Consider the following 72089-nt stretch of genomic DNA (forward strand, 5'->3'; position numbering starts at 1 on the left):
GAGTTCCCAAATTATATGTGGTAATGTTCCTTTATGTTAGAAGTGAGAATAAAATATTGTCTACTCTCGTCATTGTATATTGAGTGAATTTGAAATAACTGAATCGCTAAGAGCAAATCCTTATGCAGGCGTGTGTGAGGAGAGTAGAATGTTAATCAAATGTCCCTATTGAGATCGTGTACCTCACTAGCTTTAGGGGAACTGCAAACGGAATTATCTATGCATGCCCTGATGCGTGCTATATATACTTCATTGTTGCTATTCTTTTCTTTAGTTAGAGGTATTAGCGGATTTTTTTATACGACTTAGAATGGCAAACAAGCTGACGGTCCACCTGATGGAAAGTGGTAACCGTCGCCTATAGACATGAGCAGTACCATGGACATAACAGTACACACACATACTGTTTCGCCCATGATACCCCTCATGCGTTGCCATTCCTGAGGACTCAGGTGTTATTTCTCTGTACCCTGTAAATTCACGCCATATCCCACCCTTCAAACCGAAACACAGCCATGCAACACCACTGCTTCACGGTAGAATTTTTTGTAAATATTTTTGTTATTTTTCAATAGTTAATTTTTCAATGTGTGGATCGTGACCACCTGTGGTGGTCCCCAAGCCTACTAATTTGCAGAAGGTCGCAAAAGCAATGAAAAATAAAAAATTTTCAAATAGATATTTTAATGAAGCAAATGTTAATTAAAGGACATTTATTGCATGCAGGCTAATAGAAAATAGAAAATTGTTGAGCCCATTTATATGAAGTATTTGTATGTTAATTATCGCAGATTCTATGTAAATACATATGTACAAAATTGATACTTGTAATATTATAAAACAGAGAGTAGGGGGTCGTGCCATGAAAAACTTTGAAAAACACAGATCTGTTAAGTTATAGATAGAGGATGAATTAAATCAAAACATCCTAATTAGGATTCATTAAGTAATTTTGAATGAAATTCAAAACAGCATTTTTATTCACTTTGCATCATGATTTTAACCATAATAATAACAGTACGTAACTTTTAACGTTCAACATACATACATATCTGTCACGCCTGTTTCCCATTAGGGTAAACAAAAACAATGGAATGTCAAATAAGTAATAAGTTTAAGTTATTGTAAATTTATGCCAAGATAATCTTCAATAATGAAATTAGTCTTATTTAAATTTCGCCATTATTTTTGGAAAGAAAGCAAAGATGCACACTTGTAAAGCATATTTCATCATACATTGTTGCTGAAGAGTTATCTACATAAATATGTGGAGGTAATAACTTTGTTGTATCGTTTTAAAGTGTGCGGGGGACTTTATTTACAACATGAAACACTCCAAGTAATCGGGTCATACGCGTAAAAAGCGGCGGGAAGAGGAGAAAAAACTATTGTATCAGTGGAGAGGATTCGAAGATATTCATTACGGTTTATCCGCCGGAATGAATGGAATGGAATGAAAAGGAAGCGAGGTGCCTCCAACAGGGACGTATTGAGACTTCACTGTAGAATATATATTACAAATGGATACTCAGGAACGGCAACGCATGGGGGGTATCATGGGCGAAACAGTATACTCTGTTATGTCCATATTACTGCTCATGTCTATAGGAGACGGCTACACTTTACATCAGGTGGGCCGTCAGCTTGTTTGCCATTCAAAGTTGTATAAAAAAAATCTTGATTTGTTAAAATTAAAATAGTCTTGCAAAGTGCAGTTTTAGAGGGCATTTCTCGCTTGAACGCTCAAGTTGTAGAATAAAGTTTCTGTTAAGGTTTTCTCTAAAGACATAATCACAAGGTTGTTCAAAAAGAGCACGATAAGGTCGGCAACGCGTAGAATTCCTGATCTTATAGGCGTCCATAGGCTACGGTTACCGTTTAAATTCAGATCATTGCTACTGTAGTAGCAGCCAAGCAACCAACAAACCCAATAGACTGTTTCAATCAGAACAGTCACGAAACTGAATATTTGGTCGTGGCCTGAGACCGGAAGATTTGGAGAATACCCGTTCAAAGGAGCATTTTTGGTGGTTAAAATCTTCAGACCTAAGGAATCGTTTGCGAAGAAGATTTATAAAAAAAAAGAAAAACAAAATGTAATTGAATGCAATCCGTCCCTGGCGTAAGTAGTCCTTGGCGGAGCTAAAAAGGGCGGCAGTAGGCAACGCACGTCGCACCCCGACACTCCGCCATCGTTACGGGCTCCATGCCGAATTATATAAATATGCGATAAATACGGCCTAAGGATATTACTATCCACCATCATGTTAATCTGGCGAACTGGAACCACTTGAAAGTGGTCGAGACTAGTATAGAGCATGCGACAGTCGTAACTTAGACTTAGGGAAATTAAATGAGCACTGGAACGTTTATTATAATTAAATGGCTCTGGTAAATGTACCGAAAGGCCTACTGTCTATTTACTTGGAAGTATATAACCAATAGAAAATCATTATATAGATCGTACTAAGAAAATAAAGCTAAAACCATTGATAATATTAATGAAATTTCACAAACTGCAAGAAGTACAATGAAAATATGAAAATAACAGTCATGGACATGATGAATGATTTTTTCTTATATCACTGAGGTGGCAAACAAGCATACGGTCCACCTGATGGCATGCACCACCTGATGGTAGCTTATGAACGCCTGAAATACCAGGGGTATTACGCGCGTTGCCGACCTTGAAGAAACTTTTTAGGGGTTCTTCAAAAGGGGGGCTGTTGAAGAACCCCATGCTCTAGTCTCTTGGGAAAACCTCGACAGGGAGCTCATATGGTTTATAATTTTTGAAAACAAGCTTTTAACGCATTTTTTTTGACAGTTTCAATCCCAGTGATCAGACTACATCATTTGATTTATCTCGATGAGGAATTTGCATTGATATATATCAAACAAGTCTAAAATTGATGGATTTATCTGTCTTATTACAAAACTGCCACCTACTGGCTCCATTACTGCATTGTTTTTTGAAGCATAAAATATAAAATTGGATATATAACTCTTAATTTTAGATTACACACATTGAAAAGTATGCGGTTAATTATATCTAAGCTTATAGAAAGTAAAGTTTTCTCGCTTTTACCTGTTCAAAATTCTTAATTCACACAAGCTGAATAAGTTTCAATTGAAAAATCGTTTGTAAATTAGCTAAGCGGCTCGTTGAGGGAAGATCCTGGATAAGCGGAGGGCCCTTCACGTGAGAGGCGAATTAAGTAATTGTACGCAAAAAGAACAAAGATTTTCTTGGCCTTATCTCAAGTTGTTACATTTTTATGGCACTCTTTTGTTTCATATTGCAGTTGCTCATGGAAGATATAAAAAGGAGCAATGCGGGTCAGGCTTGCGTACTGATAATGTTCAAGGGTTTTGATAAATCGATTACAAGTAATAATATTTAAAAAAAATGCAATTAAATGCCACAATAGGGTAATAGATAAAGCATTAACTCGTTAATATAAATACATAATTTGTAATTTGTACATTTTTTATACAAATCCACAAAAAATCGAACGACATTTAACAAAATTTTATTCATGATAAAAGTAATTTTATTATCGTTACAAATTGTGACAAAATTAGTATGGAACTAATAGAAGATTATAATGTGAATGTGAATGTGAAAAAGACTCTATTTTCCGCGCTTAGCCTCTCATTTGGGCCGTTGTGCGTATATGTCGTAGCTAGTACAGCCAAGCTAACTCCGCCCAGAAGCGCAGAAGCTTCCTGGGTTCTTCACAGGCCTCACGGAGCGACCTCACCGTTCCGAGGATTTCTAAACGTTGATGGGCCACAGCCTCACATTCCAGGATTACGTGAGCAGCCGAATAGAAGATTAGAACGAAATTGCTAAATTTTAGTTTCAGAATTGGTAATTGAATTCGTTGTAACATCTATTTATGATACATCGAGATTGTTTATGAATATTTTACTGTTACAACGAGTCTATTCTCATTATAAACAATAAAAGATTTTTATCCAATTTTTAATTTCTATTTTTTAAGAGTAAAAAGATACTCTTTGCTTTTTGGGAGAAGGAAATAGATACTTTCCGAACAGGTAGACTTAAAACATATGAAATTTTTAGCAATGATTTAATCAAGTATACTCGTGTAACAAACGAATGCCTATGGAAAGCAACAGTGTACTCACAATTTTAGAACAGTATTGCAGTTCGTAGCAGTTGGAGCGTTGTTTCCAGGCGGAAAGTGTCTGCCGGTGACACTCGGCCGCTGTCCACTGAACGGTGTTGTGCTTTATAAATTGCTAGAACAGACTTTTCGTCATAATTAACTAAAAAATTTAATATCTTGTGAGGCTTTGTCAAAAGGTATGAATTAAAATTGACTATTACCCAATTTGTAGCAACTAAGTCTTGAAGATCATTTTAGTATTTTTATGTAGTTTTAGATACATAGATAGATAGATACTCTTTATTGTTTCCTCCAAAAGATTACAATAGTAAACTTATTATAAATATAAATAATTACAAGAAATAATCACAATGAGAAAACAATGGGCGACCTTATCGCTAAGAGCGATCTCTTCCAGGCAACCTTTGGATGGAGAGGAGTAATTATAAATCATTTGGTGGGAGGCATGATAAAAATTTTGTTAGTTCTAAATATGGGAGATGAGATGGGACTGTCATGGGATGGGATGGGATGGTTCATGTCAGTTATAATTAGTCGTGAAGTTACTTTTTCGAGACTTAAGTCTGTTAACTATAATATAATAACCACAAATAGGAGCTTTATTGATGACAAATCAACATCATCAGCCATTATCTGTTCACTGCTGGACATAGACCTCCCCCATAGACTGTCATAAGGAACGATCTTAAGCCACCTGCATCCACTGACTCTCGGCAATGCGTTTTGTCGTCATTCCAACTATTGGGAGGTCGTCCTACATTGCGTTTGCCCTTACGGGGTGCGGGGTCGATTATTGATGACAAATACTCACTTTAATTGTGAAAAAATAAATTCTTACCAAGCGTATAGATAATTTATTTTCTAAATACTTTTTGTCTAATTTCTTCTTCCATGGTTATCGGACTGGTATCTTTGTTTAGAAATTAAAATTGAACTATTAAGACATTCTTGTCTATTAGTTGATGAGTCTATGTGTTCACCGATGATTAGATATACATTGGGTGGTGTGCAGTGATCTGCGAGCAGAAATCTGTTCCCGACATATCGATGGACAGCTCGCTTCTGACGCGTGGTACCTACACATCCCTTGACTTCATCCGTGAATATCATTCGATTACACAGGATTTCAATTCTTACTAACATTATAAATATGTAAGTGGATCTTTTGTTATCTAATCTAGTAAATTATATGCGATGTAGAAGAACACAAGTTTTTAATCCCGGTCAGTGAACTTATCTTGCTGACGCCAACGAAATCTCGCCTAAAAGCAAGCATATATATCGCAATATTTTTAAAATAGTCATTTAGTTAATTTATGAGTCCTCAGGAATGGCAACGCATGGGGGGTATCATGGGCGAACCAGTATACTCTGTTATGTCCATGGTACTGCTCATGTCTATAGGCGACGGTTACCACTTTCCATCAGGTGGGCCGTCAGCTTGTTTGTCATTCTAAGCTGCATAAAAAAAAAATATATATATATATATATATATATATATATATATATATATATATATATATATATATATATATATATATATATAAAAATAACTCATCATGATATTTTTATCCCATATTCCGTTTCCTTAATTATTCATACATAAACAAATGTCGTAATTTAAAGTGTTCATCCAATTATTAATGTATTAATCGTGGTTTGATAAACCGTCTATATATATGAGCTATTAAAATATCCACAGATATTTTACATAGTTTTCGATAAAAGTCGATTGCTTGGGTACCTCTGTCCCATTCGTGTTTCTACCGTGAAGCAGTTGTGTTTGTATGGCTATGTATCGGTTTGAAGGGTGGGATATGGCGTGAATTTACTGGGTACAGAGGAATAATATCTGAGTCCTCAGGAATGGCAACGCATGGGGGGTATCTAGGGCGAAACAGCATACTCTGTTATGTCCATGGTACTGCTCATGTCTATAGGCGACGGTTACCACTTTCCATCAGGTGGGCCGTTAGCTTGTTTGTCATTCTAAGTTGTATAAAAAAAAATCTAACCACTTGTAAGAATTATTCTTAATATAATATCAAATAATGATTGTTTATCGAGATCGACATCATCCATTTTATTAATTTCTTAATACAACCAATCACAAAATTTTACTTTTCTCGTGTCGACAACTAGTAACATATCCCGGCGTCCCCTAACCTCACTATCAATTAGACACGACACCCAGTGACTCGGAAACGACGCTCGCTCAGAATTATTGAAATTGCTACTGTTTGATTCAGACCTATAAAAATATTGCCTCTTTTAAGGGATTATCAACTATAATAACTATAGAATTAAGAGTTATTATGAAAACTTAGTGTCTCTGTGAGTCTGTGTGTGGACATCTAAAACGCATTGTCATTAGTGAGGGTGAGCAGCACGGTGAGGGTGCAAAAATGATTTTTATGCTTACTGACTTTGCTGTCACTGTTCAATGTGTAGGATACGTCATCGTTCATACGTAATGACACTGCAGATGATTATGTCGTAGCTTATTTTTTTTAAGTCACTTTCAAATAATAACTTATTTAAGGAGTCTAATTATGTAAATTATATAAATACTAGAGAAACACTTATAATGTTAGAGGTTTCTAATGTATGTGATGTAATGTGCACACGTGCAAAGCCGGGGCGGGTCGCTAGTATTATGTATATAAATATATATTATAATATATTCTTTATTGCACTTAAAAAAAAGATATAATAATTAGTTTAACAACTTGTTAGCAAAGGTGAGCTTATCACTAAGAGATCTCTTACCATCAGGTGGGCCGTATGCTTGTTTGCTACCTCAGTGGTATAAAAAAAATCTCTTCCAGCTAACCCAGTACTGTGAGAGAGAAAATGATGAAACTATATATATATATATATATATATATATATATATATATATAAACTATCCCTTTCTTTCTCGTGGGTATCGTAAGAGGCGACTAAGGGAACTTATTGGTCCAGGGATGGGCAGCAGTGTCCCTTTTAAAACACCACCAAAGCTCAACTGCGGTTGCCAATCCACCTGCCAAGCATGACAACTACTTGCAAAACTTTCCTTTATCGGGGAGGCCTATGATCGTTAGTGGACAGTTAACTGCTGAATGATGATGATGATGATGATGATGATTAAATTAAATAGCAATAGATGTACAATTTGTTTCAAAATAAATATCATTATAATTCTTTTTTTTTTTTTTTTATACAAATTAGAATGGCAAACAAGCTGACGGCCCACCTGATGGAAAGTGGTAACCGTCGCCTATAGACATGAGCAGTACCATGGACATAACAGTGTATATAACAGTGATAATATTTAGATTCTCTAGTAAATGCAGGATAATTGTTTTAAATATTTTTTTAAAAATAAGTAATACCTCCACACCTATATGCATTACTCTCATTTATATAATAAGCGTTACTTAGATAAGTCTCCGTATTTATATTTCGACATAAGCATCCTCCATTTGCTCTCAATTTGCACATGACCTTCAAATGTCTTCAATAATCCCTTACAGCGCTGTGGCGCTTACAAAAAGCGGGCGCGTGCCGCGCGGAAGGAAGTGCGCATAAGTCACGAAGAGCGCTGCTTCCGCTCGCTACGCTAACACGTGACCATGTCAATTAGTTGCCAGGGGAGAAAAAAAAAATCATCGTGATCTATAAAAGCTAATGCTTAATGTATACAGGATGATTTCGAAGCTTTTAATGGTAGGTGAAACCAAGAATTTACCCATGACATAGAATACTTTAGGATTTACTTTTATTCGTAAATAAAAAATGCAATAACGATAAAAAATTAACTCTTTGACTTTGAAGCTGCATGATTTATATTTTAGAAGAGACTTCTGTCACTGTCTTACCTAAATGATCGTAATCACGATAATCCTAAATAATCAATAAATATAATAAACTCGTAAATATAACATAAACTATTATATGAATGCAATAGAATCCAAAACGACGATTTTTAGTATTTTTACCTGTACGTTTGTGAACGTTAATCTCAGAAACGGCTTAACCGATTTGAATGCGGTTTTCACTAATGCGTTGCGGTTTGCTCCACTTATTATTTAGTGTTTGTTTTATAGTGTTTTGTAGTGTTTTAATCGGTATATAAATAAAAAAGTTATATCGATCTAAAGAATCGCATATAAAATGCTATCTAATAACCGATTAGTTGAATCAGCTGACACTCTGTCCCATTCGTGTTTCTACCGTGAAGCAGCTGTGTTTGCATGGCTGTATTTCGGTTTGAAGGGTGGGATATGGCGTGAATTTACTGGGTACAGAGGAATAACACCTGAGTCCTCAGGAATGGCAACGCATGGGGAGTATCATGGGCGAAACAGTATACTCTGTTATGTCCATGGTACTGCTCATGTCTATAGGCGACGGTTACCACTTTCCATCAGGTGGCCCGTCAGCTTGTTTGCCATTCTAAGTTGTATAAAAAAAAACCCTCCAAGGAGGAGGCTTACGTACAGCAGTGGACAGTTAAAGGCTGTGTATATATGTATTTATGTATTTGTTATGTATATGTATTTATGTGAGTAGGTTTAATATTATATTATTATTTATGTACTTTTATTATTTACATATGTAGGTTGTATACAGTTATTTTCATTGTATTATATATTCAATTTTTTACTGGGTATTATTTAGTTTATCTTTAGCTGTACGGTTATTACCCTTGTACATTCTACAGTTTTCTTTCACCTTCTTAAAAGTTGACTGTAAGGGATCCCTTTCTAGGATAATTCCTCCATTACATACAGACATACATATCCGTCATACCTGTCTCCCATTAGGGTAAACAAAAACAATGGAACGCCAAATGCTTCGATTCAAACAAACCTCTTTCGCTTCTTCCCCACTCATCAATCTTTTCATACACGCTCGCCGGTTACGGGTACTTTTAATTTGGCCTTTCTTCTCCTCCATTGTTACGAGTATATTAAATCTTTTAATGTATGCAGTATGAATTATGTACAATAAAGATTTTACAATACAATAGGTCCACTGCGAGATATACATTCAAAATTAGCTAGACAGTTAAATTGAAATTATGTACAAGAACATGTGTTAGTATAAAATTATAAACATGTCATAAACATTTCAACACAGAACATCTAAACTGCATCTAATGTTCCGTATAATTGCGACAGCCTAATATAGAACTTAGAATGACGTAAGACTATATTTTATATACCAGAGGGAGACTTTGTACAAAACTCGATTGCTTGGGTACCTCTGTCCCATTCGTGTTTCTACCGTGAAGCAGTTGTGTTTGCATGGCTGTGTTTCTGTTTGAAGGGTGGGATATGGCGTAAAGTAACAGTGTACAAAGGAATAACATTTGAGTCCTCAGGAATGGTAACGCATGGGGAGTATTATGGGCGAAACAGTATACTCTGTTATGTTCATGGTACTGCTCATGTCTATAAGCGACGGTTACCACTTTCCATCAGGTGGGCCTTCAGCTTGTTTGCCATTCTTAGTTGTATAAAAAAAAAACTGTGATTTAATATAATACACTATATAAAAAAAAAACGGTGGCACTACGAGAGCGACGATAGAAGTGAAAAATTGAACAATTACGGGTGTATTTTTTTGAATCGTCAAAATTGTCAATGGTTTTTCCTATTTTAAAAAAATGTCTCTCATCATCATCATCGTCATCTCAGCCATTACCTGTCCACTGCTGAACATAGACCTCCCACATAGACTGTCATAAGGAACAGTCCTGAGTTACCAGCATCCACTGACTCCCTGCAATATATTTGAGGTCGACACTCCATTCAGTGAGGATTCCATTCCATTTTACACTGCGTTTTACCGTACGGAGTCGCCACTCAAGAACCTTTCTTCCCCATCGGTTGTCGGTTCTTCGATCTATGTGACCAGCCCATTGCCACTTCAGTTTGCTAATCCTTTGATTTTATATACATTTATAATAGCAATAGGGTACAGTGATCGTCTACTATCAGACGGGCCGTATGCTTGTTTGCTACCTATGTGGTATGAAAAAATGATTTAAACTTAATTAAAAATCACGCGACCTAACTAAAACCTGGTAACTCTACACGCTTATTTATATATCGTTCTATTAACACATTAGTCTATTGTGATGACAATATGAACAAAATGATGACAGTTACAGCACAAATGACTCTGATGACTGCTTCATCTCATCCGTATAATACCAACTAATATAATTATGTTTTGGCAGGTACCGGCCGCTCGACGGCAGGAGGAAATGCACGTGATTTATTTACACAGGTATGTTTTTCACCTTTTTGCTTAGCATGATGGATAATATGTTTATTTGGCACTTCAGACTTGCAGTGGTGCAAATTTAGCAGCTCGATTTGATATTTTGATCAAAGACAATATTATTAGCGTAGTAAATTTCATGTACAATTTAACTGAATTGTTATAAGAAAGTTTTTGCCATTAAGAGACTACCGACTAAACTGTCTTTCAAAATAAGCGTTCACGCTCACTTTTTATCTTTATCCGAGCAGTAAGTGCTTTTTATTATTGTCAATTTCGTGTATAATATAGTATATGTCATATATGTGTCATTATATTTGTTATTCATATATATTTATTCGTTTATATATGTAATTTTAGTATGTATGTATATCAATAATTAGTAGTAACGCATTCGAGTATTCTGACACTTCCCTATGGTTGACTGGGAGAGAATGCTTTTAGCATTAAGTCCGCCATGTACACATATTTGTACTAATGAATAAATAAATAAATAAAGTTTTATTAACATTATAAAAGCAAAGGTTTACAGACTGTTGGATGAATTTGAATGAAAAATGGTTTATTGGTAGGTTATATACTAATTTGCACGTAGAATAGTTAATGTACTGATTTATGCGAGCAGAGCTGTGGTAAATAGCTAAAAAGAATTTAAATATAATTATTTATTGATCGTATATAATAAAAGAAAACAAAACAAATAAAAAACTAAAAAGAAACTATGTTATCTATTGTAATAACTATGTTTCAAATTAAAAATATTTATTTTTACTAAAATAATATAAGAATCTGATGAAAAATCGTCTTTAAATTTTATAATAATATTGTAGGTAATATGGAAATTAATAAAAAATAAATCCGCTTAGATTTACGTATCATATATATATTTCGTAGTGTATTCTCAAAAATATATATCTAATAGTTGAATTGACAAATCCATTTCCTTGACCTGCCCATTTCTATCTGTTCTCCTTTAACCAAAGGTTGTCTATAAAAGATCGCCCTAGCGACAAGACCGCCTTTTGTACCTTTATGTGTATATTTCAATCTGTATTTATGTTACTGTATTTCACTTGAATTGTATATTTTTATTTATGGTGCAATAAAGAGTTAAATAAATAAATAAATTCCTTTATTTTTGAACATGACATAAAATATTATTATTTTTTAAAATTAAGTACATAATTGGTACAGTTTTATTTACCATACATACGTATGCTTTTGAAATATAACATAGTTCTTTAAATATTTGTAAACATATAATAATTTGCCCGCAGTGCAATCGTACAGTGCTGCATTATATACTCTTCGGTAGTTTGCTCATAAATTAGAGAGACTGCATTGCAATAAAACTTGTGAAGCGATGTATTATGTCATTCTGTTATCAGGCCAGGTCATCGTCTGGACATTGATGTCGTTTAACATCAAACACGGGGACAAACTAATCTTGCACGATTAGCGGCGTTTCCTTGAAATCAGTCGGTGCGCGCGCGCAAATAAATCAAGCGTGTCTCTTCCCGGAATAAACTGCGTTATAACCGTTTCATTCTTATTTAACTGCATGTTATAAATGTATCGTAACATATCTATACATCATCTTTAAGTAGTATAAATCTTCTAGAATGAAATGTTATCTGGTGGCGAATAATAAGTCATTTTATGTCTACTTGTTTTATACCAATACTGCTGGTAGATACATTAAGTGACAACCTTACAAGACCTCATAGAATTACTAAAAAGTTAAGTAATAGCAACTTTGGATTGTGTATTTTTAATAGAATATTTAATAGATGGAAATAAAGCATCGTTTGTATTGGATTTTGCAAAGTTTTTATTAATCAGAAGTAAAATATGCATAAAATTAATTAATAGGGCCAAACTTCGATAGAAATTTGTTGATTTTGATTCTAATTATTATTATTATTTCAACAGTTAACTGTCCACTGCTGGACATAAGCCTTCCCCGTAAAGGGAGTTTAGCCAGTAGTTGCCACGCTTGTCAGGCGGGTTGGCAACCGCAGTTAGGCTTTTAGAGGTGTTTTAAGAGAGACGCCGATGCCTATCGCTTGCCCTTCCCTAATCACCTCTACGATACCCACGTGTAAGGAAAAAGTAGTCTATTCTATATGTACACGACCTTTAAAATTACCATAAATGCTGAATTAAGAAATAATAATAAAAAAATAAATAAAAAAGAAACTCTGCCTTAGTTTTACATTCTTTCTCCCTCAAAGGAATGGAGTTTATATCAATTTGGTGCTAGCTACCATATATTGCGTGAGTGATCACTGGAACTGTTTAATTGCTCGTGTCATCACTAATCCCAGACCTGCAATTATTAATTTATTGGCCACACTCAATTGCGAGATAACACTGCTACCTACTTGACGAATGTCAAATGATCTTTGATCGAGAAATAAAAATTTTATGACGATATGTTATGAGAATCCAAAAGGAGGTGTTTATTTTTATGTAACTTAGAATGGCAAACAAGCTGATGGCCCACTTGATGGAAAGTGGTAACCTCCCTTAGTCGCCTCTTACGACACGCACGGGTAAGGAAGGGGTGGCTTATTCTATGCCGGGACCACATGGGGAAAATTATTAATATCGTAAATTATAATTAGTTTAGAAAGGATCGTTTACGAACGTTCATGCGTTTCGTAAACAATCTCTGTATTGTCATTCTTGACATTTGTTTATGATCACGCTTTGCTTGTGTGTGGAGTCATTCTTTGAAAAATAAAGTATTCACATTAAATTGCAATCCAAGTGGGGGAGCCAAGAAAATACGTAACAATTAATTAATTATATATATATATATATATATATATATATATATATATATATATATATATATATATATATATATATATATATATATATATATATATATATATATATATATATATATATATATAATTGTTATATATATATATATATATATATATATATATATATATATATATAGTTTTATACCACTGAGGTGGCAAACAAGCCCACCTGATGGTAAGCGGTTATCGTAGCCTATAAACACCTGCAATACCACAGAGGTATTACGCGCGCGTTGCCGACCCTGAAGAAACCTCCTTACCGCCCTTTTGAAGAACCCCATGCTGTAGTCTCTTGGGAAAACCTCGGCAGGGAGCTCATTCCATAACCTGAGTGTTCGTGGGAGAAAACATCTCTGAAACCGCGTTGTACGCGACCATTTAGGCTGTAAGATATGAGGGTGAACTCCCTGTCAATGGCGAGCCGTACGATGATAGAAAGTGGCCGCAGACATCATATTGAATAATATAGAGAATGCCATATGGCATTAAGCTGGCCATTTGTACAAAATTTTATTGTACAATAAAGAATAAATAAATAAATTCCTCTGAGCATAATCCGTTGTACAAGTAATTAATTATATATTAACTATGTTATGAAGGAATTTGCCATTTTTCTTTGTAGAGTATAAAGTATTTATGGAACAATTCATCATCGTGCAATATTGTGCTAAAACCGATTTAAGTCTCGTTTTTATAATGCAAAATAAGCGTGTCGACAATTTCTTGTAAAGTCATTACTTAAATTGTATAATTGTTCATTAATACAAGTCATTAATGGCGCTACAAATAAATAATTCAGAAGCGCTTCATAACTAATCGCAACCGGAAACGGAAACTTACGCCATATTGTATGCGAAATCGGCCGCTTGTCGTGCCTTCCGCACTGTTGCACCTGGACACCCCACCGTCCTTTGATACAACACACCTGTTTATCAAACCGAATTATCATCTATACGTCTGCCATAAAGTTTAAATTTAATTGTTTCATATCTGTAAATTCCAGGTTTCGACTTGTGGCTAATATAGGAAATGTAACCTTATGCTCGTAACGTTATGGTACGAGTTCGTTTGATATCATAAGTCAGGTGACAAATCGTATTGAGTTCCATTTACAAAACAGTTGGGAGATCATCTCTCACTGTCCAGTGTACTGTTTTAAACACAGACATTGAAGTTTCGACTTTATGGTAGAGGTTGTTAGTTATAAATTTAGTTGTACGTGAATTCTGTAGGTGTAAATCTCCGTGTTAAATCTGCGTGTGAGACCACGGACAGGTTTCCGCTGCGGACTATTGTTTTCGCGTCGGAATATGAATTAATTCGGATTTTCAGGTGCGGCCGGCGGACGGCAGATTGCGAGCCATTGTGTGGGACATTATCGACGTTGTTTTCGTAGTACGTAGTTGTACAGTCAGTGATAAATTCGCTGTGGCCATTGGATTTGAAATTGCATTAACATTAAGCATTTTTGTAGACTATCAGATATAAATACTGCTGTTCGTGTCTGTAGATGGCGTATGTCGTTAGTTTGTTTGCCATTTCCAGTTTTTTTTATTATTGAAATTATTAATTATTATTATATTATTATTTTATATTTATAAGATGGGGCTCGCGGGCCCCATCTTATAAATATAAAATAATAACATAATAATATATTCGTGAATAGCATTACCAGAGGGAGATTTTGTACAGAAGTCATCTACTTGGGTACTTCTGTCCCATTCTGTGTTTGCATGGCTGTGCTTCTGTTTAAAGGGTGTGATATGGCATAAAAATTATCTAATATGTATAGTATAATACCATAGTCCTTAAGAATAGCAACGAATGTGATTTACTGTGGGCATCACAGTACATTTTCGTGCATATATTGTAGCCTAAGCGGTGTGGTCCCGGCATAGAATGAGGTACCTCTTCCTATCACGTGGGTGTCGTAAGAGACGACAAATAGAACGCGAGAGACGGGCAGCAGTGTCCCTCTTAAAACATCTCAAAAGCCTAACTGCAGTTGGCCATCCGCCTGCCAAGCATGACAACTACTGGCAGAACCCCCCATGGGGGTGGTTTATGTTCAGCGTGGACATTTAAAAGCTGATATGATAATGACGATAAAACAAAGATAAGTTAAATTTTATTTTGACCGCTATGTCGTCCACGCACGTTTTGTGACACGTGTTTTACCTCCACAAGACAAATGAATAGATCGCTGCTCTGACACTAGTGTTAATTGTTTCGTTCCCAAACTAAATAATTAAATTAAGGAATTAATTATTTAATCAAGGATTTTTTATACAACAGAATGGCAAACAAGCTGACTGCTTTCCATCATCTGATGGAATGTGGTAATCGTCGCCTATAGACATGAGCAGTACCATGGACATAACAGAGTATACCTATCGCCCATGATACGTTACGAATTATGTCCATCATAACAGAGTATACTGTTTCATCCATGATACCCCCCATGCGTTGCCATTCCTGAGGACTCAGATGTTATTCCTCTGTACCCAGTAAATTCACGCCATATCCCACCCTTCAAACCGAAACACAGCCATGCAGATACAACTGCTTCACGGTTGAAACACGAATGGGACAGAGGTACCCAAGCAATCGACGTTTGTACAAAGTCTCCCTCTGGTAAATTAAACAAAATAATTCTAATCAAATAATCAGTGATAAGGATTTCCGCAAGATAATAACTATTTCAGTAAAATAATATGTTCTAATTCATCATTCATCAATCATCATTTCAGTCATTATCCGTCCACTGCTAGACATCCCTCCCCCATAGACTGCAACAAGGAACGGTCCTGTGCCACCTGCATCCACTGGCTCCCTGCAATGCCTTTAAGGTGGTCACTCCATCTAGTGGGGGTCGTCCTACACTGCGTTTGCTCATACGAGGTCGCCACTCAAAAACTTTCTTCTACATGTCCTAATTGCGCAAACGAAATTCCGAGTTATTGATAATATAACTGACTAATAACTATATTATTATAAGGTAACAGCTTACAAATAACAGCTTAAAAACTCACAGCTGTAGCTTTATTAATCATATTTATGGTAGTGATAGAAAAGCTAAATCAAGCACAGTGAAATTACGTGAGTTTCGTGAAAACCAAGGACTTGTACACGCGATGTTAAAAAAAAAACTGCCTCGTCACCAACAGAACAGTTACCACTCATTGTGCACCTGCCACTCGTGGAGTAATTAATTATAACCCCCCCTCCCCCCACAACTACCCCACCACAGTGAGTGCTGAAATTTTGCACCCCCTACCTTGTTGTGTCAAGGTGATCCCATTGTTCTCTCGGTCGGTTACACCATTGCCTCTTAACCTGTGTTTAATTAAACGGAGTTTAATTAGGACACAATTTATTTATATCGACTTTATTCACATATTAAACTTAGGCATTGCCTGATTAATTTCCGTCTGACTAGAAAGGCACCTTTTTTAACACAAATTTAGTATTTTGTAATTAATATGTAATTTAAATTGATTTATTATGAGGATGCAAAAATATGTCGCAAGTAGTTTTAATTCTAAAGATATCTTAAATCTCTCTAATTATAACACAAATTAGTCCATTACCTTAAGGTTGCCGCCTTACTGTATTTATTGTTGGTTGTTTATTAATCCTGTTACAGAAAGAACCAAACATCCTATCCAGAATTTTAATATTAATGGGTTCCTGTGATACTTCTCATGACGAAATTGATTTCACATATCCATTCGAATGATAATAGAAAACAAGAATGTTAATCGGCGTCATCTATCTTGTAACTATTTCCATCTATTTGATGGCAAATTTTTATCAGTATTTACTAAAGGATAACCAAGCTGAAGTGGCAATGGGCTAGTCGCATAGCTCGAAGAACTAACAACCGATAGGGAAGAAAGGTTCTTGATTGGCGACCGCGTACAGGTAAATGCAGTGTAGACGATCCCCAACTAGGTGGAGTGACGACCTGAAATGCATTGCAGGGAGGTAGTGAATGCAGGTGGCTCAGGACCGTTCTTTATGGCAGTCTATGGGGGAGACTTATGTCCAGCAGTGGACGAATAATTTACTAAAGAATATTGTAAACTTCGTTTATCATTTGTTAATCCATTGATCAGCTCATCGCTGGCTCGTCCGTCCGGCCCCCGACGAAGGTGAGTGAGCCATCAATGATTAACGAGCGGCTTGAGACGTTATTGTGCTCGCGTCACAAGTCATCGGTGGCAGTCGGTGGCATCTTACTTACGACATTATATCTATTATACATTATAACTATCTATTATTTGTGTACAATATCGGATGTTACGTACGTAAATACGTACTTATGCTTTCACAGATTTCGGTAATCTTTTAATATTGAATTATTTCGAAAGCAATTTGATTTAAAAGCAGGTTATTCTGAGTCATCTATATATTTATATACATAAATAGCATATATATGTACGTAAGAGTATACACACACACACACACACACACACACACACACACACACACACACACACACACACACACACACACATAGAGAGAGAGAGAGAGAGAGAGAGAGAGAGAGAGAGAGAGACGAAGGGACGCAACGCACACACGCACGCACGCACACACGCACGTATATACGCACGCACGCACGCGCGCGCGCGCGCGCGCGCGCGCACGCACGCTGCGCGCGCGCGCGCGCACGACGCGAAACGCGCGCGCGCGCGCGCGCGCCGCGCGCGCGCACGCGCGCGCGCGCACGCGCGCGCGCGCGCGCGCGCGCGCACGCACGCGCGCGCGCGCGCGCGCGCGCGCGCGCGCGCACGCGCGCGCGCGCGCGCGCGCGCGCGCGAACGCACGCGCACGCACGCACGCACGCACGCACGCACGCACGCACGCACGCGCGCACGCGCGCACGCACGCGCGCACGCACGCACGCACGCGCGCGCACGCACGCACGCACGCACGCATTCACGCACGCACGCACACATCACGCACGCACGCACGCACGCACGCACGCACGCACGCACTCCGCACGCACGCACGCACGCACGCACGTTAGCGCACGCACGCACGCACGCACACACACACACACACATCATTGCTAGCAACATTCCTAACCAATATATATATATATATATATATATATATATATATATATATATATATATATATATATTACCTTTCCTATATGCTTTATGTTATGACATTGATAATTTCATGACGACTATAACTTGTTTTTCTTTGTGCAACAAATTTTAATTTTTAATAATAATTTAACTTAATTAATTAATAGGTATCACAATTTAAATTTTGATAACTCAATCTGATAAAACTTGAACCTACATTTCTCTCTTGTTTAAATTGAATATATTTCAAGTAACGTCACGGCATTAGTTGCTAAATCACCAGAGGGAGACTTTGTACAAAATTTGTTTGCTCGGGTACTTCTGTCCTATTCGTGTTTCTACCGTGAAGCAGTTGTGTTTGCTTGGCTGTGTATCAGTTTAAAGGGTGGGATATAGTTGTGAATTAACAGGATACAGAGGAATAACACCTGAGTCCTCAGGAATGGCAGCGCATGGGGGCTATCATGTGCGAAACAGTATACTCTGTTATGTCCATGGTACTGTTCATGTCCATTTTCCATCAAGTGGGTCGAAAGCTTATTTGCTATTTTAAGTTGCATAAAAAAACACTTTCAATAATTTTCAAGTACCACTACGCCTGACGTTGTATAATATAATATATTTATACTAAAACGACTGTTTACTAAACCATAGCTATTGAATATCTATCTAGCAGACTTTATAAGCAACAATATCTCATTCATAAACTTCACCCTTCATTAGAACTAAGCTATGAGCACAAATCACTTGCAGCGCAGCGGTTTATTTACTTTCCGATATTACTCTATAAGCCAGTGGAACTTGCTAGACAGCCACTCAGGAAGACATGTTCCTTCCTGTACGTGTTACTAGAAGCCACACTTACAATGATACACCTCCTATATACGCACCGCACGTAGATATAAAGCTAGTCTAGAAATGTTTTAGGTGGTAAAAATAGTGGTTTAAATCGTGTAAAAATTAAAATGAAACCAATGCTTGGAAACTGCATATTATTTATTTAATAAACACAAGAAATATATAACATGAGTACAATGGAGAAAGGGATTGTTAGCAATGGAGCAACCCCATTGCTAGCAATATGCCCTATCAGGTCGACCTCCACGTGGTTTCCTCTGGAAACCATCTTGAACAATTCTTGTTGAATTCAACGGCTAACTAGCAACGGGGCTATTAGACCTCATTACTAACAATACCTTTCCCCCAACAAAATATATTTGTTTCATGTTGAGTAAAGAGTATACTCTGTTATGTCCATGGTACTGCTCATGTCTCTAGGCGACGGTTACCACTTTCCATCAGGTGGACCATCAGCTTGTTTGCCATTTTAAGTTGTATAAAAAAAAAAGAGTACTTCCAGCTCATTTTAATTCCGTGTACGCCGGTGTCGCGAAGATTGTAACTGTCGCGAGGTGGAGTTAGTTTAATGAGGTCGCCCTCGGTTGTCGAGTTACCGAGTTCTGCGGTGAGGTGAAGAGATATCGTGTACCTCACGCGACGTGTCTTAAACAAGACGTCTTGAATATTTCGACATAGGTATTCTATAATATATGTAGTGCATATAAACTATAGGCTACAGTAATCGTTTACCATCAGACAGGCTGTATGCTTGTAAGGCATATTTGTGATATAAAAAAAATATAAGCAGTTATGTCCGGGATATGGCAAAGAAATTACCAGAGGGAGACTTTGTACAAAAGTCGATTGCTTGGGTACCTCTGTCCTATTTGTGTTTCAACCGTGAAGCAGTTGTGTTTGCATGGCTGTGTTTCGGTTTGAAGGGTGGGATATGACGTGAATTTACTGGATACAGAGGAATAACATCTGAGTCCCCAGGGATGGCAACGCATAGGGGGTATCATGGGCGAAACAGTATACTCTGTTATGTCCATGGTACTGCTCATGTCTATAGGCGACGGTTACCACTTTCCATCAGGTGGGCCGTCAGCTTGTTTGTCATTCTAAGTTGTATAAAAAAAAATTACAGACTACAGAGTCATAATACCTTAGTCCTCAGGAATGGCAACGCATGAGGGGTATTATGGGGGACATAATATACTCTATTATGTCTATGGTACTGTTTATGCCTATTGGCGATGGTTACCACTTTGCATGTGGAAATTATCTAAGTGGGCTGTCAGCTTATTTGCCAATATAATATGGATTGGTAGTTAGGTCTTTTCTAATTGTATAATTGTTACTTAGTGTACATTGACGCTTATCTGTGAGAGCTGTATACACCTTTAATTGATGTGTTCATATCGCCTTAAGCTTGGTAGTGAGGAGTAAGATTTTTTTTGTTCAATATTAGATTTAAGCATTTTTGAATAGTAGCTTTTATCTTTTACTTACTAATAACATTTAATATTGTCTGCTTAATTATTGTGAGCATATTGTTGGTGTGTCTTTTATAAATAAATAAATAAATGACTAAATAAATAAATAAATACTTATTTATTTATTTATTTAGTCATTTATTTATTTAAATATAACTTTATATAAAAAATTAATACTACTTAACACCAGTAGTTGTCGACTGAAAAAAATTTGGCTTAATATTTGTTGTTATGGATGGAATTAATACTTATTATATCTATCCACACAAATAAAAAATAAAAAAAAAATTATTTCCTTATGAAAATTATCGTTTGGTCCCGTTATAGAATAGACTGCTCCTTCCTTCCCGTTGGTGTCGTAAGAGGCGACTAAGGGAGGGCGAGGGATGGGTGGCAGCATACCTTTTAAACATCTCTAAATATAATCCACCTGCCAAGCGTGGCAACTACTGGCAAAACCCACCCAAGAGGGAGTCTTATGTTCAGCAGTGGACAGTTAAAGGCTGGTATGATGATGACGAATGAAAATTAGATAACAGATGTAGTATATTTCACTAAGCCTGTGAAGATACCAGAAAGCTATTCTGTTGTTTACATCTAGATGAAGTGGCGCGTCCCGCCTAAATGATACCTGAACTAAATAACATATTAAGGGGATAAAGGATTGTTAGCAATGGAGTTTGCCAGCTCCATAGCTAGCAATATGCCCTATCAGGTCGACCTCCACGTGGTTCCCCCTGGAAACCATCGTGAACAATTCTTGTTGAATTGGTCACGATGGACTAACTGACCTGCTTTATCCTCACCGGTTATCCTCCATTGGTGCCCCGCCGGTGTATACCGATAGCGCAGGTGGGGTTACAAATACTTTATCACCCATTAAAAAAAATTACATATATATATATTCAAATAGTAATCTATTCCTATACATCACGGTTCAAATTTGAATGACGCTGTATCCTAAATTATTAGGTCACTAACTTGGATACTTCTAGAAAATGTCTCACTACGATTTCCCTCGCATTATCACGTTCCGTGAGTGCGTAATGCATATGTCACGTAAGTGCCGTGAATTCGGCCGGCCGGCCGGCGCGCACTCCACACAAAGGTTAAGGCGTAGTAACAATTAAACATTTCTCAACAGTTACCAACTATGTGAATGGAGATCGACCTTAAAGTTGGGGCCGAAGAGTCAGCGGGATCATCACGTCATCGATATCTAAAGCCTTTTTTTTTTATACTACTGAGGTGACAAACAAGCATACGGCCCACCTGATAGTAAGTGGTTACCGTAGCCTATGAACACCTGCAATACCAGAGGTATTACACGTGCGTTGCCGATCCTGAAGAAACCTCTTTACTCCCTTTTTGAAGACCCCATGCTGTAGTCTCTTGGGAAAACCTCGGCAGGGAGCTCATTCCACAACCTGAGTGTTCGCGGGAGGAAACATCTCATAATTTGGACTAAATGTAGACGTATTCTCTAGTCAAGTCTAATTTCATTCTTGGTCCTATAATAATGCTTTGATTGATATTTTACCAGAGGGAGACTTTTTACAAAAGTCGTTTGCTTGAACACTTCTGTGCCAATCGTGTTTCTACCGTAAAGCAGTTGTGTTTGCATGGCTGTGTTTCGGTTTGAAGGGTGGGATATGGCGTGAATTTACAGGATACAGAGGAATAACACCTGAGTCCTTAGGAATGGCAACGCATGGAAGTATCATGGGTGAAAGAGTATCTTCTGTTATGTCCATAGTACTGCTCATGTTTACAGGTGACGGTTACCACTTTCTATCAGATGGGCTGTCTGCTTGTTTGTCATTCTAAGTTGTATAAAAAATGTCTACCATATACAGATGTATTGATTATCAATTTATTCGTTAGGTTGTTTCGCCTGTTAGAACATTTCGTCGCTGGTTTAATGGCCCAGTTGCGAGGCCTCCAGCGGATATTAACTTTTGTCAAGGTATTCGGATACATCCCTCGGGTTCGACGTAATTTTACAAATGGAGATATTTAGTTGTAACTTCTGAACAAGTATGTACAACTTTACAAATTACTCCACTAGGTGTGTAGATACATACGGATTGTCTTGTCCATTGTAGCTTTGAACTTTGAAAAGTAATTGATTTATAATTATAATAATAAATAATTTACGTTCTTATTCTTATGATATGATTCTTTCTACTATCGTACGACTCGCCATCGACAGGGAGTTCACCCTCATATCCTACAGCCTAAATGGTCGCGTACAACGCGGTTTCAGAGATGTTTTCTCCGACGAATACTCAGGTTATGGAATGAGTTCCCTGCCGAGGTTTTTCCAAGAGGCTACAGCATGGGATTCTTCAAAAGGGGGTCAAGAGGTTTCTTCAGAGTAAGTCTATACCAAATTTAACAGTAATTAGTTAAGTCATTAAGACGATAAGACAAACAGAGTGAGACTTTGTACAAAAGTCGTTTTGGGCATCTTTGTCCCATTCGTGTTTCTACTGTGAAGCAGTTATGTTTGCATGGTTGTGTTTCAGTTTGAAGGGTGGGATATATGGTAGTAGTAAATTAACAGGCTACATAGGTATAACACGTGAGTCCTCAGAAATGATAATTCAAGGGGAGTTTTATGGACGAAACAGAATACTCTGTTATGTCCATGGTACTGCTCATGTCTATAGGCGACGGTTACCACTTTCCATCAGGTCACTTGCCGTCAGCTTGTTTGCTATATACTTTGTAACTATAATTAACTATAAGAATAAAATACTATATAACTACATAACAATAATAGAAATAATATTTATATATTAAGTACCTGAACATAAACACTGGTGGCCATTCGACGAAACTCCAGCAAGTTGGAGCAAATACGTCTAATTGGCTCAAGATATCATTGAGTAGTTCTAATGCAAGAGAGAAAGAAAGCAGCTTGCTTGGCTAACTCGGCTCTTCTTAACGAATCATCAAAAAAGTGCCATCTACTGTCTCGCATGTAGTTACTGGACGCTCTAATCGATACAAACGCCAATACAGTTTGGTTCCATTAACCCTTCGTATTAATTTTAGCACACATTTAATTAATCCTTCTTTGTATAATGGTGGAAATTTCCATCATAACATTGAATGCCCAAAAAAATATATAAAAGAACAATTTCACTTTAAGTTGATCGTGTCTGGATACCTTTTTAATGTCCATTGCAGAAAAAAAAAACCATTGCTGTCAAATTTATTTTTATAACCATTTTTCTTTTAACTTTGAGCATGAATTATATCACCTTGATTTATTTCACCAATAAAAAAAAACATGCAAAGAAGGATTAGTTTTTAGTTTCCGTCTCACTTCAAGTGACCAGTTTCGCCATACTGGAACATTGTCTAAGATATCGTCACAGTCGTAGAATACTGACGGATCTGACAAAGATTACATATAAAGATCCGTCAGTATTCTACGACTATGACGATACAAGTGTTACGTTTTTATTTATTTTTATCATTATGCACATTACTTTTTATTTGCCCTATCATCCAGTTAATAAAACAGTTTCAACTGAGAAGAGAACTAGCAAGAAATTTACCGTTATAAATATGTTATTCTATAACATTTGATTATTCGAGTTAAAAAAAGAACAACACCTATAAATCTTAATTAAAAACCGGCCCAGAGTTTGTCGGTCACACTATACGCGACTATGAGTTAATGGATTTATGGCATTCTCCTAATATATGTTAAAATAAACAGACTAAATATATGTAAATTTGTGCATCTATGTTTTCTGTAAATAGAGCTAGGAATACTTGAAATATGTAATGAAATACAAATGATTTTATAAATGTCTTATTATTGATAGATAGATAGATACTCTTTATTGTTTCCTACAAAAGATTACAATAGTAAACTTATTATAAATATAAATAATTACAAGAAATAATCACAATGAGAAAACAATGGGCGACCTTATCGCTAAGAGCGATCTCTTCCAGGCAACCTTTGGATGGAGAGGAGTAATTATAAACAATTTGGTGGGAGGCACGATGAAAAATTTTGTTAGTTCTAAATATGGGAGATGTGATACTATAATAATATAAATATTATCCCTCCTATATATATATATATATGTACATAAGATTTTAAAGGAAATTTACTTGATGAAGTCACGTTGAATGTAGATATTAAGTTGGATTCTGAGACATGATTTTTCGAAATTTATCTAAATCTAATACTTTAATTGGATAGTTTCGTGAAATTACTGTTTTATGGACGATTATAAATTAAATTTATCATAGTTTTGCCATAAATCTATTTGAAATTTAGTTCATATTGGTCCACAGGATAAGGATTAAAATTTTAATTTTAGCTTCAGATTTGTCTCTTTTGTTATTATTTGATTGTAAAATATCAAATTAGCGACTCATCCGGGTTAGCATGACATTATCTGTAATTATTTTATTTATTTATTTATTTTTTAATAAAATAATTCAGACAATATACAGCCTTCTATAGGTGAAGGTATTTTTATTAATTTGTTTTTTTTATACGACTTAGAATGGCAAACAAGCTGACGGCCCACTTGATGGAAAGTGGTAACCGTCGCCTATAGACATGAGCAGTACCATGGACATAACAGAGTATACTGTTTCGCCCATGATACCTCCCATGCGTTGCCATTCCTGAGGATCATCCTAATCAATCCTCTTTATAATCAGCCCCATTATATCTTTATGTAGCAGGCAAACTCGCATGTCTATATCTGTTAATAACATAAACATTTCAACACCTATTTCTGGGGGCAAGGGATCGTTAGTAATGCGGGCTACCCGTCCCATCGCTAGCAATATACCCTGTTAGGACGACCTCCACGTGGTTCCCCTGGAAATCATCGTGAACAATTCTTGTTGAATTCGTCACGATGGGCTAACTAATCTCTTCCTCATGACTGAGCTTCATCCTCACCTATCACCTCTCACTGGTGCCCCGCTAGTGTATACTGATAGCGCTTACGGGGTTACCATTCCATTATCATCCATTAAAAAAAGACCTGAAATGCATTGCAGGGAGTCAGTGGATGCAGGTGGCTCAGGACTGTTCTTTATGGCAGTCTATGGGGGAGGCTTATGTCCAGCAGTGGACGGATAATGGCTGAAATGATGACGATTATGATGATTTCTTCTGAATCATACAGTCGATTCTGATACGGGATTCAATGTAATTTTTATTCAGATTTGTATGTAAAATTTTCACACGAGCGAAGCCGGAGAGGGTTGCTAGTATATCTATTATGTTCTCATTATTCACAGCTATACGAAACGTCACCTATTCGACGTATAAATTTTCTCGGTGCAAGATTGATATGGGAGAGTACCTCAGGGAGCTGATGTCTCGCTTGCCTACACTATAACCACTGCAACAAAGGGGCTCGCGTCCTTATTCTGAACATTGATAAACAATTATCAATGTTTAACCGACCGAGAAAAAGGGGTTTTCAATTCGGTTCTGTTTTTTATCTAAATAACTAGTTTTTTTAATCGATTTTAAACAAGTCCTCAATTCGGTTGTATTCTTTTTACGTTAATAACTTGTAATTCCGTTATTTATAAACCAATTTATTTATTTTTTTATCCGGAAGGATATACTTTTAGTTTTTTTTTTTTTTAATGGGTGATAATGAAATGGTAACCCCGCCTGCGCTATCGGTATACACTGGCAGGGCACCAGTGAGGGATGATAGGTCAGTTAGCCTATCGTGACGGATTCCGCTAGAATTAATCATGATGGTTTCCAGACAACCGGTGGAGAAGAAAGGTACTTGAGTGGCGACCCCGTACGCAAATGCAGTGTAAGATGACCTACCCCCCCCCTAGATGGAGTGACGAATTTAAATGCATTTCAGTGAGTTAATAGATGCAAGTGACCGTTTCTTATGGCAGTCTATGCCCCCATAGACATGCCTATGTCCAACAGTGGACAGATAATGGCTGAAATGATGATGATAAATGAAGACTTTGTAATATACACATAAACAGTTCAAAACCTATTCCCTCTTTAAATTACTTAAAATTTATATTAAATAGTTATTTGTGTATTCTAGTGTGTAGACCACACACATGGTATTTTTAGTGCTTAATTATGAGTTTATCAAATACGCACTGGTACGTCGACGTCAGACAATGTTGTTATACAGTTTTGTCTTAAGAATAAACATGTATGTACATTCCATATCTATTTGTAAAGTGTGAATATAGTAATGTGGATATACAGAGGGAGACTTTGTACAAAAGTCGATTGCTTGGCTACCTCTGTCCCATTGGCGTTTCTACCGTGAAGCAGTTGTGTTTGCATGGCTGTGTTTCGGTTTGAAGGGTGGGATATGGCGTGAATTTACTAGGTACAGAGAAATAACACCTGAGTCCTCAGGAATGGCAACGCATGGGGGGGTATCGTGGGCGAATCAGTATACTCTGTTATGTCCATGGTACTGCTCATGTGTATAGGCGACGATTACCACTTTACATCAGGTGGGCCGTCAGCTTGTTTGCCATTCTAAGTTGTATAAAATATATAGATATAGGTATATTTCCAATATATATTTGTTAGTAATATTTTGATGCTTTCATTATTTATTAATTATGTAATTTTTTAAGGTTTCATATACATAACACAGCTGCTTCACGGTTGAAACACGAATGGGACAGAGGTACCCAAGCAATCGACTTTTGTACAAAGTCTCCCTCTGGTGATTAAATATAATCGTAATCTTTTATAGTTACATATTAGTATTAATTATTGTAAATAACTTGACATGTACGTACAAATTGTAATTACCTGTAGTGTATTGGAGTTTGTCCTTCTGTGAACTGCAGGTAATAATAAATAAATAAATAAATTATTATTATAATAATTTTGGGAATTCCTTTACAGTTATATTTATTCGACTATGGAATAGTTTGCCATCCGAAATAAGGAAATTGACAAGTATAGGCATGTTTTAGCGTCGTATAAGAGAGCATTACTTATCACTATGCTGACGTATTATGTATGTGTGTATGTATATTTATATATGTTTATATGTGCATATATATGTATGTGTATATGTATGTTTGTGTAAGTATATGTGTATGTTTACAGGGTTTCTGTATTTTATGTAATTTATAATGTGTAGTTTGTATTATTCTTTGTGTATACATAACTTATGTGTTTATACAATATAAGCAGATCGTATGACTGCCTATTTTTATTTTTAAAATAACACAATCTACATGAAAAGGTTTTGCTGGAAGAAATCTCTTATTAGAGATAAGCTCGCCTTTGTACATTATGTTTATAATGAATTGTGATTAACACTATGTTTTGTGTACAATAAAAGAATAAAGGAGAATAAATATATCATATGCATAGCAGTAAATTCTGTAATTCATATATGTAAGCACCATTGCCACATTTCATTATGTAATCGACTTGTTTCCATGAAATAAATATCGAATAGGTAATTTATCCGAATACGACCGTTTTTCCAGCCAGGAGCCAACCCTTTCCTGTACATTCAATTAACTGACACATAGCGGGAGAGATGGGAAAAATCACATCGTAATAGAAAACAAACGGTCCCGCGGTCTGATATGAAAACTAATTGACAGATAGTAGGTGGGGTTGCTGGATCATTCGATTATATAGTTACTAGCGACCCGCCCCGGCTTCGCACGGGTGCACATCACATCACATTAGAAACCTCTAAAATTATCTGTGTTCCTCTACTATATTACGTATGTATTATACATATAAATCTTCCTCTTGAATCAGTCCATCTATTAAAAAAACCGCTTCAAAATCTGGCGCGTAGTTTTAAAGATTTAAGCATACATAGGGACGGACAGACAGCGACAGCGACTTTGTTTTATACTATGTAATGATTATGACAATTCTTAGATGACTTAGGTTTGATTTCTAAATATAGCTTTACGGAGATAATTACGGTTTTTTTAATTCTATAAATGTATATTCGCATGCCTAATGAAAGACTGACCTAACTCAAAAAATACAATTGTTGGGAAATCGCAAAAGAAGATTTTGCTATAAGGACTTAGCCTACTTGTTGATGAATAACATTAAAACGGATTATTAATTAACCATGAATGATTGTATTTTAAAAATATGATTAACTATTGATCAATACCAAGTAAAAACAAATGCCGAAAATAATTTCTATCTATTTAAAAAAAAATATGTAAAATGTACATTCTAAGTTAAGTCAGTTTTTTATAAAAAGTAAAGCAAACATTTTTAAATGCAAGTATTCTATTAGGTTTTAAGCCTGTTTCATTTTAAATTATTAATTATTTATAATGACTAATTTAGGATTTAGTCTATATATGATTACATTGGGAAAACATATTTAGAGAATGGGTCATTTTATTCAAATTAGCAGACTGTCGATAAACTTAATACCAGCCATTTTCAAATTATTAAAAGACATTAATATAAATAATAAACTTTTATTGCAATATTCTTTATCAGTAGCACATACAAATAACAAATTTGACGTCTCAATTTTATTTATTGGTTCTATAAATCAACATAAAAATAATGCAAAAAAAAGCAATAGAATTGCTTGTTTGAATTGAAATTATAAAACAAAATTTCTATATTAGAACATAAAAGTTTTAACAAACTTAAAAAATATACACACTTTGGTTATTAAACCTATAAAATAAATCAATGTATTAATCAAGTTTAGTTAAATTACTATAAAACAAAATCAAAACTTATAAAGAAAACATAATTAAACTTTTTAGATTTTTTTAAATAACTTTGGTATGTAATCATTGTTTTATTAATCTTAAGTTAATTTATTAATTATAAGGTGGGTACACTATTAAAGAATAGAGTTATAAAAATCTAAATAAAAATTTGGAATAATTTTTTTTGATAAAAGCTCTCTCAGATCTTTCTTTTTGTTCTCACTTAGCTCTTTCTTTTGTATGTAGGCATTAGTTGGTTTAATTAGAAGCAGAGGAAGCATTTTCTTCCTTGTATTTCTGATGCTTACTTCCTGGTATACGTTATGTTTGTACGAAGTTTTAATGAAAAATGAAAAAGGTGTATCTTTTTTCACCATTATCACCTTTATGTCATTCCATAAAACAGTAGTCCCGTTTTTACTTTTATTAAAGTTAACACCCCAATCTTCTTGAAGTTTTTTCAAATTTTGATTTGTAATAAAATGCTGCATTATTTCCTCTAGGAGATTGCAAAACAGCTTGTAGATCAAACACAAGAACTTTATTTCCATCATCTATTTTGCAGCGATCATTATATTTTTCTTGGCGGCTCAATGTTTTTTCTTCTAAATGGGCATTGTACAAATCATTAAGTAATACTTTTTGCTGAAGCGTCGTGTTATTATATTGCAAACATAAATCGCATTGATCTTTTTTGGGACGAAAAAATGATATATTATAATCTTGTGTAAATACTTTATAAAATGTACAATATCTACCAGCTGCTTTGTTATTTTCATTTTGAGCTACTTTAAAGTCTCTGAAAAGATCTGAAATTGTTTTCCCGCCATCAATATACTCACGAGTAGAATATTGCCTAATGTAATGGGATTCAATTCTTGGTATCGAATCTATAAACTCTTTAATATCGTTTAGTAGTTGTTTATCAACTCTTGCATGGTTGTTGTGCTGTCCTCTCAGATCTTGTGCTAGAATTCCATGTTCATCTATTTTGCTTCTGACAGTTCGTATAACACGATCAGAAATATCTAAGGTTTTTATAAAAAACGTTTTACAGACTCGAACAGACTGCCCTTCTACTACGAAATGGAAAGCTTTATTGCAATTTCTTGGATTACTAGCATTTGTATATTTATATTTTGGGTTTATATTAGTCATACAAGACATAATGAATGATCTTTGAGCATCAACCTGGCCGAGATTCCAATACATATCAAAAATTGTTTGTCTTTGATCTGCAGTTATCTTTTTACAGCATTTGAGTCTACATTGAATACCACAGGGTAGTTGAACAGAACGAGGATTAATTGTTTTATTTTTCATATTGATGTATGATTTTCCTGCATTTCTCAGACTTTTAGCTTTATTCTGTTTCCAGCTTTCTTCTTTCCGTTTACATTTCTGATTGCTGAATAATGTTATTTTTTATTTTGTTTTGTTCATTACTGGAGTCTGTATCGGAACTATCACTCGAAGATCCTGAAGATGATGAGGATGAAGAACATGTAGAAGATGAGGAGCTCCCTGATGATCTTGATCGACTTGGATATACTGGTATTTGCTTTTTCTTTTTAGTTGGAATGTATGTCGAATCTTGATCGCTCAAATCGACATCGCTATTTTCAGATTTGGAATGTTTTTCATCAGTGCAATCGTGGATGTCTGTGATGTTATGAAAGTCATTTTCATTGTTAATTGAAGGTGATTCCAAAACTTCAAAATATTCCTGTACGTTTGAGTAATGCTGATTTTCGGGATTGTTTGTTATATCAGTTAACATCTACAATAATAAAACGTATTTTAGTAATATATTAAAATAAATAAGAAATATACGAACCTAATTTTTAAAGTTCTTTAAAATTGTTACCGTCACTTCTGTTGATGGCACTGATTCGTGTCCTTTATCTTGTGTTGCCAATAGTGGCGCCGGATTTCGAGTCCGAATAAGTTCTATTATCTTTTTCGAGCTATTCAGCGACATTATCAACCTAAAATATAAATAGTCATATTATGCCTCTGGGACAATAAAAAATTTTTGTAAGTAGTTTTTAGATCAACAATGACTTAATATAAAATATTTACAGGAAAAGCAAAAAGTTACGCATTATATTCCATTCTTTTTTTCAAACAAAGACTAAACTAATATTATGGCCCCTAAGTAAAAATAACTTTCAGTGGTAAACAGACTTATACTCGAATGCTACAAAGTGTTACCTCAAGTAATGGATTGTTTTAATAGTAAACTGACTTAAATCTTAATAGCTCCCAAAAGATATAATAACGTATAATATTAAATTGTCTTAAAACAGAATGTTTCACGTAATATATTAGTAAAATATCTATTAAACTGACCTCAAATTTAATCTGTCAATATAAGATTACAAAATTGGATAAAACTTACTTCAAATTTAGTCGTAAACACACTCAATAATGATTGGGTCTTCGTTCAATAAAACTATAATAACCTCTCTCTACAAGTGCTGGACACAAACTGGCGTGAGTCTCTGTTTGACGAAAATACGAAGAGAGATCCCACAAATGTGAAAGAGACGGATATATTGCAGGGGTGGCAACAATGCGTAATTTCAACATAATTCAAAAGGTAGACGGTAGATAGTGGTAACAGAAGCCTACATCTGTAAGTAACTCAATTCTGACCTATCTACTAAAGAGTCAGTATTACATTAAGCATGCGTATGATATATCATTATTTTTATAACAACCATTATCCGTCCACTGCTGGAATAGACGTCTCCCATAAACTGTCATAAGGAACGGTCTTAACCCTTAAAAAAAGGGAGGAAAGGGATTGTTAGTAATGGGGTCAAATAGCCCCATTACTAGCAATATACCTTGTCAGGTCGACCTCCACGTGGTTTCCCCTGGAAACCATCGTGACTAATTCTAGTTTAATTCGTCAGGATGGGCTAACTGACCTACTTTCATCTTCATCTGTCATCCCTCACTGGTGCCCCGCCAGTGTATACCGATAGCGCAGACGGGGTTACCATACCATTATCACCCATTAAAAAAAAACCTTAAAAGCCTGATTTTTTTAATTCAAATAAAAAAAATATTAGTTTACCTTTACTGTGTTTACTAATGGGGGAAAATAGTAAAAAAATCAAAACGACAATTTTATATATTTATTTTGAAAAAAAAAAAAAACATTTGGTAACATGTGAACAGCCAAATATTAAAATAAAATCGATTGTAGGCGCCCAATGCGATTTATGACCCCGGTATCATATTTGAAACTTCAGGTTAAGCCACCTGCGTCCACTGATGCCCAACGATGCATTTGAGGCAATCACTCCATCTAGTGCGGAGTTCGTTCTACATTGCATTTGCCTATATAAGTACAGCATATATAAATACCATATATTTTTATATTTATTTACTCATTACGTTGTACTGAGTAAATAAATATATGAGTAAAAAAATATTGTTTTTTGAATTTACTGGGTACAGAGGAATAACACCTGAGTCCTCAGGAATCTGGGGGGTATCATGGGCGAAACAATATACTCTGTTATGTCCATGATACTGCTCATGTCTATAGGCGACGTTACCACTTTCCATCAGGTGGGCCGTCAGCTTGTTTGCCATTCTAAGTTGTATAAAAAAAAAAAAACTTTCAATTATATTTTCTGTTATTCCTGTCTCTGTCTAAACAAATTTGAGCGATATTCAGGTTTTGAATTACGAAACTTCCGCATCCACAATACGAGTGTCTACTTGGAGGCACGAGTATGAACCTCTTGAATATATCTACATAATTAAAATGTGATGTCGGTACGTGTGTACAATGGCGTGTAGTATGAGAGGGCTCATAACAATCTCGATCTATTGTTTGAAGTGCAAACAAGTTGGATACGACCCCTCAGGTGAAACTAATAACTTACTGTTACCGCGCCAGATACGTGTATATAGCGTGATACCTACGCAGTCATATACGTACTAAGTTACATAGATACGCTGTAATTTGGTATTTATATTATACTAAAGATCCGGCCCGGGTTCGCACGGGTAGATAGAGTTTTCGAATGGTATACGCTTCTTTCTATAGGTGAAAGATTTCTTTGAATTAGTTGTGTAGTTTTGGGTTCATCCATTTTAAACAAACAAACAAATAATGCAATCTTTTCTATAGATATGATTTTATAACCATTTTCTATATTAAATTGCTTTATTATTAAATGTTTAATGAACTCCCTAAATTAAGGTTCTTTAAAAGACAGTTGTAAATTTAGTCGGGCCGACTGGTACCTAAATTGAAAAGTAGACCTAGTTTGTTTTCTTTGACAAAGTCAAATATAAAGAATCATTGACATCAGTTAATATTTTGGCTTCATTTTAATTTTGCTAAGAAAAAAAATATTGGTACTAATTAAATATTTTTCCCACCAATTACAGAAACGAGAAAGTGTTTAATTTTAAAGAATTATTTAAGCCGCGTGGTCCTGGCATAGAATAGGCCACCGCTTCCTATCTCGTTGGTGTCGTAAGAGGCGACTAAGGGAGGGCGAGGAATGGGAAACAGCGTCGCTCTTAAAACATCTCTAAAGTCTAATAGTGGTTGCCAATTCGCCTGCCAAGCGTGACAACTACTAGCGAGGGGCAGGCTTATGGTTAGCTGTGGACAGTTAAAGGCTGGTATGATGTAGATTGCACGGAGGAATAACACCTGAGTCCTCAGGAATGGCAACGCATGGGGGGTTTCATGGGCGAAACAGTATACTATGTTATGTCCATGGTACTGCTCATATCTATAGGCGACGGTTACTACTTTCCATCAGGTGAGCCGTCAGCTTGTTTGTCATTTTAAGTTGTATAAAAAAAAAAATTAAGTGTTCAGTTCAGAACAATGGGAAAAGTTCTGTTTTTTTTTTATCAATTTCATAAAAAATAAAATAAAAATAATTTTTTTCCTTGATTAACCATAATTTAATAACAGTAATATCTAATATCGATTTATTTTCAAATTTTAATTATACGCATAATACGTCAAACGCGTTCCGTGCGCACACAAAGTGGTGTAACCCAAAATTACCTATAAAACGGCGTGTGCAAACACTCGGGCCCATTGTGAGCGAGTTATTAAAACATCCGTGTTCGACATGGCGGTAATTACTTAAGCTCAACCCTGCACTGTTTGCGTGGGCCAGGAAGGCCCGCCGATTAATAAATTTAACCCGTGTTTGAGTTGAACAGTTTCGTAGGTAGAACGGGTCATCGGCTTACGTGGATTACGGTATGCGAGTCATAATTGAGAGGCCGTTATTAATTTTACGGTGGTTTGCATGTAAATGTTGCATTTATGGTGTCGTCATGGGTTCATGGTATTGTGATAATGGAATTATTATATACTGTTTGGATAATATTATAAAATTTATGTTATTAATAAATAATTTTAATAAATGATTTACTTACACGATGGTGATAAGAAAGGAAATTACTCAAAAAAAAAGAGATTGCTATTTTTCTTTGCGGAGCAACAAAACTGTTGTGGAGCAAAATCTTTGCGTGAACAAGCAATATTTGGGATATCTACGAAACATCTTGTCCTTTATCGGTGTTATCAAAATTGAAATTCTTTATTTTCAGCGAAGTAACATTAGTAATAATATGATAAATTATAATTTTTTTTACTACACAGGGGGCAAACGAGCATGCGGCTCACCTGATGGTAAATGACAACCGCCGCCCATGATCACGCAAAACACCAACGACATTGCAGGTGTGCTGCCGGCCTTTTAAAAAGGAATATGCTTTTTTCTTGAACGTTATAATGTCGTATCGGTTCGGAAATACTGCTGCTGGAACTTGATTCTAAAGAATGGTTGTGCGTGGAAGAAAGTGCCTTGAAAAACCCACGGTGGAGGACCGCCACTCGTCCAGATAGTCGGGATGAAACTTTAGTTTATGACAGGTTGTATAATGGTGAAAATCAGCAGCAAGTATCAATCCGAACAGTTCCTCAGAGTAGTCCCCATTATTTCAACAAAAAGGTAAAAAAAAGTCGAATTGTCAAAATTCTCCTCTTGGCAGTCGGTTTAAAACTGGCGTTAATAAAAGCCCGCATCGTCCACCAGCATATTGTTATCATTAGTTCGTATCATACCGTTCATTTATTCAATTACATGTGTGAGTCACATTTCGCGAGGCGTCCTGTCCTGCGGGTCTACCATGCAATGAAATTCCGAAATTTCGGACTCAATTTCGTGTTTTTGTTTATACCAAAATCGGATCAATAAATGCAGTTTAACATTTCCTTTGTCATACATCCTATCATAAAAGTCCAAAGGAACAATATTTTAACATTTTTAATATGTCCAAACGGCATGTATTATGTAATTTTAACATCAAATTTGTGTTTTGTTTGGCTCCGAAATTTCGGAAAACATTTCATGGTAGGCCCTCTGTGCCGAGTCCGCCGAGCTACCGGCCGTACCCGCATCGCGCAATTGGCGGCAATCAACGTGCCAGGCTACTCGTATAATACGCGAGGATATTTGGAAGAAAGTTTGTAGGGCGCTTTATTGGTAGGTGGCCCTTAATTTTACCTTCTTAATACTCCGGCCGACACACTGCTCGGGAAATGCGAAGAATTGTTGATAATGATCGAAAAAAAAAATTTGTTACAAAAACTTACAATGGCAAACAAACTGACGGTCCACCTCATGGAAAGTGGTAACCGTCGCCTATAGACATGAGCAGTACCATGCACATAACAGAGTATCCTATTTCGCCCATAATACCCCCCCGCGTTGTCATTCCTGAGGACTCAGGTGTTATTCTTCTGTACCCTGTAAACTCACTGCCACTCAAACCGAAACACAGCCATGCAAACACAACTGCTTCACGGTAGAAACACGAATGGGACAAAGGTGCCCAAGCAAACGAATTTTGTAAAAAAAATCATATCTGTCGTTAGTAAGAGAAACGTTTCATAATATAACATGACAATAAAACGGTTATAATTTTAGACAGCATTATGAAGAATAAGCGAGATGAAGTGACAATAGGCTGATGGTGATGAAAGGTGGTTCATGAGTGGCGACCCCGTACAGGTAAACACAGTGTAGGACTTCGTCCATGGAACCAGAATATTTTAATTGATTAGGATAAAAGGTTGCCCATGTTCTGATCCATCTCATATAGTAAGTACGTGTATACCTAATTTCATAGCGATTGGGGGATTGTTACTAATGCGTACTACCAGTTCCATTGCGAGTAAGGTAATCTGTCAGGTCGATCTCCACGTGGTCCCCCCTAGAAACCATTGTGCTGAATCACGGTGGGCTAACTGACCTGCTTTTTCATTATCACCTATTATCCCTTAAGGCATCCTATCTATATACTATCCTAAGACACCAGGTCTTGCCAGCGTATACCGTTAGCGCTGATGGGGTTACCATTCCATTATCATCCATTAGAAGAAACAGTCAAACTCACTTTCACATATATTTTACCATATTTTTCCAGAGGGAGACTTTGTACAAAAGTCGATTGCTTGGGTACCTGTGTCCCATTCGTGTTTCAACCGTGAAGCAGTTGTGGTTGCATGGCTGTGTTTCGGTTTGAAGGGTGGGATATGGCGTGAATGTACAGGGTACAGAGGAATAACACCTGAGTCCTCAGGAGTGGCAACGCATGGGCAACGCACTAACGATCCCTTCCCCCCAGAAATTGGTGTTGAAATGTTATGTTATTAACAGATATAGACATGCGAGTTTGCCTGCTACATAAAGATATAATGGGGCTAATTATAAAGAGGATTGATTAGGATGATCCTCAGGAATGTCATCCCTCACTAATGTCCCGCTAGTGTATACTGATAGCGCAGGCGGGGTTATCATTCCATTATCATCCATTAAAAAAATAGGCAGTAAGACAGTTTAATACCTATTGTACGGTGAGTAAGCCAGATGTGTCAATTGTGAGGCAGTTAAGGTGATCGCTCTCCAGGTGGCCAGTGACTCAATTCGACAATTTAGATAATAGGAGTAACTGGCGACTGAGACAATGCTGTGGAGTCGACGATGATATTATTTCGAATATCGAATATTTGAATTTGATTTAATGTTCTTATGCATATTACACTTTCTTTTTTTTTTTATACTTAGAATGGCAAACAAGCTGATGGTCCACCTGATGGAAAGTGGTAACCATCGTCGCCTATAAACTTTAGCAGTACCATGGACATAACAGATGTGTCAATACAGTTAAGGTGATGTTTCGCCCATGATAAACCGTAACCCATGAGACAATGCTGTTGCCATTCGAAATCGAATATTTGAATTTGATTTAATGTTATTCCTCTGTACCCAGATAAATTCACGCATATATACCATGGACATAACAGAGTATACTGTTTCGCCCATGAAACCGCCCAAACACATGATATCCCACCCTTCAAACCGAAACACAGCCATGCAAACATAACTGCTTCACGGTTGAAACACGAATGGGACAGAGGTACCCAAGCAATCGACTTTTCTACAAAGTCTCCCTCTTTCTACTCTTTAAGACACTGTTTAAACAGTTTCTCTGTAAATAACTTTTTTTTGTAGCGCTGGAAGCAAACAAACATGCGGCTCGCCTGATGATTAGTGACTATCCACGCTCATGAGCATCCGCAACACTGGAGGAATTGCTGGTATGCTGTTAGCCTTTTAAAAAGGTATATGCCCTTTATCTTGCAGGGCACGATGGCGTATTAGTTCGGAAATACTGTTGCTGGAAATTGATTAAAAAGCTTGGTTGTGCGTGAAAGAAAGCGCCTTGAAAAACATATGATTGAAGATTACCTCTCATTGAGATCAAGTTAAAACCCGTTTAAACCTATATGAGCGTAGATCCGTTACGACTACTACGTGTGTAATGGTCTGTTGGGCTGTATGGGCACCCGATATTATACCTGACCAAACGTAGTCTCCCATAGAGATGACATTTGCATAAACCTTGAATTGACCAATTGACCGGATTTCATGCTTAATTATCATCAGTCAATGGTATCGATAACATAAGCCGGGTTACCATTCCATTTTAATTTTTCATTCCACGCTAGTTCCTTAACGGACTCTCTCGTTCTTCGTTCATGAATAAATTTTTTTTATATAACTTTTAATGATCAACAAGCTGACAGTCCACCTGATGGAAAGTAACCATCATTAATAGACATTTTAGAACATACTATTACGCTTATGATACCTTTCATGCGTTGCTGTTCTTACGAACTGTGGTATTACCCCTCTGTACCCTGTAATTTCATAGCCATGTCCCATCCTTCAATCTCTTTCTTACCCACGGGTGTCGAAAGAGATCACTAAAGGAACTTAATGGCCGAAAGATGGGCAGCAGTTCCTTGTAAAACATCACCAAAGCCTAACTGCGGTTGCCAAGCGCGGTAACTACTGATCAAACAAACCCCCAATATTGGGAAGTCTATCTTTAGCAGTGGGCAGTTAACGGCTGAGATCTCATCCTTCAAACTGAAATACAGCCACGCAAGTACAGCTGCTTCTCTGCCGAAACACAAATGGGATATAGGAATGGTATGGTCTGGTATCTTTCAAAGAATCGTCGAATAAATGGTTATGTAAATTTAATGTTATATCGACTCCACCGCGTCCTGTGTTCGGGCGACCCACATCTCCACCAATTGAGGTGGTGGACGCAGGTACGGGCGCGTGTAGGTGCCATAATTGATACAACTGCTGTTAATTTAGACGCTGCTGTTTGTTATCGAAGGCATTTGGACACCATTATAATAAAAGCAATGAGCCACTCAATTATTATGTCCTTCTTATGTCATTTGATGAGACAAATATTGTTTTATAAACACTGAGTTGAGAAAACAATATCTAGTCGATGGTCAGGACTTCTTTCTTCTTCTTTCCATTTAAGAGTTTCCTCTTATTAGTGCAATTTTTTCCAGCCAGTTCTATCACATGCCATATCAGAGGGAGACTTTGTACAAAAGTCGATTGCTTGGGTACCTCTGTCTCACTCGTGTTTCTACCGTGAAGCAGTTGTGTTTGCATGGCTGTGTTTCGGTTTCATGAGCTGAGGAATAACTACATGGGACAGATAAAGGAAACACTAGTTGTCATGTCGTATACGGAGATCAAAGATTTTTTTTTATACAACTTAGAATGGCAAAGAAGCTGACGGCAAGTGACCTGATGGAAAGTGGTAACCGTCGCCTATAGACATGAGCAGTACCATGGACATAACAGAGTATACTGTTTCGCCCATGATACCCCCCATGCGTTGCCATTCCTGAGGACTCAGGTGTTATTCCTCTGTACCCAGTAAATTCACGCCATATCCCACCCTTCAAGCCGAAACATAGCCATGCAAACACGACTGCTTCACGGAATGTTTCGTATTTCACGTGATTAATTGCTTATTTATTGCAAAGACTTTATAAATGAATGAATATTACTTTTATGCGAAATCAAAAGGGGTTATGTGTTTTTAATTTGTTTTATTAAAATTGAAATTGCTACTACACTTAAAGCGCTACTACTCCCGTATAACTTCAGTCTACTTAATGTAATATATAAAACGTCCAACCCAAAGAGACGTTAAAATCCAAGCCGTAACTTAATGTAGTTATCAACTAAAATCCCTTTGTGCTGTAACTTGAAACGTGTAAAATTAAATAAAAGCGCTTTGTAAAGGTGTCGCCCGCACCGTCAGGCTCAGTTCCTTCACGAAGGGCGAACACACTTGGTCGACATGTGTTGTTGCGTAAAATCGACATAAAATCACAATTTTTTTTTAAAAACAATAAAGAAACCAGTAGGGAAAGACTTCATAATTTTATTTTTGTTTGCAAACTGCTCCTTTATACAAGTGGTTAACGATATATATGTAAATATATAACATATCTATATTTATACTTATATATTTATTCAGAATTTCCTCTATATGGGTCCATATTTAGTATAACCTATTGTTTTAACAATCACAGAATATTTTTTCGAAAATTACTATTGAAAAATAAGAGGGGAATTAGTTAACACAAAAACTTTTTGATTCACTAACTTGTTTTTTTTTTTATATATATTTTATACTATTTAGAATGGCAAACAATCTGACGGCCCAGCTGATGGAAAGCGGTAACCGTCGCCTATGGACATGAGCAGTACCGTGGACATAACAGAGTATACTGTTTCGCCCATGATACCCTCCATGCGTTGACATTCTTGAGGACTCAGATGTTATTCTATCTCTGTACCCAGTAAATTCACGCCATATCCCACCCTTCAAACCGAAACACAGCCATGCAAACACAACTGCTTCACGGTAGAAACACGAATGGGACAGAGGTGTCCAAGCAAACGACTTTTGTACAAAGTCTCCCTCTGGTATGTTTCTGGTATGTTTGTTTTGCACATAATTTTTATAAAAAGACATACTGAAACTGTTTACTAAATATGTCAAATATAAAAAAGGAGACAAAAGAGACTACACATCGTGTGTCAAAGCCCTAACGTTTAAGGCACACTGCGCCCGCATCTGCGGAGATTGAAACGTTATACCCTGTTACCCTCAAACTATTTTGTAGTTTTAATTATGTAGGTAGGAGGTAGGAGGTAGGAGCCAGGAGCTACGAGTGCGGTGAGAGCTTTCGGTGCGCCCAGAAACTAATATTGTACATTTTGTGATTGATGATAGCGAAAAGTAATGATACGAGATAAGGTATTTCACATAATTTAAATACAGGTGGTCTATCATGAAATGAAATTCCGAATTTTCGGACTCAATTTCGTGTTTCTGTTCGTACCGATATTGACCCAGTAAATGGAACTTAACATTTCGTTCATCGTAAATCCTATCCTAATAGTTCAGAGGAACGATATTTTAACATTTTTAATAATTTTAAAAGGCATGTATTTTCGGAAATTTCGGAAAATATTTCATGGTAGGCCCTCTGAGGGCCGGAAATAAAAAAATATTTTCCGAAATAAACTTGTCAATTATTAAAACTTATAGAAATAATGGGCTGGCATAGTGTAGAAGAATTTGTTATCAGAAAGAGACTTTGTACAAAAGTCGTTTGCTTGGGTACCTCTGTCCCATTCGTGTTTCAACCGTGAAGCAGTTGTGTTTGCATGGCTGTGTTTCGGCTTGAAGGATGGGATATGGCGTGAATTTACTGGGTACAGCAGAATAACATCTGAGTCCTCAGGAATGGCAACGCATGAGGGGTATCATGGGCGAAACAGTATATTCTGTTATGTCCATGGTACTGCTCATGTCTATACGCGACGGTTACCACTTTCCATCAGATGGGCCTTCAGCTTGTTTGCCATTCTAAGTTGTATAAAAAAAAAATATTTAAAGCAATGCGATAGAAGAATTAATTATCTACTAAATTTAGAAAATTATATGCAATTAATGAGAAAAATCTTTGTTACTTATACTATAATTTCCTTGGTCTTAGTAGGGTGACCACGCGGTGATCTCACAGGGGACAAAACAATGCACTTCCACGTGACATGCGGCGCGTGTCGCGCGGCTGGCGGGGACGACACACGGTCGCGGGGTGCGGGTAATGCAATATTTGTTCGGCGACACACGGGTGACACGCGCTCGTCTCTATTGTGTCCACCTATAGGCAGACGTGCTGAACATTTGATGCTGAGTTTTTATAAGTTTAAAAAAGTAATTACGTAAATGAAACTGGGTATTTTAATAAACAAATTTTATAAGAGATAAGAATAAACACTAGTGTAATAACTTTACGAATTCAGTGAAACGTTGTTTACAATAATATTTATTCTGTGTCATATATATTTTTAATAAATATCATGTTTTAATATTTGAAAGGTCGATAGACCGCTTTTTAGGTCAAAGGGTCCGTCAAATTGTCGTCAAAATGTATTAAAATTAAAAGGCAAATTAGTCATCAAAACTATGTCCGTCTTCTTTTCGGTCTTTTGTCTAAAGTCCTTTTGTTTTGTCCCAAGCTGTCAGTTTTAATTGTCGAATGTCTTAGCGGCCAGCGATAAAACCGGTCAAAGAGGCCGCAACAATATTTTTATTAGAATACTAGTTGATCCAAGATATTGTTTTGTCAAAATTACTTTAAAAAAAATCTTAATGGCATTATTATCAAATTTTTTTATGCAACTTAGATTGACAAAAAAGCTGACGGCCCACTCGATGGAAAGTAGTAACCGTCGCCTATAGACATCAGCAGTACCATGTTACATTTAAAGAAATGCTAATTTCAATTATTCTCAAGTGATGCACTTACAAACTAACAGTATTTAAATTTTATTTATATCGAATTTTTCTTTTAATCGTTGGAAAAAACTAATAAAATAATATAAAACAGAAAAAAGACATCGATGTTCAAGTTTTATTAGTGGCACTATAATAAAATGTAAAAAAAAAATTATTGAGGTCATCCACTTTAATATTAATAATAATTATAGTAATATTAATATATTTTTTAATTTTCAAAACCTTTACCCAGTTGACAATCTCTGTTACATTCACTAATCCGCATGCATGGGGTGCAACGATAAAAAGATAATGCGGGCGAAGTCGCGTGCGCATCAAAAAACTGGCTTTAATGACGCACCTATAGAAGCGGGCTTATCGCGCCTGCGCACCGCACCGCGTACCGTACGGAGCAAAAATAACAAATGAGCTTAATTATAATACCTTGGCAAGGGGTGCGTTCGTAGGGAGCGGTGTGACAAAATAAACATCCTGGCAGGAGGTCCCGACGTGTTTTTATTGGCGATTCGTGCTGAGCAGTCAATGTCGCGAGAGTAATGATGGAAATGGGTTTCGGATTCCCGTTCAACTTGATGTTATTTCTATGAATAAATATCAACCGTTTCATACAATATCGTCATTTTATGTGTAATTTTGAGGTCATATACTTTTCATATAGATATACTTATTACTAAAAAGTACGCCAACACTTCGTCAACATAGTAATTTATTTATTTATTTATTTATTCATTAGTACAAATATGTGTACATGGCGGACTTAATGCTAAAATCATTCTCTCCCAGTCAACCATAGGGAAGTGTCAGAATACTCGAATGCGGTACTACTAATTATTGATTAATTCCAGTTTGTTTCCACCAATCTTGGCTACAGTTAGAGATATTGATAAACTACTTATTATTATTATTTATTTATTTATTTATTTATTTATTTATTTAACACTTTATTGCACCAACATAACATGATTTGTTAAAACAATTTTCAATACGTATAGTGTAGTACAAAAGGCGGTCTTATTGCTAAGCAATCTCTTCCAGACAACCTTTGGGTAGAAAGGATTAAAGCATAAGTAGGTAGGTGGCGCGTTAAAAAAGATAGATTTGTAAAAAATAATATTTGTGACAGCATCGTCATATACATATACATACATAAATAAACACATACAACCAAACATATACATATATATACATACACATATAAATATATATACATACATATACATATATACGCATAAATACATACAAATATACCATATTAATACACATATATATAACACACATAAAACTGGAAATACGTAGGACTAAGTGATTATAAGGATAGGTAGTGGGCTTTAACTAAGTTTTTAAAAATGGGCAACGATTGAGCGCACCGTATAGGGGTAGGGAGTGAGTTCCACAAACGAACTGCTTGCACGGAAAAGGATTTGGAGTAGAAAGAGGAAGAATGGGTAGGAATTATGAGTTGGAGGTTGTCAGTACTACGTAAAGAATAAGAATTAGAATTGCTCTCTCCAAGAAACATAAAACGTTCTTTTAAATAATGAGGTGTAACTGGATTAAAGAGAATTGAGTAAAGAAGGGAAAGGATGTGCCAGTTACGACGAAGACGGATAGAGAGCCACTTGAGCCGTGTACGATATTGGGATACATGGTCATATTTGCGAAGTCCAAATATGAACCGTATACATAAATTTTGAAGACGCTCAAGTTTATTTAACTGCTCTTCAGTGACATTTGAATAACAGGAATCGGCGTAGTCAAGGATGGGGAGGAGCAATGTATGAGCAAGCGCAATTTTGGTATCCATAGGAAGAACCTTACGCAACCTGTAAAGGGATCCAGTTGCCGCAAACATCCTCCTGCTAATCTCAGCAATCTGAGGTGACCAGGATAAAGTACTATCAAAACAAATGCCGAGATTTTTAACGCGGTCGCTGTAGTTTAACTTCATTCCATTAAAAACTACAGAAGGAAGGTCATTCAAAGCCATTCTGGAAATGTAACTAGGGCTACCTATGATTATAACCTGGGTCTTGGTCGGATTTACAGCAAGACCATAGGATTTGCTCCAGACAGATATACGTTCAAGGTCTTCGTTTATTGTATTTACTGCAACAGAAATATTAATAAGAGGAGCCCGGCAGTAAATTTGAAGGTCGTCTGCATAAAGATGGTAGGAAGACCGAAGCTGAGACGTGATATTGTTGATAAATAAGGCAAATAAAAGAGGAGATAAGACGCCACCCTGGGGCACGCCCGCAGATGTACTGCACCAAGATGACAAAGAGTCGTTGATACGAATACGCTGCCGACGTCCAACCAGGTAACTACGAAACCATTCAATTGCCGTTGGAGATATGTTGAGAGAAGTCATTTACTTATTATTATTAGTTATTTACTTATGATTAGAGGCTGCTGATAATCCTTACACTTTTAACTTTACCAGTTGGGAATTATTACCCATTTCAACATTATATTGTATCCAATATTCCCATCCGTTTAATTAATTGTACATACCGATTGTTAACGACACTGTCATAACAATCCATAGACAATAATTATCGTATTACATGGTCGGACCTTAGATATCTTCAGGCCATATTTATTATTATTGGGTAGGCAGAGAAAATTGAGCGATTTTTACCACTGTTTTTATACATCTTGCCTATTACTTAACTCGAGTTGAAATATTCTTAATATTTTTATAAGAGTAAACGTTTACTTGAATAGATTAATCAAGTGAGTTTACACTAAGTTCTCTCGTCATCTTTGTTCTAAACCATAATTATTTTCATAAAGAAAAAAAAAACTCATACATATATGTATACCGACTTTTAAATTCCATGATGACTAAAAACACAGCATAGCTGTCATAACGTCCAGGCAAAATACTAAACTACAAAAGCGTGCCATGTGTAAAAGCAATAATTACTAGGCGTACATTGGAAACAACAAGCTTTTCATGGTAACACCCTCGATGCTCACGGATTTCATAACCGTAACCGGTTCGTATTGTTCGCGCGCGTTATAAATCACATGAATGTGTCGCGCGGACTAAAAATCATTGGGAGAGTAATTTATTGTAGGTGCGGGGCTACAGCGGGGGCGGGGGGCCAGCGGGGCAAGGTGAGGGCGACTTTTTGTGAACACTATTGTGTAACGGTCGGAATCCGGTCAGAATTGATAGTATTGTCGCCCTACTCCACAAACGTCATTGCGTCAAATCACTGCTATATCAACTGTTGTTTGTTTCTCATTGAACATTTATCCTCTTACTTGTGAACGATTATATTTGGTCGCTTATTAGTTTGTAAAGTAGTTTTTATATATCATAAATACAGACAATTTACCTTCAAATACAGAGTTATCAGAAACAACATTTGTCATACACACACACTACACAGTGTACTCAAATTTAAGTCACTTTAGTAAAGTTCATTTCCTAAATTGATTCAATTGGAAAACAAACCCAATATTTGTTTACGTAAAACAATGTGCCTTCTCTTTTGTCGGGTAGGTTCCGGCATAGAATAGATCACCTTTTTCTTTCCCAACTCCTTTCCGACTAAGGGCGACGGATGAAGAGCAGTGTTCTTTTTTTTTATACAACTTAGAATGGCAAACAATCTGACGACCTATCTAATGGAAAGTAGTAACCGTTGCCTATTGACATGAGCAGTACCATGGATATAACAGAGTATACTGTTTCGCCCATGATACCCCCCATGCGTTGCCACTCCATATCCCAAGATGGAGGTGTATGTTCAGAAATGGCCAGTTAAAGGCTGATATGATGACGATGATGATGAATGTACCTTCTAAACCTGTATTCAAGTAAAAAATTCAATCATTCATATCACTACCCCATTTTTTTAGGCATTATTTTTATAAAAGGATCACGTAATGCTATTTACAGTAGGTATGTGAAAATAAAATTATTTACAATACGAGTATCTTGTTATTTTTTTTCAATTACATGCTACACTGGCAGGTTAGGGCGACAATCTAATAAACTGTCCCGCGCCCCGCTGAGACCGTCCGATTATGTGCCCGAAATCTTGTTACCCTACACTGATTAATAACACAATCATAACGTGCATAACGTAAACTCTTGACTATGTTTATGTACTGTTATATTATCTATATGGGTTTTATCACCGAAATCATTTGTAAGATGTTAATTTTTTTGGTTAAAATGGTATGGTAACCCTGCCTGCGCTAACGGGATACGCTGGCGGAGCACCAGTGAAGGGTGATAGATGAGAATGAAAACAGGCCAGTTAGCCCATTATGATGAATTCATCAGGAATTGACCATGATAGTTTCCAGGGGGAACCGCGAGGAGGTCGACCTGGTTTGGTATATTGCTAACAATGGAATTCTCAGTCTCCATTACTAACAATCCCTTTCCCCCCAGATGTTCATATTAACTCCCAGTAAGTCTGTGTCTAACTGTTTAACTTCTAATTGCTAGCCGTTTAGAACTATATCTATAATTAAGAATATTGTAGTTGTTTGTCTGTTTGTTTTGATTAAAATTTGTATTATAACAATGTATATATACAACAACATATTAGAAAAGCTAGTAAAAATCTCTAAAGGGCCTTAAGTTTTCTAAGCCGAGTTTAATTCCATCAGTAACATTTAGTTCAAAGTAACATTTTAAGCTGTCATTCTACACGTTCTTTACTTAGTAGCGTCATTATTGTCTAGTTACTATATCTTCTTGTCAGTCGATTCTTCAGGTCTGAGGATTGAGATTAGCAGGGTTTCTTCAGACGCCTACTCTCAAAGCTTCCTTTTTTAGAGCTATATGGTTTACTAACTAAATATATATAAATATACTACTATATATACTATATTACGAAATATTTATACTAGGCGTCTACATCTTTTTTTATACAACTTAGAATGGCAAACAAGCTGACGGCCCACCTGATGGAAAGTAGTAACCGTCGCCTATACACATGAGCAGTGCCATGGACATAACAGAGTATACTGTTTCGTCCATGATACTCCCCATGCGTTGCCATTCCTGAGGACTCAGGTGTTATCCCTCTGTACTCTGTAAATGCACGCCATATCCCACCCTGCAAAACCGAAACACAGCTATGCAAACACAGCTGCTTCACGGTTGAAACACGAATGGTACAGCAAAGCAATCGACTTTTGTATAAAGTCTCTTTCTTCTAACAAGATTAATAAAATCATTACTATTTAGAAACATAATGAAATAAACACTTAATTAATTTATTTATTTGTAACAAGATACGAAAGTATTCGCTAGTACGCAATAAAAAACAATAAAACCGTACGAAGCAATAAAGAATCAATAAGTTGCAAATCTCCGACTCGTTTACGGACCATAAAAGGGTCGTATATGAAAATTTAGAGGACACCTCGTAAGGTACAGTTGGATAAATGCACCCGTGTAAACGCATTAACGTTGAGGCGGTTTTAACCAGTGCTCACTTACAATGTTGACAAATTGTTCAGCGAGACATTTACGCAACGCACTGTACCGTACACTGTACGGGTATACGCCTAAACTACTCATTTGAATACGCATGGCGATAGTGATGTGACTGTTAATTTTTTTTTTTTTTATATTTTTTTTAACGTATAGAAAAAATGGTCGTTGAACTCATTATAAATATTAATACTTTGCATGTCATTAAGAAATAAAATTTACCGAGATAACACTTTTTTTCAATAGGTACACATTCTCTGTAATGTGTACCCATTGAAATAAAATAAAACAAAACAGAACAGAACAGAACAGAACAGCGCAGAACAGAACAGAACAAAATAAAATAAAACAAAATTTACAGAGAGTAACAAACGAATTTGAATTGAAATCTAAATTTAATATTTATTGTTCTATATACTATACGAAGAGGATTTCCACGAACACTTGGGCTCGAATCATTCAACATGATCTGCTGACGATGGGCTTAAGGCCTGAGATAAAGTAAAATCGTCAAGAATGGTGGAAAATTGTCTGGGGAGATGACTTCAAATAGGGAAATAGCCAGAAGATTGACTTTATCTGAATCTAATATAATATTTCTTTATTTATTAATGTAACAATTTATGTAACTCAATTATTTTAAATTGATAATAACTGTCACTTTATTAACTCTTACACTTCCTTGTTGGATAGTTTAGATATTTAGATCTGTTCTTAAACTCGACTGGTGTAACTTAGTCGAAACATAAACGTGAGTGAAAGTAAACCTACAGCTTACATAAATGATCACTTTAATTCCCATTCCTTTTAAATCATAAACTAAATTACATTATCAAATACATGTAAAAATATCCTCTCCATCAGTATCAGTATTCTCATAACTGATGGTCTTGAGATATAGCCTTGCCATTCTAAGTTGTATAAAAAAAAATTAAGTAAGGACTTTTGCATAAACTCTCCCCACGGTAAAGTCCATATAGTATTCTTTGTGTGAAAGAGTAACAACTATGTATCCATCTACCCATCGTCCATCTATCCATCCATCTATCGTTACAAAATTTCGCATTTATAAAAAAAAATATATTAAAAGGATTAATAATTTACCTAACATTTACCAGAGGAAGACTTTGTACAAAAGTCGATTGCTTGAGTACCTCTGTCCCATTCGTGTTTCAACCGTGAAGCAGTTGTGTTTGCATGGCTGTGTTTCGATTTGAAGGGTGGGATATGGCGTGAATTTACAGGGTACATAGGAATAATACAGAAATCCTCAGGAATGGCAACGCATGGGGGGTATCATGGGCGAAACAGTATATTCTGTTATGTCCATGGTACTACTCATGCCTATAGGCGACGGTTACCACTTTACATCAGGTGGCTTTCAGCATGTTTGCCATTCTGAGTTGTATAAAAAAAAAACATAAATAACTGTCGATAAATACACCATTACTCCCACATCACTATATCGTCAAAGGAGTATGTCGGCGACAGGGCTCGTTGGTGGAGTTTGCATAAAATCGTCATTTGTCACGACAGTAATGCGCCTACCGTCGGTACCAGATCACCGCTCGCCCCACTGCATCGCTGACATTATGACGAACTAACGCCACGTGGAGATCACTAGGAAATAATAGCAGCTACATACATACGAGGTACGTAGAGCTGTTGCGGATCCATATTTTGGGCTTCATACCTGAATAGATAAAAAGAGAAGTGAAAGATTATATCGGACATTATAGAATTGTTTATTTGCTTACATCAGTAAAGAGTAAGTACTTACCAGAGACTTTGTACAAAAATCGATTGCTTGCGTACCTCTGTCCCATTCGTGTTTCAACCGTGAAGCAGTTGTGTTTGCATAGCTGTGTTTCGGTTTGAAGGGTGGGATATGGCGTGAATTTACTGGGTACAGAGGAATAACATCTGAATCCTCAAAAATGGCAACGCATGGGGAGTATCATGGGCGAAACAGTATACTCTGTTATGTCCATATTACTGCTCATGTCTATAGGCGACGGTTACCACTTTCCATCAGGTGGGCCGTCAGCTTGATTGCCATTCTAATTTGTATAGAAAAAAAGAGTACCATAACTCAATATGTAGTACGTATATGTAGCAAATTTCGTTACAATTCGTACAGTATTTTAAGATTGATCGATTAATAAACATGCTGACAGTGAATTATAAAATATTTAGACGTTCATACACATAAACAAACTGTCATATTTGTAAAATTATTTAGTAGATTAATGTATATACTCATATACGTGTTGCGTGTTCTACCGCTTGTACAACGGATTGTGCTCAGAGGAATTATTCAATATGATGCCTACGGCCACTTTCTATCATCATACGGCTCGCCATCGACAGGGAGTTCACCCTCATACCTCACAGCCTAAATGGTCGCGTACAACGCGGTTTCAGAGATGTTTTCTCCCACGAACACTCAGGTTATGGAATGAGCTCCCTGCCGAGGTTTTCCCAAGAGACTACAGCATGGGGTTCTTCAAAAGGGAGGTAAAGAGGTTTCTTCAGGGTCGCCAACGCGCGCGTAATACCTCTGGTATTGCAGGCGTTCATAGGCTACGGTAACCGCTTACCATCAGGTGGGCCGTATGCTTGTTTGCCATTCTAAGTTGTATAAAAAAAATTATATATTTTCACCTCAAAATTTGAAGATCCAAGAGTCCAAGGTCTTTACTCAGTACGTGTTGCCAACGACGACTTATGGAAACGAAACATGGTCCTACACGACTTGCCCGTAAAAGCTTCAAATTACTTACTCAATACTGGACTATGCTCGGAGTCTCTTCGCGTGATAGAATGTGAAACGAGGATATCCGCAAAAGAACCAAAGTAACCGACATAGTTCGAAGGATAAGCGAGGTGAAGTGGCAATGGGCTGGTCACATAGCTCGAAGAACCGACAACCGATGAGGAGGAAAGTTTCTTGAGTGGCGACCCTGTACGGGCAAATGTAGTGTAGGACGACCCCCCCCCCACAAGATGGAGTTACTATCTGAAATGCATTGCAGGGAGTCAGTTGAAGCAGGTAGCTCAGGATACCCCCATGCGTTGCCATTCCTGAGGACTGAGGTGTTATTCCTGTTTCCCGAAACACAGCCATGCAAACACAATTGCTTCACGGTAGAAACACGAATGGGATATAATAATTATTTTACACAAAGAGAAATCTATTTATCGTAGATTGACGTTAGTTTCTGCGAGTACTTATTTAAATTTTATTACTTACAATTTTTCGTTCAAAATTGTTTACAAAGTTAATTTCTAAAGTTTCAAGTTTACAAGTCATAATATTGTTAGACGCAGATTCATCTCGGCAATCCATTAAACAAAATATCGAGGCGCGACTTTGAGGAGACCTCCACATAAACACTTCAATAAACGCACATTAAAAGATATGTCTCCAATTTAACATGAATTTATAGTCACCATAATGCCTGTACCACGGCGTGTGAACACCTAGATTCGTTCTTAATTTCACGATGCAATACATTGACTTTTATACATATTGACATCTGAAATAATGTCTTTGTAAAAGCGCAATGGATGTGATTTTATAAAAACAATATGTGTAGAGTAGTGTGGTAACGATGTGTTAGGTTTAGGTGCTCCGTCCCCCGCGACTGCTTGCCCCATAAACTCTTAGAATGTCGCGTTTATACTTCATAAAATTTATATGCACTTTTATTCTATCAATAAAGTTCGATTTGACTATTTTGTATCTGTAAGTACTGAGAGGGTGTCAGTTGATTGGACGGCGTTAATATATCCAATTAATTTTATTATTAAAGTGCTTTGAACATTAGAAACTTCAAGGAAAGTGATGCTAGAAATGTTTGTATTGTCCTAGACATTAATTTTAACAGTTACGGACTATTTGACAAACACGCAAGTTTGGTTAATTCGAAAGTCGATTAATTTTAATAAAATTATTGTTTATTGCTATTAATTCTGTAATAAAATTTTATTGGTCTTATAAATGTAAAAGTTTTGACTTAGTCAAGTATAAACTGTTAAGTAATTAATAAAGCGTATTCTATTAAGTATCTAAGGGATAAATTAATATGTCTATCTCTTTCACTAGGTTGCCATGCCTGACAGGGTGCATGTTGTGGCATATTTTTTGAAATGCTTGTAAAATATTCTAATATATTGTGCAATGAAATTTAATACATAGATAACTTTGTATAAAAGTCGTATGCTTGGGCACCTCTGTCGTACTCGTGTTTCTACCGTGAAGCAGTTGTGCAATTGAATTTATAGAGTACAGAGGAATAACACCTGAATCCTCAGGAATGGCAACGCATGCGGGGTATCATGGACGAAACAGTATACTCTGTTATGTCCACTGTACTGCTTATGTCTATATGCGACGGTTACCAGTTCCATTAGGTGGGCCATCAGTTTTATAGCCATTCTAAGTTGCATAAAAAAAGCTAGGCATTGAAAGACATAAATGAAAACAATATACTTATTGTTTAAATAAATATATGTTTTATACAGAAAATACACTAACAAAAATAAATAGATATATCAAAGAATGTAAAAGGTCGTATTGTACGGGCGGTCAATCCGCGACCATCGAAACTTGAGGCATTATATCAAATAGCTAAACTACCATCGCCATTTGTTATTAAATTGACTACGCAGTTAGCCCACAGGTTCCTCAAATAAACTAAAAATTATGCGATCTCCGCTACAGTTCCTTTCATGGGACCCATAGTAATGCACCTTAAAATCATAGCGCCAATAAACCATGCGGTGTTCCCACTCTTTATTATGTAACAAACAACCATTTATATTTTATGGGTTCATTTGTTATATATTGAAGTTTAATACCACCCCCAATCCGAAAGTTTACGGCGCACTCATATTTTTATTAATCCTTTGTATGTATGATGTATGGAGACAATTACTAAGTCATGAATTCCATAGCTGATATTAAGTAGATGTTATATAATGCGATATTAGAAGATTCTATGTAGTGGGGAAGATCTAGACTGGCTTATCACGATCAGACAGCGGTTCGAATGACACGCACAACCATTCTTTGGAATCAACTTCCAGCAGCAGTATTTCCGAACCGATACGATAACATAACCTTCAAGAAAAGAGTATATTCCTTTTTAAAAGGCCGGCAGCACACCTGCAATGCCGCTGGTGTTGTGGGTGATCATGGGCGGCGGTAGTCACTTACCATCAGGTGTGCAGCATTCTCTTTTGCCCCCTGTGTTGTAAAAAAAAAAACTTGAAGCCAAACTCTATAACCAGTATCTACGTATGAAATGAATTATGAAATTGACTGAAGCAAGAGACATGTTTTCTCTGTTTACCCCGCATGGAACTTGTCGTGATAAATAAACAATAAATGAAGTAGTAGTGTTTGCATGGCTGTGTTTCGGTTTGAAGGGTGGGATATGCCGTGTATATAATAATAACACCTGAGTCCTCAGAATGAAAGGTATCATGGGCGAAACAGTATAAGTTATGTCCATGGTACTGCTCATGGACGGTACCACTTTCCATCAGGTGGGCCGTCAGCTTGTTTGCTATTCTAAGTTGTATAAAAAAAAATAGTATACAATAATAACCAGTGAAAGAATGAAATCAAGATCCGAATGGAAGGTAATGCTTATAAAGGGAGAGGTTTGGAGGAAGTATACAAACTTATTACGAGAGAGTAAGAATGCAATGAGTACCTTTATTTCATGTAAATTATAGTAATTTACAATATATCTGTAAAGCATTAATATATCATGAGAGCCAAGTAAGGGAGACAAGTATAATTAGTAATGGAGACTAAGAATTCCATTGCTAGCAATATACCCAACCAAGTCGATCTCCTCGCGGTTCCCTCTGGAAACTATCATGATTAATTCCTGATGAATTCATCATGATGGGCTAACTGGCCTGTTTTTCATTCTCATCTATCACCCTTCACTAGTGCTCCGCCAGCGTATACCGTTAGCGCAGGCGGGGTTATCATTCCATTTTCACCCCCTAAAAAATACTCCTCTCTTAGGATCTTTAATATGGTTACCGTTTAGGCTGTATGAAACACGTATATATATATATATATATATATATATATATATATATATATATATATATATATATATATATATATATATATAATTAATCTCTGAAACACATACAAGGTCACCGCTCCATCTAAAGAAAGGTAATCTCTCACTGCTTTTGTCTATAGGTGATCGTCACTTTACCTTTGATTTCTATTAAATGTTTCCTCCGATTGCCACATTATAGCTTCTGTATTTATTTCATTTATAAAATAATAATAATTAATGTATATTATGTATATATATATATATAAATATAACCCTTCTTTTCCCTCCTATCTTCGTGAACGATTTAATTTTCTAGTTCCCCATGACGTGTCCTCCCGTTCGACGAAATCTCTTATCCTCAAAATCCCTTCACCCTCATCTACGCGCTATAGTGGATCTTTTACCGTCCATGCTGCTAGATTGTGGAATTCTCTTCCCATATCTATCCGTGAGAGTCAATCCCTAAATATTTTTAAGAGTAGACTTAAAGAGCATCTTCTATCTCTATGAACATATATTTATTTATGTATATATGTAGGTGTGTATGTATGTATAAGTATATGCATAGATGTAGGTATGTATTTATGTATATGTATATGTGTATTTGTACGATTAAATATAATGTAATTAATTTAATTTTGTCTGTTTAAAAATTGTCACAATATTGTACACTGCTGTATCCGTTGACATTGATGCTCCTTTCCACATTGGGTTTGCTGGAAGAAAACTCTATTAGAGTTAAGCTCGCCTTTGTACATTTGATTACCTCTGTCATATTATAACTGGTGTGTACAATAATGAATTAAATAATAAATAATGTAAGAAACATTTTTATCACGTTTATTGGAGTTTTGTATACATACAGTATATAATAAAAGATATGTTAGGTTCAAACTAGCATACCTCCTATCATTAATAACTCCAATATTCTTTCTTCTCGGGATACACACGCGCCCTTACAAAGTGCACATCGCGTTGAATCGTTAACCCAGTGGCTGCCACCCCACGAGCGTTACCCTTCAAATATTAAATTAACATAAACACGAGCGAGCATCGAGTTCTCGCGAATCAAATCGAGAAGACAAATCTATCTCTTGGAAATCATTAATTCGAGAAACTCGGGCCCTTTCATGGCAAGGGGATGTTTAGATTTTGTTAGTGGATGAATGCTCTCCTAAGTGTGTTACGGACCTTTATCAGAGTTATAAGGAAATATTCCAAATGTTCCAATTTAGAAGGTGTGCCGATAATATTTTGTCGAGTGGAAATTATTCGCTGGAGCTATCTTGTTCACCGCGTTAGTTTCATTGATGACTTTGGCTGGGCGTGTAAAGATAAAGTAAGGATTCACGGAATCAAAGTTATTTCTGTAGGATTTCTATTTCTTTGGGGGAAACTATACGATTTAATTATAATTTTTTAAATCAAAATTGCCCTTCTGGCTAGATACATGTGTACAAGTTGTATGAAAATCCATATCTGCCGTGTTTTGCGGCCAGATAAATTACTATGTAAACTCATATCTGTCCTGTAATTTAAAAATGGCATGACCTTTTACTTCGAAATATGGCTACCAAGGTGGTAACTAATAAAAGGTTTTATTTAAATTCCGAAATTCTTTTTTTTTTCAATAAACAGCTTTCTATTGGCTTGCAAATAGAAAGCTGTTTATTGAAAAAAAAAAAGCAAAGGAACATTATGGCGCGTGAAAAATTATTATTGTTTGTTATTCGTCATTGAACTTAAACAGTAAAATTGTGTTTTTGATTACCGCACATTGTTTGAGAAAAGTACTATACAAGCCTTGGCCACAGCTAGGCATTGATGGACTCACGTACGTGTGCCTCGGCTACGCCTCGGCCCACATTTGCACGTTCGTCCATCAATGCCTCAGTTGCTGGCCGCTGCAGTAATGTACTAATCCATGCTTACTACTATAATAATACTACATTACTTATTAGGTCAAGCTGTCGATATCCTATTACTTAAGGTATTACCATGTCTACTGTTCCATGTAGGCCTATGGTTTATTATTATTTGATTTATTAGAATTCATTTCTGTTTTCCTTGTCTTGCACTGATGTTATTATCTTTTGTTTCATTCACCTATTTTAGCTTAATAATTCTATAAATGTAATAGTGTATTTGTTTTGTTTTTTCCTCATCACCTCTTAATGCTTTAATGGTTCAACAAATCGCTGTTGGAATCTGGTATACACATAATATTTGGATGAAAAAACAAATATATTGGGATGGAGAAGAACTACTAATGTTTATCTTGATCACTCAAGATATCTCAGTCTATTTTACCTCTACCGATTAAAAAATTTAAAATGTTAAATATAAATAAAGGATTAGGTATATTATTAAAAAAAATAAACATAAAATAGTTAAAAGAGCTTGTAGTGCCGCCGTAAGTGAATTTTATAGTGTTTTATAGCGATAATTAAATTTTAATCATAAATTTCCCTGAATACAATGGTGACACTAATGTAACTGAATGGTTTTATAATCAAATCAGTTCGGCGGACCTTGTGAGGGGGACCGTACATAGTTAGTATCGACCACAAAGACACACAAGACCAGAGGGAGACTTTGTACAAAAGTCGATTGCTTGGGTACTTCTGTCCCATTCGTGTTTCAACCGTGAAGCAGTTGTGTTTGCATAACTGTGTTTCGGTGTTTTCCTCAGTTATTTATTAAAAAAAACTTTACTATTAAACTTTCCCTGTACTGTGTTTTTTTTTATACAACTTAGAATGGCAAACAAGCTGACAGTCCACCTAATGGAAAGTGGTAACCATCACCTATAGACATAAACAGTACCATGGACATAACAGAGTATACTGTTTCGCTTATGATACGCCTATGCGTTGCCATTCCTGAGGACTCAGGTGTTATACCTCTGTACCCAGTAAAATCACGCCATATCCCACCCTTCAAACCGAAACACACATTATTTTTTTTTAATATAAAAGTATGACTAATACCGATTAAAAGTACACGTACTTATGGATTTTTTTTTTTGGATGATAATGGAATGGTGTCCCCGCCTGCGCTATCGGTATACGCTGGCAGAGTACCAGTGAGGGATGATAGGTGAGGATGAAGCAGGTCAGTTAGCTCACCATGACGAATCTAACAATAAATCAATCATGATAGTTTCCAGGAGGAACCACGAGGAGATCGATCTGACAGGGTATATTGTTAGCAATGGGGCTACTAGTCCTCATTACTAACAATCCCTTTTCGTCCCGTACTTATGGAATTATTACGGAATATATAGCTCAATTAATTACCGAATAATTCAAATCTCATCTAATAATAATCCCATAGGTTTTACTCCCATGGATAACTACCTAAATATCTCAACTATTAACAATCCACTCATAACAGGGTACAGGGATCGATTCTCGCGACGCGTGGAAAATCAGCTGCAACCCCCGTGCACCCTCGTCTCGAACGAACAAGGGTCACGTTGACCGATTTAGATTTTTTACCATCCCGAAAGTCGCACGGTTGACTTGCCGTTCACCGTTTGGTTTTGATTTTCTAAGAGTGTAGATGTCACGGTCGGGTTACTATTTGTCGGTTTACTTTTTAATAGATCTGAGTATTTTAATTAATCCTTATTAATATTATTACAGGCTATGGAGAGGGTTATGCTCGGAGTCTCTTTGCGTGATAAAATCCGAAACGAGGATATCCGCAAAAGAATCAAAATAACCGACATAACCCGAAGGATAAGCAAGCTGAAGTGGCAATGGGCTGGTCACATAGCTCGGAGAACCGACAACCGATGGGGAAGAAAGGTTCTTGAGAAGCAATCACGTACGGGAAACGCAGTATAGAACGACCCTCCACTAGATGGAGTGACGACCTGAAATGCGTTGCAGGGAATCAGTGGATGCAGGTGGCTCAGGACCGTTCTTTATGGTAGTCTATGGGGGAGGCCTATGTCCAGCAGTGGACTGATAATGGCTGAAATGATGATGATGATGAATATTATATGAAAGTGATTCTATTTATTACCTCTTGATGCCTTAAAGACTCAACTAAACACCGTGAAATTTCGTATACCTACAGGTACTATATGTCATCGGTGAGGATATCTCAGTCCGGTACGAAGTAGTGGGTAAAAGCTAGTGTAAGTGATTAAAATCCAGTGTATCTCCGGGCTGTGGATGGCGGGATACATCCAAAGCCCAGCACGAGACTGGAGATCCGGGAGGGGTGAGCTGCGTATTCCCCGCGCACCACTCGGAGTGGTCCCGTAAGGAAGCGGCACTGTCGGTGACGCGGAAGACTGCAACCGCGAGCCCTCGTCAACGGCACATGGCGCCGAGAGGAATATCGGGGTGTTTTTAGTGGGTAAAAATCTTTCTGAAGATTTTCACCTTAGTTAAAAAAAACAAAAAAGTTATTAAAAATAAGGTATCAAACCTACCTATTAGATCGTCACTTTTAACTCACATTATCTTATAACTATTAAAAAAAAAATGGATGTACTCAATTCGACTTTTCTGCGTATCAAAATCTACTAATTTAACTATAGTACTAAATTAAATTTTAAATCTAAAATGTTTTTAATCCTGCCAAAATTAAACGATTTACCAGAGAGAAACTTTGTATAAAAGTCGTTTGCTTGGACACATCTGTCCCATTCGTGTTTCTACCGTGAAGCAATTATGTTTGTATGACTGTGTTTCGGTTTGAAGGGTGGGATATGGTAGTGAATTTATAGGGTACAGAGGAATAACACCTGAGTCCTCAGGAATGGCAACGCGTGAGGGTATCGTGGGCGAAACAGTATACTCTGTTATGTCCATGGTACTGCTCATGTCTATAGGCGACGGTTACCACTTTCCATCAGGTGGGCCGTCAGCTTGTTTGCCATTCTAAGTTGTATAAAGAAAAAGAAATTGTCAATAATTATTTTTACATGTTATAATTCTTGTCCAGATGCTTAATGAAAGTTTTATAAACGAGCTCGTTCAATTGTGTGAATCCACAGTCCTCACCTCGCCGTGTGCCAGAAAAATTGAGGGGAACAAACAAAGGCAAGGTGCACACAGAGCGAATGACGCGCGACCGATCGCACGCGTCAAATCTCTGCCCATTGTGTCGCGTCACAGTCGCGCGTATTCACCCTCACACGGGCGACAGTTAAATATTATTATTAGAAGATTTATCGCGTGGAAAATTGCACTTATTGTCGTTAGTTACGACGGCCATATTTCATGTGATTATGAATTATTTTTATGTTAATTATGTATGTGCACATAGGTGGGGGACGGTGTAATGTCACTGCGAAATGTAACGGTCACATTTTTTTCCCCACAGTTCGTGTACATAATGAAGAGGTAACTTGATTAGACTGATATAATAAATGGTTCTTGTTAAAAAAAACTGTTACACTGAATTAAGGGAAATTACTGGATTGAGTATCTCAAGCTTTTCATGGTACAAGTATTAGCAATATGCAATAAATAGTTTATGTCTCATGTATACCTATTGGTTGCGATAATTGCTTACTATCAAGTGGATCATATGTTTAACTAACACTCTCGTTGTACAAATATTATAAAATATATTTATTAAAGTCTGAAAGTAAAAAAAAAAACGTTTTACTTAACAATATAATAAAAGATATAAAATGATTTATAATAAACTAAATGTTTTCCGCGGAATTAGTATATAAAGTGTTCTATGTAACTCAATAAAATAACGCAAAAATGTTTTTTATTAAAAAGTAAACTTCATTATAAGTATTTTTAAGTAGTCACTTTTTTATGAATGTGCCGCTCAATTCGGAATGCATTTCATCTGAAAAGAACGGGCAAGAAAGTTTAGTTTACAAAAAAAAAAAAATATGAATAATTCACAAAAATGTAAATGATAATTAATCGTAGTATTCTTGAACAGTATCAAGTAGAAACAGTGCCAGCAATAAGTGGTTATACTTGAGTATAACCTATCTGTGTATCAAATTTCATTTAAATGGATTAAGCCATTTTTTTATACAACTTAGAATGGCAAACAAGCTGACGGTCCACCTGATGAAAAGCTGTAACCGTCGCCTATAGACATGAGCAGTACCATGGACATAACAGAGTATATTGTTTCGCCCGTGATACTCCCCATGCGTTGTCATTACTGAGGACTCAGGTGTTATTCCTCTGTACCCTGTAAATTCACGTCATATCCCACCCTTCAAACCGAAATACAGCCATGCAAACACAACTGATTTACGGTTGAAACACGAATGGGACAGAGGTACCCAAGCAAACGACTTTTGTACAAAGTTTCCCTCTTACATGTGATTAACAAATATCCAAACATCTTTATAAACTTTTACATTTATAATATTAGTAAAATTATTACACTATTTCAGTTTTTATTTTATTTCTTTTTTTATTTTATTTTATACAGCCCCTTAATTCATGTTAGTACATTTTTAAATGTTTACTTAGGTAATTAATCTCTACACTGTTTTACATAATAGGTAGACGTAGATCTTTATCTGTGCGCTAAATTTACATATGCGGAACATATTCAAATCAAATTGTCTCTTTCAACCCTTTTTGTAGTCAACAAAAACAATCTTTTTTAATCGCCTCAAATTCCAAATCAAAAGCACCGGCGAGCCGGCTTAGCCGGCCGCGTCCCTCGCGTCACGACAATGCATTAGCTAAATACCAACGACAATGGCGTCTGACGCGCGGGTTCGCACGCACGATCAGTTTGCGACAGTGTGTCCCCCGCTTTGCTTTGTTCCTACACGTATGAGTTGTCGTTTTCAGGTAATTTCTATGAACTAACGCCGTGAATCATGTAATTTCAATAGTAAGGGGTCAAATAGTTTTAAAACGCTCATTAGCTTCCCTGCCTTGAAAGTCTGTCTCTTTAAAATCAAAATATGAAAATACGAAATATGTTTGTATAAGCTTTTTAGTACATACATATTTGAAACAAATAATAGGTTATTAAAAAAAATACAAAATACACAAACGGACATATCTCTAGAATCTCTTTTTCCAGTCAATCTTGAAAATACAAAAGTATTCATATGGATTTTTTAGATACTGGCAAAATCTATATATATAATCATCTAGGGTTACACGCCACACGAGTTGACCTACACATATAACGCTTTTACTTAGCTGGCCAAATTCATTTTCGTCTCTTTAAAATCATAACTGTGTGAATTTCCAAAAAAACATAATAATTATTGGCGACCGGCCGATGCAAACTCTTTAGACATTATTATTTCTATCTGTATATATGTTTCGGTTTGAAGGGTGGGATATGGCAGTGAATTTACATGTACTACTATAAAAATAAAGTTCATATACTTTATAATACATTTTTAAGTCTATAATAGGGTGAGTGTACCACTATTCGTCAGATGTTACAAAGTATTGAAATCTTAAATACATCAGTTTCAAATTCTCAATATTCAAATCTCGAACGTCATACTGCTCCCCAATATCTATAGTTATTTAAATATAGATAAATAGTGCGTAGGTGCACATTCAAACAATAGGTGAGACTAGGGGCTGGACGTGATCGGGGGGACGGCTTGACGTGGGGCCGCTGGGACGCGGGCCGTGCGGACGTTGCGATGCGACGCAGCGACGCGCGATGCATCGCACACCGCGAATAATCGCCTGACGGCCGCGCGCAATCGCGAATTATACACGCTTATGTTAATAGTTTATGTAGTTAGTTTCTCACGTGGATGAATGGGGGATTGTGAAATGGAAATTTATTATACATTTAATATTTTACATTTACTTTGTAATAACAATTGTTTTTTTATTGATATTAAAAGAAAGAAGATTATAAAAACATACTTTGATAATAAATACATTTTTACTTTTTTCTTTAAGAAAGGAGTAGTTTTTATTGGAGTAAAATAAAATTTTACTATTTTTTTATTAAGTATTTTTTTTTTATTATACCATTAGGAATACAATTTCAGCTTACAAGTACGGACAGAAAACTCGGCTGTTTTCTTTTTCAAAGAAGGCTAATATAAATTACTACAACAAAGGGAATCATAAAAAATAAGAGTTAAGAATGCTAGTCAATTAATATTATAAACTCTTTGCATTTCTAAAGACGTTGTTATCAAACACTAATATAATAGAAGACTGAAAGTATTTTTTTCTTTAAATGACGAAATATTTGAGATCCTAATATGTACTATTAAGTTAGTTTTGGGATAGACAAAATTTTTTATCGCTCTTCTACTCATATTTCTATGGGAAAATATTTACTTTTATTTCCTTAAAATGGTTTTAAAGTTTATGATGTCACCCTGTAAGATATGTGTATTATATATATATATATATATATATATATATATATATATATATATATATATATATATATGATATAATTTATTTATTTATTTATTAAATTATTATTATTAAATATATTAAATATAAATTAAATATAAATAAAAAATATATTAAATATTAAATAAATAAATAAATAATATATTTATTATATAATTTGCGATTAGATAGGGCAGAATTTTATTATGAAACTTAATAAAACCATAATAAATTAATTGCAAAGTCATATAAAAATATCTAGGTGTAGAAAAAAGTAATAAAAAAGCATGAAAAATATATAGCTTTGTAGCTATCTGCTATTAATTGTTTTTCGAATATGAATAATAGGAAACCCCTAAATATGGCTTCCCGTGGAATAGGTACCTACGACCCTATATGGACTCAGTTGTGAATCGGTAAATTAACAATAGTGTCCAATTCCTTCCCAATTACAACAATCAAGCGCGCATCTGTCAACTGCAGAGCGTACCTCACCGTCACATATCACGTTACTGTCACACGATACCGATCGCAGTGCAGTGTTGCCAGATCCCTATATTTTTTATAATAAAAATAATATAGCCTTTATTCAGATCGACTTAAAAACAAACATAAAATTTAAAAAAAAACTTAATAAAACAAAATAACTTATTCTAGTAATTGCTTCTTGCTTATTTTCTAAAGATCTGTTTGCCAATCGGCAAAGGCCTCCTTCAACCGTTTCCACTCTCGTCTTTCATAAGCCACTCTGTCCCATGCTATTCCAGCCACTTCCTTGATGTCATCATCCCATCTTATATAGGGTTGGCCTCTTTCCCTTTTGCCTTTCCTGGGACACCATCTTGTTATATTTTTTTATTTCTACCTAAATATCAATTTTTTCCCCAAATTGATACGATTTCCATCGCCAGTAACTAATTACAAACTTGTATTGAATTTTTACCATTTAACTAGAACGTGAACGAACAATACGTCGTTTTTTAAGCTGCATTCTTCACCTCATATTACTACGTATATCATATATTTACACGATTACATACGAGTGTTATATACGATTGTTTGCTAATACCAAAAACTGTCAATAAATTACCAAAACTCTTCACACCAATTTATTTTTTTCTTAAAATTTCTTTTCCAATATTGTTTTTCCATAATTTAGCAAACACAAATTTTAGCAATCTGGCAAAAACAAAATCTGGCAATACTGAAGAGCAGTGACCACTCGGAGCAATAGGCGTATCTGGCCGCGGGATCTTTTCATTAAGGTTATCGCACAATAGCATCGGGAAGGGCACGTGGGTATTTTATGTGGACAATGTGTGCGTATGCCCACTTCGGACCAAACTGATTAATAAATGAGTATTTTGATGTTCGTCGAATTAATTAAAATAGATGAAGTGTCGATGTATTATATAATAATAATATAGATAATAATATAATACTCTTTATTGTTTCCTCCAAAAGATTACAATAGTAAACTTATTATAAATATAAATAATTACAAGAAATAATCACAATGAGAAAACAATGGACGACCTTATCGCTAAAATCTCTTACCTTTGGATGGAGAGGAGTAATTATAAACAGTTTGGTGGGAGGCACGTAGAAAAATTTTGTTAGTTCTAAATAGGGGAGATGTGATACATATAATAATATAAATATTATCCCTACTCATTATTATATTTATATAATTACACCTACACACACATATATATATACGTATATATATATATATATATATATGTATATATATATATATATATATATATATATATATATATACATATTATACATATACAAATACATATACATACATGGACATAAACGCCTACACAAATACATAAAAATAAATATATAAATACTGTTCACGAAAAGTATGCAAGTAATAAGTATGCTAACCAGACATATAAACACATTAAGAAGATGACAACTTGCTCAAATAATAGTTCTTCAGTTTTGTTTTAAAACCAGCCGTACATTTTATATTTCGTAAGGAAATTGGTAAAGCATTCCAAAGCCGTACAGCTTGCACCGTAAATGATTTGTCATAAAAATTAGAGAAATGTACCGGAATCTTCAGCTGAAGGCCCTCAGAAGACCTAAGATTAAAAGAATTGACGGTATGTAAGAATTCAAACCGCTCCTTCAGATAGTGAGGGGAAGAAGAGTTGAAAAGGGCATTGTGGAGCAGTGAAAGAATATGAGTATTCCGGCGAATATAATAACAATTAGTTCATTCATCTCGACAAATTACAGTGTTTAAATTTTTTTTACTTTGTACAAAATAAAAATATCGTAATTTGTGGGAGATCTGGAGGCTAAACTAAGTCGTAACTTGTATCTTAGACACCAGGTCCCCCCTCAATAAAGTAGTGATAATTCAAAATAAAAGGTAGTTGAGTAATGCGTGGAGTAAAAATAAATATGGTTTAATATCTTTAATAATCAATGATGCATAAAACTATTTACAAAAAAAAAAAATTATGTATATTTTATATAATACATACTTTGTTCTATATAATATTAAATACTACTTTATTTTATAGTTATATAATTCATTATATAAAATGCGTGTAATAACTAATAATCGGCAATTAATATTCACACTCGTGAAATAAAGGTTTTTTAATTTTCAATACACGTGCATGCCTAATGTCGACGCGTGCGGTGCAAATAGTCCACGCTGGGGTTTTTACAATGGACGATAATGGAATGGTAATCCCGTCTGTGCTAACGGTATACATTGCTGGGGCACCAGTGAGGTCAGTTTGCTCTTTGTGATGAATACACCATGAATTCAGCGCGATGGTTTCTAGGGGGACCACGTGCAGGTCGATCTGGTAGAGTATATTGCTAGCAATGGGGACTGGTAGTCCGTAATCCTCCCGTATTTGTTTAAGTTGTAAAATTGATTGTAATTACTTGAGCCAATGTTTACATAGCTAGTAATTAATTTATGACATATTTTTTTAGTTTGAAATTTTACTATGTTAGAAAAAAATAATGTGTTTAAAAAGTTTATTTTGCTTTTTATGCAACTTTTTAAAAATTGAGGGTGGATTAAGCAATGCGCTTAAACAGTAAGCAATCACTACAGTTCTCACACTTATGACAAGTAACTTTAAATCGAGATACATAATTTACGATAAAAAAAAAATCTTTCATTAATCTGAAGTCTCAGAACACTCAGAAATTTTATTGTCGTCTCGTCCCTTAAACCGGAAAAATGCATGAATGCTTGGCAGTATATTGGTGTAGATGGTCCTTCGGGCGTGTTATTTTGTAGTTTCAAATATGTACAGTGTAATACTTTATACACTTTTTCATAGTTTCTTTTTCACAACTATTCCCGAAAAGGTTTGCATAAAAAAGCGACAGTAACGTTCGCACAAAACGTCGAACACTTTTATCAATGTTCGCTTTTCAATAAACCCCTAACAAACTGGCCAGTTCGCTGCTTTTTTCCGCCAATAGAGTTGGTTCCGCCGGCGGGCGGAAGTGGCCCGAATCCGCCGGTCGGTCGCGGGCGGCGGACGAGCGGCCGGCCCACAACGGGAGCGCTTACCTTGGTTTTTTATTTGTGCCTCACTGATTTATGGTTGTTTTGAATTTGTTCCCGCGCTGTATGCGCCAAAATGCTTTCGACACTTTCAGGAAATCTGCTGTAGCTTTTTTTTTTTCACTCGTACAGTCCAATTCAGAAATAGGAAGAACTATTTTTCGCGGGTTCCTTAAGAATGGAGTGTTCATGTTTTGGCAAGTACACTTCATTTCAATAAAGCATAACGTACGTTGATTATCACAATTAAAGTCATTGCAATTATTTTCTTTTGTGTATATGCTTTCTTTTCTCATTGCATAGTTCAATTTGTGGTACTAATTATATTTTTTTATGCAACTAAGAATGGCAAACAAGCTGACGGTCCACCTGATGGAAAGTGGTAACCGTCGCCTATAGACATGAGCAGTACCATGGACATAACAGAGTATATTGTACCGCCCATGATAGCCCCCATGCGTTGGCATTCCTGAGGACTCAGGTGTTATTCCTCTGTACCCTGTAAATTCATGCCATTTCCCATCCTTCAAACCGAAACACAGCTATGCAAATACAACTGCTTCACAGTAAAAACACGAATGGGACAGAGGTATCCAAGCAATCGACTTTTGTACAAAATCTTCTTGAATGTAATTTAAAAACATTCCTTTTTATATACTATTCTATAATCATTTATACAGAAGATCAATGCTGAAGATATCGAATTGAAGGGCGACACTGTGAGCGCTGTATGTACACGACGGCTTACTACCACAACTAGGGGCGATAACACGGCAGACGAAGAGGAAGATTACGAAGCCCAGCCGTTCATACCCGAAGAGTTCCGAATGCCGTTTTTCTTATCTGTGACGATGCCTACAGCTCGTGCTCAACGGGCCGAGGCACGCTGTCAGGTTCGTGCTCACTTCACAGTCGCTCATGGCTAAAAATCATGAATTGATTTCGAAACTAGTCGAACTTTTTTAAGGTAGTTATTGTTATTATTTTAGCCGTTAACTGTCCACTGCTGGGCATAAGCCTCCCCCATAAGAGGAGTTTTACCAGTAGTTCCCACGCTTGGCATGCGGGTTCGCAACTGCAGTTAGGCTTTTGCAGATGTTTTAAAAGGGACACTGCTGCCCATCCCTTGCCTCAAGGTAGTTATTACATTAAAATATAATGTGTGACCACAAAACTTTTAACAATACAATCATTTATACAGATTCGCACCAAACACAGAGATAACAATCTCCTAGATACAAATTACATCACTTCTCAGCCCAACAATGATCTCGTCCCGCAAAATATAAACCAGACCTTTTCCCCGCTACGTAACATCCGCGAATATCCGATTACTGTTAAATCTGCGGACACTTTAATCTTCACAAACTTACAAGTGAAATCTACAATAACTCAAAGGGCAAGTATATAAAAAGGAGAACAAAATATTTTTCATTAGAGCAACTGAACAATGACAATTGAATCGCGAGGCACCGAGGCACCTTCCGCGGATTACGGCGGACTTATTGCGCTCCACAATAACCCCCACTCCGTTCAAAAGAATAATATGTCTTTATAACGGATCCCACGGCTTTATCTGCCTTACTCACTTGCACATTTTTCAGTAAAATGTGAAGATCTTTTAGTTGATGTTGAGGAAGAAAACGCAAGTTTCGACTTTATCCCGCAAGGATTTAGGTTCTCTATCACTTAACAGATCAGTTTTGAGAATAGATTGCATTGTCTCCCAGCGTAAATCATTCCAAGATAAGATAATAATGTTGGAGTGTTGAAATGCAAACGGTAACACTATAATTTTATGGTCCAATATGGTTTAGGGAATGGATAGATTTAGGACTGTTTATACGAAACATTCCAGTCTCACGTGGTAACACGTCACTTCAGCTATATTGGGCTAATTAAATTTTATGAATTTAGAAAGCTTTAGCACCTGCAAGGTTGTGAAGTTTTCTTAATTCAATAATTAATTAAAATAGTTGTGAGACTAAAGACGATAAATGACGTCATCGCTTAAAATTTATATTAACTTAAATAATAACTTGATAATAAAGGAATCAAAATCCTATGAAACAAGCAAAACATAGGCCATTCTATTACAAAGAACAAGAATTCGTATTGCAACAATGTAAGCAAAGCAGAAGTTACGCAAATCCCTCGGATAAAGACGAAATTTTATTAGGGCACACACGAAACACCTTAACTCGATAAACATAATCTTTCATTTGCCGAATTGTTTATAGCGCACCTCCCTGCCATATTTGCGTCCTTTTCGCTCTAGTGGGCTTTCTATATTTTTATCTTGTTCTAAGTTAAGGTGTTTCGTTACTTTTTGATTGTAGGGTGACCCTTTGGTAATGATGATTGGTTTGCTATGGTGTACGTAGGTGGTCGACACACGAATTCACTTAGCGCTTACCGTACCAAATCGTCACTTATGATTATGGGCTTTTTCGCGTTAATGGTGCGTGGGTATTCAACGTAGTTTTTTTTTATAGTTGCGTAATACAATCGGTAAAGTAGACTCTTATATCAAATATTAGGATTTGATTTTCTTACAAGGCACCAGCAGAATATCAGCGTTACGGGTACTTCGCAGCTTAATGCTGAATTGATTACCCTTTCATTGCTGCGATACATAAAAACACCTACATATTTCGTTTACTAGCTCATAAATTATGATTAGAATGATTTTATTTTATTCCGCTACTATTTAGTATATGTGCGACAGACTTGACAAATCAACTACTATTATTATTACCAGAAGTTCTACAATCATTCTTTGGAATCAACTTCCAGCAGCAGTATTTCCGAACCGATACGACAACATAACCTTCAAGAAAAGAGTATATTCCTTTTTAAAAGGCCGGCAGCACATCTGCTATGCTGCTGGTGTTGTGGATGATCATGGGCGGCGTTAGTCACTTACCATCAGGTGAGCCGCATGCTTGTTTGCCCCCTGCATTGTAAAAAAAAATCTTCTATAATAGCCATAAATCTCCGACTGCCATTCAATCTTGCGGTTTTTTTTGTTTCGTAGTCGAAATTGATAACTAATATGGAAGGTTGTAACTTCTGGTTATGTGGTTATGTTTGTGCTTGTAATGGTGAATAAACAATTTATCTATCTATTTATTTTGAAATCGTTTTTTGGAAATTTCTTGTATCAGTTTTTCACTTTTAGTAGTCATTACTAGATTTCCTACGTATATCGCAGCATCACCTAACTGTTGGTCATCTTACACTACATCTACCAATTCGCGGTTTTCTCTGTAGAATGTTTCTACTACAACAGCTGTTAGTTTTGCATTAAGTGTGAAAAGTTTTAATAGTGATAATAATGTCAGTAGATACCTCATTACATATATTAACACAGCTTAATTAATATATATCGGTTTGGCTTTCTATCATAACTCCAAATAAAGCTTCACCAGGACGAAACATTTGTACAAAGTCATCTGTTGTATTTTTGCTGCCAACCAACTTGTTTGCATGCTGCGCTCTTGAAAGTTGAAATACTAGATGCAGTGAAATTATTGGGTACTGGAAGTTTACATATTCATGTCTAAGAACTTGGCGACACTTAAATATGAGAGAAGCTTTTGGTATACTTGATGCCTCTTATACATTGTACGTAATATCTGTTTATTCTTAAAATTCTTAAAAATCTACAGCATATAGCTCCAAATTTCTTTCCTCTGCATTATTCCTACCTAATACATTTCCATCTATAACATATAGTCTCTAAATTTATGCATGATCTTACATTTCGTTTCGTCGTCATTTCGCATCATTAGGTTTCTATAGATCTGTTCTGCGATAGATTATTTCACATGTTCGTGATAAGAGGCATTTTTATGTTTGCCTCTTTTTGTCTCGCGGTAAGATATGACGCTGTATACAGAGTATGCCTCATTAAAGGTGGTAGTTAGGGAATGGGGAGAAATATCGCTGTAGCATTAAATATTCCAAACAAGTGATAGAAAAAGGACAGGACTTAGCAATGACTACGATGTTCTAGTTAATCAAAGTGATAAACTATTATAGTCTACTGTTTACATTAATATATTAGTAGGTTCGTACTTAAATGTTTTGGAATAAATTGTGTATTGTTTATTTAGCCATTAATGAACCCTGGAAAACCACCACATTATTAAATGTCTCAGATCTTCTAAGATTCATTAATGGCATACGATATTGTAGATACTATTTCATTGTGCATATTTGTTAAAAGAGCAAAGAAATATTAAACATACTACTCAGTCTATTCAGGTGGAACTAATAAAATCCTGACAAAATTTTCAGTGATGTGATATATTTAAATGTTTTTAATTTCGAATATCTTGTGTACTTGTGTCTCAGATAGGTACAATATAACAATTTAACAGGTATTTAATGAGACGTATTTCAAGAGTTTTAAATTCAGATTCATTACGACCAAGTACATGATGCCTACTAAAAGTAATTCTTTATCTAGAATGTAAAGAATTTCAGAAGAAATACGAGTACTATGTAATACTTGTAAAAATAACACGACTAATCTGATTCAAAAATATTTTCTTTAAGCTTTTTTAACTTCATATTTTTTGTCATTATTCAAATCACAGGATTTTGAATCTCCGACAAAGACTATTTTAGAGCAGTTTATTAATGCTGCATCCTTTATATAAAAACGTTCTATCTCTCTCCATCTTCACGATTGAGTGGTTCCAGAATGTTCTCACAGAAGCACACTGGCAGCCATTTGGACAATTAATTCATCCAATTCGTTCCTACTACAGCAAAGAGCGGCACGAATATCTGTCGATGCGCCACGCGCCCACCTTCCGTCCTGTGAATTCTCTGTCTGCAATGAATGACGGGACTAATTGCAACTATTCGACGACACGTGGCCGACCCTGTATAGAGCCCTTTCGATCTAACATTATCTTAAAATTGTACTGATCAAATTTGATCTTTAATACAATCGATTTAAATATCTTTTCATGTTTTCCTAAGAGAAGTGGTGAGGAAACTGTGACAAATGAACGTGAGTTTGATCTTCGAAACGTCTGAACGATTTTCAATTAAATTTATATTGTTCGTCATAAAAGGATTTTTGCCCTTTAATTATCGTATTAAAGAGAAATACTTTGTTGTTATTTTTAATAATATAATCTTCTTTCAATTTAGTATTATTAACAGCATTTATTGTGAATACTGTCAAATGTAGTAGTATTTAGTTAACTGTCATATACTCAAGTTATTAAATTGATTCTTTCCTTACTTAGATATACATATTTTTTTAAAAGAAGATCTAAACTCTAAAGCGTTTTTTTTTATTGTATATATGGTTTTCTTTGTATGGTTTAATGATTTCCATGGAACAGCAAAAAAAAAATTCATCAGAGACTATACACATGCCTATTGTCACTCTCCCAAATATTTACCTGTCCATAAATACATCGGAACATGTCCGCCGTCGCAATATCCACACATTAAAAAAGGAATCTCCATCATAGCTCACCTATTCAGGGTGCTTGATATATCACTTTACCATTTACGTTAATTTTGTCTTTATTTCTTTCAACTTAAGTTTCATTTTTCTCTGCGAACACAATTTGAGAGCAGGAAGAAGCTACGAATCAAAATTCGCACGTATACCATTGTTCTTTAAGTGCAAATTTGAATAAAACACCATCCAGAGTGGACACGAATTAAAAGCACAGGCCAGCAAAATGAACTGCGGAAGATGTATGAGCGAGCGGATTAAAAATATTTGTACGCGCCATTATACAGGGTGTAATGAAAGACCCTAAACGTGCCTCTTTATTAACCGTACAGGGTGTTCCGTTAATTGAACCGGGTTATTGAATAAAGATGGGCCTTTGAGCGTTTTTGATGTAGGTCTGACGGCAGATACGCTCTGATCAAAAGATTTGCAGAACTTTAGCCCGT

The 72089-nt window shown here is 36.0% G+C and overlaps 2 protein-coding genes across 2 annotated transcripts; both read right to left on the reverse strand.

Annotated features, from left to right (window-relative positions):
• Nucleotides 1-29104: 29104 nt before the first annotated feature.
• Nucleotides 29105-30753, reverse strand: LOC128201731 (uncharacterized). Its single transcript, XM_052899540.1, has one exon. The coding sequence runs from the start codon at nucleotides 30750-30752 to the stop codon at nucleotides 29862-29864; it is 891 nt and encodes a 296-aa protein (XP_052755500.1). The 5' UTR covers nucleotide 30753; the 3' UTR covers nucleotides 29105-29861.
• Nucleotides 30754-30822: 69 nt separating this feature from the next.
• On the reverse strand, nucleotides 30823-31410 carry LOC128201732 (osteocalcin 2-like). Its single transcript, XM_052899541.1, has 2 exons — nucleotides 31297-31410; nucleotides 30823-31209 (listed from the first exon to the last, which is right to left on the reverse strand). The coding sequence occupies exons 1-2, from the start codon at nucleotides 31408-31410 to the stop codon at nucleotides 30823-30825; spliced, it is 501 nt and encodes a 166-aa protein (XP_052755501.1).
• Nucleotides 31411-72089: the final 40679 nt, after the last annotated feature.

The sequence above is a fragment of the Galleria mellonella genome, unplaced genomic scaffold, assembly GCF_026898425.1.
Source record: "Galleria mellonella isolate WM207_F2 unplaced genomic scaffold, CSIRO_AGI_GalMel_v1 utg574, whole genome shotgun sequence".
NCBI lineage: Eukaryota > Metazoa > Arthropoda > Insecta > Lepidoptera > Pyralidae > Galleria > Galleria mellonella.

Bases quoted from the DNA above. Each gene is read 5' to 3' on its own strand.
- LOC128201731 (XM_052899540.1), bottom strand. From the start codon at position 30,752: ATGAAAAATAAAACAATTAATCCTCGTTCTGTTCAACTACCCTGTGGT.
- LOC128201732 (XM_052899541.1), bottom strand. From the start codon at position 31,410: ATGTCGCTGAATAGCTCGAAAAAGATAATAGAACTTATTCGGACTCGA. The intron at 31,210-31,296 runs GTAACAATTTTA...TTATTATTGTAG, and splicing joins TGCCATCAACAGAAGTGACG to ATGTTAACTGATATAACAAA.